General features: G+C 40.6%; 1 protein-coding gene across 2 annotated transcripts; it reads left to right on the top strand.

Moving 5' to 3' along the window:
• The first annotated feature begins 14,528 nt into the window (after nt 1-14,528).
• LOC128649678 (intelectin-1-like) lies at nt 14,529-37,666 on the top strand. Of its 2 annotated transcripts, none has more exons than XM_053703073.1 (8): nt 14,529-14,625; nt 18,229-18,295; nt 24,856-25,026; nt 25,443-25,690; nt 28,826-28,984; nt 30,098-30,218; nt 30,949-31,052; nt 37,419-37,666. In XM_053703073.1, exons 1-8 carry the CDS (start codon nt 14,539-14,541, stop codon nt 37,569-37,571), a joined length of 1,110 nt encoding a protein of 369 aa, XP_053559048.1. In that variant the 5' UTR covers nt 14,529-14,538; the 3' UTR covers nt 37,572-37,666. The 2 variants fall into 2 exon arrangements, with proteins under 2 accessions (XP_053559048.1, XP_053559055.1); XM_053703080.1 differs by lacking the exon at nt 14,529-14,625 and adding an exon at nt 16,084-16,164.
• Nucleotides 37,667-72,089: the final 34,423 nt, after the last annotated feature.

The raw sequence follows: 72,089 nt of genomic DNA, 5'->3' as shown, positions 1-72,089 counted from the left end.
CAAATGAAGAGACAACCTGGGGGCGGGGGAATCGCTGCTCCGGTGTTCCACACTTGCAAGGAATAATAGGTATTTTAAAAAATGGCTGCAATGTAAACTTTCATGAATGAAAGTGCAACTGTTTTTAATAGTATTTTTAACAACAGGGCTTTCATTTGTGAACATTTACATTCACTTTAATCAGCATTTTAAGATAAAAAGTTATCTTTGTTTTAATTTCAACAAGTAGGGTGAGCATTTAGTTTTTATCAGCATTAATTGGATTTTTCCTGCGCTGGGTTGGCTGGAAGCCATTCTGTCTCCATGTGAGGATTGTGAGAAATTTCCAGCATGCAATATTTATACAAACAGGTGCTTCATTCTTGTGAGTGTATTTCATCTATTTCTTCTTAATTCTGGAATCATTTTGGAAGGTAATGCACAATTGTTGTTCCTTTCTGTTTGCTTCATTTCTTCTGTAGATTTGTCATATCCATTACCACTGTGAGGGAGGAGGAGCTGCCAGCACTGTTGGGATTTCAGGACTTTCAATAAATTATTATTATTGGATTGACTGAGAGCATAAGTATAGTCTTTGTACTTATAATACACTGGTCTGAGCATTAATTGTATATTTTATGATCCTGTTTAAGAATATTAAAGGGACAGTAAAACTCAAAAATAATGTTATATAATTCTGGTATTAAAATGAGTAGCAGTCAAGTTCAACTTATCAGAGTACATAGTAAGATAGAAACAGCAAAAAAAAATGTTTCCAATCCTGTGTTAATGCTTATGCACACTCTCACACACATGCTTATGCACACACACATGCACACCCTCACACATGCTTACGCACACACACACACACACACACATGCACACCCACTCACATATGCTTATGCACACACATGCTTATGCACACACACACATGCGCACCCCCACCCATGCTTATGCACACACATGCTTATGCACACACATGCACACCCTCACACATGCTTATGCACACACACAAACATTTTCACAGACATGCTTATGTACAGACATGCACATTGTCATAGGCATACTTAAGCACACACACATGCACATATACTTAAACACAAAATAGAGGTTATAGCTGGCTCAGGTGATTTGGCCATTATGCATACCTTATTGTACTTGTGTGGGATGTAGTACACCCGCTGTCGTATTTCTAACATCAGCATCAAACAAACTGGGCACCTACCAGAATAAAGCTGTACGTTATTGATACTGAAATTGCTAGTTATTTTCCCCATGGAATCTATATAAAGCAGTCAATGCAACATAGTGCAAATACATGATTATATGTGTCAGGTCAGGGGGGGGGGGGGGGGGGCAGAAAAAGGCTGGGAGTAAAAGCTAAGCAGTTTGGCAGTGAAACAAAAGCCATAAAAAAATCAAATCATCAAAATGTTTGACAATTTAGGAAATGATGTGTACAATAGCTTCAAACAATTTATAGCAATTGATTCAAATATATCACATCAAATAATTTAACAATAACTCAGTTTATTGTTAAACTCTATTGTTAAGTATATTATGTGATATATATTTAAATATTTAAATTCATTGCTATAAATTATTTGTAGCTATTTGAAGCATTATACACAGTCACACCATGCAAGCAATTTATTTTCAACAAACAAGTGTGTATTTTCACAACCAGTAACAACTTGTCCATGTAAGTCTGTCAGTGTGCCACTTCTTTGTGATTGTGAGGTAGTGTACCAGTTCTAGCCAACATACAGTGTCTCACAAATAATAAACAATGCCCTTATCTCCACTTCTCCAGCAGTTTAACTTTTTTTTTTCTGCTGTGATGGAGGTGAGTTTTTCTACAAGAGAGGAGTCTACCTGACAGTTGTTCAGACATTCCATCCTGATTTAATGAGGCAGGTCACAGGGCGACTGTGATAATGCACCCAGCACAAAGCATTTTTAACCCCTGATGCCTGCCCTGCTGTATTTTTTTGTGCATTTTGTTAGTATGAGGAAATGTAAAAAAAAAACGGCACTTACATGGTCTGTTGAACTTCCTCTAAACTTTTAATCTTACTCCGTTTATGCTTGCTTGGCCCCTCCTTGAGCACAAGCACAGCATTATAATAACAATTTTGGGGCACTCTGTCTGTATGCAAGCATGGACCCGGTAATAGAGGCTTGTATAGTGGAATAAGCCTGGTAACCAGCCCTGGCTGTCTCTCTGTCTGTATCTGAGTGTTGCACCTTAGGGGGAACAATGCCGACTCCACACTGACCAGCCGCAAAAGACTCCTGGCATCAGCACTCAGCAGATGTTCAAAGGCAAGCAGGCACTCTAACATCACATCAGACCCGCTGCAACTTCTCAAAAAGCCCGCGCACACTTTAGCATTCACTTGACCTTTTATGTCGTCAAGCTCCGGCCCTTCAAACAAACCAACACCCAATCCCAATCTTTTAACACCAACATAAATAACAGACAACAGACTTAGCTAATGGTATAAATTGGCCGCAGCCGTTTATTCGAATAAATAACTTTGTAAAACTTTAATAACTTAATAAATAAAGTGCAAATAACTGTAAACATTTCACACATCAAAAAGACAACCCAGCGGTGCTAGTCCTTCCTGAGTTTTCTTCAACTCTTACTATGGCCGTAGCTCCTTTAACTGGACCCGACCGTGCAAGTGGTTGGGCCCGTAAACGATCATCCATCTAAGTTTTCCAAGGAACCCCTTGCCCTTAGAAAACCCCATCTTAAAATCCCCCCATGGGAATTCAACATACCACCACACTTGACAATTGGCCATAATATTCTGTAAATTAGGGCTAGCACCCCCGCCACCGACTGGCCTGACACCTCAGCCCAGTCCCGCCAAACCACCAACCGCACACAGCGCCTCCTTAAAGTTGAGGATAAATAGCTGCAGACCAAAGTCATTCAGGTGAACACCATCAGGCATATAGAACTCACCCTCGCCAACCTCAGCTAAGTCTGAATGGTCTACCACCGAACCACCAAGCCTCCGAACAAAAGCCCCCATGATCTTGTTAACTTTACACCTACTCTTGTGCAACCGAACAGCATCCCAAGCTGCCCTCCACACCAATCGCGGCAGAATGTCAGACCATATAAGAGTCATTGAGGGAAACAACACCTTCAATCTACCAAAGTCCCTTTTCATGTTTCTCACCAAGTCCCTCTGTGATAGACAACCAAGATCATTCCCCCCAGCGTGGATCAGTAAAAGAGTAGGAGGCTGAAAACGCCTGCAATAATCCAACACCAAAGGCAACAATCCGTCCCATTTGAGCCCCCTTACACCGAACCATTTCACTTCACACCGGGACTTAGGAATACCCAACTGTAAACCATCCATTTTCACCGAAGCCGCCCTCCGGGCCCAATAAATAAACGAGTGGCCGACCAGCCACAAACGTTCCACACCTGAAACACAGAAAACAAATGAAAACACCACACACAAACCCCTCAAAGGCCCAACTCAGGGCGGACATACAGGCGAAAATGCTTAGAACCCCACCTACCAATGCCTTTAACCTCAGCCTCCGAAAGCCCCATCATGGAAGCTTCCGTCGCCGCTCCAATACGAAACGAATGGGACCCGAAATCAGCCGAATTCAGGCCCAAATAACCCAAAGCTTTTTTGAGGACCGCCCTAAACTGAAATTGCGACAAAGGTCTCCCATCCTGGTGGACTAACAATGACCCGCCAATCACTGGCCGACAACCCAAGTACAACCGCAAACACTGGTACGAACAAACCTCCGACCCGCTAGGAAAAAGGACCACCGTCCTACCCTTCCCCAGCTGGTCCGTCTTACTCCTCCTCAAAAATATCTCCACCCTAGCTTCATAAAGAACCACATCTGAAAAACCCAAACCCCCCATAGAATTCAAATTTTTGGTGACCAATTCCGATATCCGGAAGGCCCCGAAAAAAGCCAAAACATATGCCGCTCTAAACAAGCAAGTTTCGAAAACCGACAAACAAACAACCTCCAAAATCCCATACAACCTTTTTAACAACAAAAAGGTAATCGGTCTCCTCCTATCAGGGGAGGGGCCTACCGAACCCCTCTTTAAACCCTTTAGGACTTGGCGAACCCAAAAAACTCTTGTCACATCCTGAACACCCAAAAGCTTAAAACGAAAAGACAAAGCAGCAAGCCGCCTATCCATCGCCGAAGCTGACAAATTTTGAGATCCCCATTCCCTCATCCAGTCCAACAGAAAACCCGTAAGCTCAAAGCCCCTTTCACCAACACCACTTGCAATTAACCTGGACTCCCAGTCCCTCCACACTCTAGCATAGGTAGCCCAAGTACCTGAAGCCAATGAAGCCCTCACCAGTCTAGCCAATCCTCCACTCCAAGCCTCCACAGGTAAACCGGGCACGGGCAACCAGTCACGTCCACCCGGGGGGCCAACTCCCGAAATCGTTGAAACTGAAAACGAGAAAGGGAGTCGGCTATAGAATTATAAACCCCCGGAATATGTTTAGCCTTAATGCACACGTTCATTCTCAAACATTTCAGAACCAACAGCCGCAACAAGCGCAGAACAGGCAAGGAAGAAGAAGTCAAGGTATTCAAAGCATAAACCACCCCCATATTGTCAGTTGAAAACACAACAGACCGATTACATAAATCATCCTCCCAAACAAACAAGGAGACGACAATGGGGAAAAGTTCCAAAAATACTAAATTTTTTACCAGGCCCAAGGAAAACCAATCATCAGGCCACCTATCCGCACACCAATGACCCGAGAAATACGCACCAAAACCGCAACCACCGGCGGAATCAGTCACCAGCCCCAACTCCTCATTAGACAACCTAGGAGCCTGAAACAATGCAGAACCGTTAAAACCCACCAAAAAACGCCTCCAAACCCGTAAGTCATCCTTCATTTCCTTAGACAACCAAACAAAATGGTGTGGCTTGACCACTCCCGCCGTCGCTAGCGACAATCGTCTGAAAAAAACCCTCCCTATCGGGATGATTCTGCATGCGAAATTGAACTTGCCTACCAACGACTGAAGCTCCCGCAACGTAATCTTCTTAACTAACAAACAGCGGTCGATAACCTCCGGCAAATCTGCCACCTTAGCACATGGCAGTCTGCACTCCATTCTCACGGAGTCAATCGTGATGCCCAGAAAATCAAGGGATGGTAACCGGCCCTTCCGATTTTTCTTGCGCAATTGGTACTCCAAATTCCAAAGCCACCTGACAACAAACATCCTGCAGCCTCTTACAAGCCGGAGAACGAGCCGGTCCTACAAACAAAAAGTCGTCCAGGTAATGTACCAATGACGACAAGCCCGCCCGCTCCAATACGACCCACTCAAGGAAAGTACTGAAATGCTCGAAAAAGGAAAACGATATGGAGCAGCCCATGGGCAAACATAAATCCACATAGTATGAGCCCTCCACACAACATCCCAGCAAACGGTGCGAAGTCGGGTGAACAGGCAACAACCTGAAAGCCGACTCAATGTCAATTTTAGCAAGCAAAGCCGAAGGCCCCGCTCCTCTCACCAAGTCCACAGCTTGGTCAAAAGAGGCATATTTAACCGAAGACAATTCTTGAGGAATACCATCATTTACCGATCCCCCTTTCGGGAAAGATAAATGATGAATAAGCCTAAATTTCCCAGGCTCCCTCTTAGGTACCACCCCTAGCGTAGAGATTCTCAAGTCCGGAATAGGCGGGGAACCAAAAGGACCTGCCATGCGCCCCAACGACACCTCTTTCTTCAACATCTCAATGACCACCCCCGGCCACAAGCGTGCCAACTTCAAATTACCCCTGAATACCCGACTGCCCCCTTCCGATGGAATAACAAAGCCAAATTGAAAACCATAGTACAATAAGGCTGCTCGCTCCATACAGCCCCGACGCCTAGCGTACAGGACGAGCCAGGGCTCCATCGCGCCTAGCCTCACCGGAGTCGCCCCCTTTGTCAACCGAATCGCCTGCTCCCCCTGATTTACCCTTCCGGAAACACTTCGCATAGGAATGGGATCCCCCAAACCCTGAGCACTCGTGCTTAAATTTACACGCGGAACCCCACTTGCACAGTTTTTCATTAAATGCAAAGCAGCACCCCTTCCTAACTGATGCCAGGGACCCTCCAGAGGATGAGCCACCGGCTCCTGACCGAAAGGACTGGGAGGCTCTTAAAGGTGTCATTATTTTCAGCCACAAGCCCATGTCCCGGTCGTCCCACCTCATCTCTGGTTTAACAGACAGCCGCTGCCGAAACTGTTCATCATAGGACCACCAGGCCATACCACCGTATGTTCTCTGAGCGGCCGCGATCTCATCCAGGTAGCAGAACAAGGAACCACCTTGCTCTGGTACCCTACCCGAAAAAACGCTCGCATAGATCACAAAGGCCTGGAACCAATTTGTGAATGTTTTCGGTAATTTCCCATATCGTTTTTTCCTTTCCTCTTCTTCCTTCTTGGCCACATCCTTTTTTTAATCCTCCGTCTATTCCCCCCCGCACCAATAGAGTGGGGGCCGTACCAGAATTGGCTCCACTCTGTACCTTAGGCCTCTCCACCCCCCTTCCCCTACCCCGTCCCCTCACCTCACCACCAGCAGCTTACAAGGCGTCTCCCTCTCCGCCGTCATCAGGCTCTATCCGAATTGAATCGGTCCAGGAGCCGTGCAGGCCGAAGAAATCCTCCTCCAGGCCGTCAGTGATGTCCGCCGCAGCGGACGGGCCAGGCCGTTGTGCCGCCGCAGTAGCATCTGGAAAAGAAAAACTCACACGTGAGCCACCCACATCAACATTGCTACCCTTCCCGGGATTACAGGGAGCCCTAGGGGAGGAACACATATAAGAAGACACATTTTCAGCCCCCCCAAAATGACACTAACCACCAGGAGAAGGGGGAACCAACTCCTCATCTGAAGGATTAAGAAACAGCCCTACAGCCCCAGAATCTAGCTCAAAATCCTCAATCTCCTCCTCTGAGCCATACTCACTATCTCTGTCTGACAGCAGGAGCGAGCTGCACTGTGTATAATGGCGCGGTCGGGCCGGCCTGTGATTATACAGCTGCCCCGATGCGCTCTGTGAAAAAAACAGACCCGCTCAGAAGAGCACAGAGAGCGGGTCTGAAAAACAGCCGTTGTTTTAAAAAATTCAAAGGGAATATTATGTTTTATAAAGTTTACGCTAATATAATGTTATATAATTCTGCACATATAACATTATTTTTGAGGTTTACTGACACTTTAAGTCGTAGTATTGGTGCAACCTTTAGGCCCTGATGATGGAAGGTGCTGCGATGTGGTGATATATTCAAAATGGATCCAAAGCGATGCCAAGAAAGCCGGTGAAATATTAAAAAGTGCTAACATTACTGTTTAAAGGCAGCATGAGAGGCGTCTTACTTACTTTGTAATGGGTGGCTATGCTGGTGAAATATTCCAAGCAGCTTTGGCAGCAACATGTGCAATGTAAAGTAAAGAATCCCTTTTAAATATATAGCACTGAGTCTAATAAATATACCTATGTACCCTGAAGCTAAAAACCCCAAAGTTACACAAAATATCAAACACTAAAATTACACAAAATAAAAAAAACAGAAAAAGGATATTTAGAATTAAAATTGAAAAAAGTTCTTCCTATTGGCTGATTCAAATCAGCCAATATGAATTGACTGATTTTAAATCAACCAATCAGATTACCCCTATATATTGGTTTTCCACGCTTCTGGGATTTCAGTGTGCGGCGGCGACTGCATAAAGACCAGGGCTCCCCGAAGAGAGCCACAGAACACAAGATTGCGAAAGCGGCGGATGGACCCCCCGGTGCCTGGATAATGAGGGCCCCAGCGTTGAAGAAGATTGTGGAGCGGAGGCGGAAGTCTGCCTCCACCGCCGCTAAGATAGGCCCCCGAGGTCTGGATGAAAAAGGCCCTGGCTTTGACAAAGATTGTGGAACTAAGCCGGCGTAAGTCTGCCCCCACCACAGTGAAGATGGGCCCCTGGCGCCTGGATTTGGATGAAGAGAAGCTGGAGTCCCAATCAACTGCGTGTAAAAATTTTGGGATTAGATAGGGTTTTTTTGGGGTGTTTTTTTTTATTTTTAAGAGCTTTTGTAATTTATTTTAGAGTTTAGGTGATTATTGTTAGTATTTTGTAGGCCTTAATCAACTAACCACCCCCATACCTGTATGAGGGTTGATTAGGTGATTATTGATGGCTACCATTTATTAGGCCTTAATCACCTAACCCCCCCAATACCTGTATGGGGGTTGATTAGGTGATTATTCATGGTTAACATTTATTAGGCCTTAATCAACTAACCAACCCCCCATTCTTGTATGGGGGTTGATTAGATGATTAGGTTAGGACAGCTTAGGGGTTAAAAGTGCATTTATCTAAAAAAAAAAAAAATATTATGCATTCTTATGTATGAAGCATATTCTTTTAACTATTGTATATAAATAAATATGTATTTATTTTTTCTTGTTGTGCTTTTTAAAAATATAAATATATATTTTTATAACATAAATATTTATTTTAAAAATATATTTTTATTTACAATAAATATCTACATTTTAAATTATATATCCAACAGTAATGCATGTATATTGCATAATTGTATTGTATATACATTAAAATGTATTTATGTTAGTCTATTAGTGATATGTTAATATATATATATTTATGATATGCTAGTCAGTCTCATTAAATTATATTTTTACATAACAGGCATGCAGTTATGTAGACCTATAATATTAATTATACTCAGCTAGATTACGAGTTTTGCGTTCGTGTAATGCTGAAAAAATGGTCATTTCAGCGTTAAAACAGCACCGCAACCATTACAAGTCTTGTCGGTATAGCTGTACAGCAAGCCTTTTAGCCTGTAACGCAACGTCAGTCCCGCACTCGTAAAAATTATGCTTTCTCATGGGATTCCGATAGCACTGCCATAATGAGTTTTGCGGTGAGGCTAAAAAACCTGCGTTACACCCTAAAACGACAAGATCCGTAACGCCATCTAAAAGCAGTAGTTATGAGTTTTATGCTACAAATCTATAACATAAAACTCATAACTAAACTGTTACAAAGTGCACTAAACACCCATAAACTACCTATTAACCCCTAAACCGAGGCCCTCCAGCATCGCAAATACTATACTAAAGTTATTAACCCCTAATCTGCCGCTCCCGACATCGCCACCACTAAAAATAATTATTAACCTCTATTCTGCCGCTCCTTGACATCATCACCACTATCATAAAGTTATTAAGCCCTACACTGCCGCCCTATAATAAACCTATTAACCCCTAAACCGCAAGCCCCCCACAACAAAATATACTAAAGTAAACTATTAACCCCTAAACCGAAAGCCCCACATCGCAATAAACTAAATTAAACTAGTAACCCCTACCTAATGCCCCCCTAACTTTAGATTAAAATTACAATTTCCCTATCTTAAATTAAATTAAAACTTACCTGTAAAATTAAAAAACTAAGTTTAAACTAACAATTAAACTAATATAACTATTAAACTAAAACTAAACTAACTACCAATTAAATTAAACTAAACTATACATTAAAACAATCCTAACACTACTCTAAAAATTACAAAGTATCAATTTACAAAAAATAAAAAAGACTAAATTACAAAAAATAACAAACACTAAATTACGAAAAATAACAAACAAAATTATCCAAAATAAAAAAGAATTACACCTAATCTAATAGCCCTATCAAAATAAAAAAGCCCACCCAAAATAAAAAAAGCCCTAGCCTACAATAAACTACCAATAGCCCTTAAAAGGGCCTTTTGTAGGGCATTGCCCTAAGTTAAACAGCTCTTTTACCTGTAAAAAAAATACAAAGACCCCCCCAACAGTAAAACCTAACACCCAAACAAACCCACAAAATAAAAAACCTAAGCTACCTATTGCCCTGAAAAGGGTATTTGGATGGGCATTTAGCTCTTTTGCTGCCCAAACCCTAAACTAAAAAAAACAAACAGCCAAAAAACCATATCACTAACCCCTGAAGATCCACTTACAGTTTTCGAAGTCCCGCTTGAACGATCTTCATCCAAGAGGCGAGAAGTCTTCATCCAGGCAGCCTCTTCAATCTTCATCCTGGTGGCAAAGTCCTCATCCAAGCGGCGGTGACTGTATGAAGAGGATGCTCCGTGCCAGATGTCTTCAGGATGGACACGCTCCACGCCGCTGGTATCAAGATAGAAGATGCCGCAAGGATGAAGATTGAGGAGGCCGCCTGGATGAAGACTTCTCGCCACTTGGATGAGGACTTTGCCGCCAGGATGAAGATTGAAGAGGCCGCTTGGATGAAGATCGTTCAATCGGGACTTCAAAAACTGTAAGTGGATCGTCGGGGGTTAGTGATAGGTTTTTTAAGGTTTTTTTTGTGTGGGTTTTTATTTTAGATTAGGGTTTGTGCAGCAAAAGAGCGAAATGCCCTTTTAAGGGTAATGCCCATACAAATGCCCTTTTCAGGGCAATGGGTAGCTTAGGTTTTTTAGATAGTTTTTTTTTATTTTGTGGGTTTGGGAGTTTGTAATGTTAGTGGGGGTTTGTAATTTTTTTTTACAGGTAAAAGAGCTGTTTAACTTAGGGCAATGCCCTACAAAAGGCCTTTTTAAGGGCCATTGGTAGTTTTTTATTTTGGGGTGTTTTTTTAAAATGGGTATTAGAACAGGAATCCTTTTTAATTATTTTTGGTAATTTGTTATATTGTGTAATGTATTTTTTCTTTTCGTTTTGGGGTGGGTTTTTATTTTTAGATTAGGGCTTGGGCAGCAAAAGAGCTAAATGCCTTTTTAAGGGAAATGCCCATACAAATGCCCTTTTCAGGGCAATGGGTAGATTAGTTTTTACTTTATTTTTATGTTGTGGGTTTGAGGGGTGGGGGTTTGTATACTGTTAGGGGGTGTTTTTTTTTGTAGCAATGCCCTACAAAAGGCCCTTTTAAGGGCCCCCAAAAGGCACTTTTAAGGGCCCTTGGTAGTTTATTCTAGATTAGGCTTTTTTTATTTTGGGGTGTTTTTTTTTCAAAGGGTATTAGAATAGGAATAATTTTGATTTATTTTTTTTTTGGACAATTCTTTTTTTTTTGTAATGGTAGTTTATTTTTTAATTTTTGTGATTTTAGGTTTTAGTGTAAGGCAGCTTAGGTTTTATTTTACAGGTCACTTTGTATTTATTTCAATTAGGTAGTTAGTAACTATTTACTAACTAGTCTACCTAGTTAAAATAAATACAAACTTACCTGTGAAATAAAAATAAAACCTAAGCTAGCTACAATATAAATATTAGTTATATTGTAGCTAGCTTAGGTTTTATTTCACAGGGAAGTATTTAGTTTTAAATATGTATTATTAAGTTAATAATTGTAAGTTTGATTTAGCTCTATTGTAATTATGTTAAAGTTAGAGGGTGTTAGGGTTAGGTTTAGGGTTAGGGTTACGTTAGGTTTAGGAGTAGGTGTAGGGGTTAATAGTTTAATTTAGATTTTTGAGATGTGGGGGGCTGGCAGTTTAGGGGTTAATACATTTATTTAGTGGTAGTGATGTGGGAGGCCAGAGGTTTAGGGGTTAATAGCTTTATTTAGTTGCGGCGATGTCAGGGAGTGGCGGAAAAGGGGTTAATAGATGTATTATAGTGTGGGCGATGTTGGGGTGCAGGGGAATAGGAGTTAATAACTTTAGTATAGTGGTGACGATATCGGGAGTGGCAGATTAGGGGTTAATAGCTTTATTTAGGTGGCAGCGATATTGGGGGCGGCAGATTAGGGGTTAATAACAGTATGTAGGTGCCGGCAATGTCGGTGAGGGGCAGATTAGGGGTGTTGGGGTTTATGTTAGAGTTTTTTTTCCCCATAGACATCAATGGGGCTCCATTACAGAGCTTTTCTTTCCGCGGTCGCAGGTGTTAAACTTTTTTTTGACCCGCTCTTCTCATTGATGTCTATGGGGAAAGCATGCATGAGCACGTTAAAACAGTGCTTATTTTTTGTGCGGTATGGAGCTTAAAAGCACCATATCGCACGCTCAAGCCGGGTTTTTCAAACCTTGTAATGGCAGCGCTATGGAGGGTGAAATAACGCAATTTTTGTTGAGTTGGTTTTGCACCCTCTATAGCGCAAAACTTGTAATCTAGGTGTTTGTCTTTTATTAGAAATAATAAACACAAAAGCAACATTAATTACATTTTAATTTATATGCAAATATTTAAACATTATGCATTCTACATAACAATGCATCATTTAAATATTGAATATTTATGTGTAGGGCTTCAGCTTCTACAGTTAGTTTTAGGTTATGGCAGATTAGGGGGCAATGTTTAAATGATATGTATAGTCATGTATAGTATGTGCTATAAACAGTAATATCAGATAGCAAGAATGCGCTATACACACTATACATATTGTTTAAAGTATTGTAGATATCTTAAAAGGGATTTAATAGTTGCTTAATATAATTTTAAACATAAACATACTTTTCCAAAGATATACTTTAAATAATCTACATTGTACATAACAATTCATATTTTGTCACAGAGATGAGGTATAAGCTAAACCTCTCTGGCTTATCCGGGCTCCTGGAACTCAGCACCAGAAAGTAAATGAGCCCCGGTCTGCCGATTCCTCTATCGACTAGGGTGCAGAATGTTTTGGGCAATTTGATGAGGCACCTAGGGATACCACTTGTTTGGGGGTGCTACCTTCTGAGAGGAATGGGGGACCGGATTTGAAGCATCCCCAAACAAGTGGTATCCTTAGGCGCCTCATAAAATTGCCGAAAACATACTAAAAGACCGACTTGATCTCTTGCACCCTAGTCGATCGACACCCCTTTTGAGAAGCGGGGGACCTGGGCGCAGATTTCCAGGAGCCCGGATAGGTCAGAGAGGTTTTACTGGTCCTCTAGTGACATTGATTCATAGTTATAATGGGGAGGTTTAGGATTTATAGTTTAGTTTTTTTTATAGTGAGGTATTTTCTTGACAGAAGGCAGTTAGCTGAGGCATTCCAGGGGAATGTTGTTTACACATGACGTCAGTGTAGGCGGTATTAGGGACTTAGCTGGGCGTTCAAGGATTGTGTATGTTAAGCATGACGTAGGTGTAGGTGGTCTGGGGGCAGTTAGCTGGACGGTGCAGGGGGAGTGTAGATTAGCTGTGACATAGGTGTAGGTGCTCGATGGGAGTGTAGGTTAGCCATGACGTAGATATAGGTGTTCGGGGGGAGTTAGCGAGGTGTGCTAGTGGGAGTAGCCTGCACTTTGCTTTGGACACATCTAAACAATATTGATATGTTCAAAGCAGCGAAGTGCAGATTGCAAGAAGGGTATCGCCCATGTTTGTCTTGCCAGCTATCATCTGCCGAGACAAATTTGCCTGAGTTAGTTAGTGTAGGTGTAAATAAACTGAGGTCCCCATAGCAATATTTGAAGTATGCCTACACGGAAGCTTTCAGTGAGCGCACTGTCTGCGCCGTGTAGGCACACTTCAATTAGGACCCCCTACCTCCGCAGTAAAATGCAGATGATCAGCGATGTTGGTGGTGACGTCACGCTCCCATTGACATCACCGCTCGGTGGCATTGCTCGGACACACAACTTTAAAAAAAATATTCCCACAATTTTGAACATCTGGGCCTTTATATGCACGTATCGACATAGCTCCTATAGCTATAATAGGGAGGTTTTTTTTTTTCTTTATTAGTCAGGTATAGTGAAGACATGGGGGCCAATTTATCAAATGGCGGGCAGACATGATTCGCTGTAGCATACGCTGTCGGCATTTAACATTGCACAAGCATTTCTCGTGAAATGCTTGTGCAATGCCGCCCCCTGCACATTCGCGGCCAGGCTAGCACGGGGTGTCAATCATTCCGAGCCAGAAACTTCAGGTACAGAAAGCAGCACCTACTGCTTATTAAATCTAGCCCAAGGTGTTGGACTTGGAAGGGCTTAAAGATGTAAATGTACGTGTGTATGTATATGTATTGTATGTGAGTGTACATATGTATGTATATGCGTGAGCACACATACACATACGCACACTTACATATGTACACATATACCAAGTATGTATTATAAACAGTAAAGATACTGAGTGTGCGTTATATACGGCAATGCTAAATAGTATGTGCTATAAACAGTAATATCAGATATATCAAGAATGTGCTATACACACTCATACTAGTAGATATTGAATATGCACAATACACAGATAGTAAATATACATAATATGATAGATAGTGAGTATGTACTATACACAGTAATACTAGATACTACTGGAGAAATGTATTGTGTGTATAAAACACACACACACACACACACACACATATATATATATATATATATATATATATATATACAGTATATATACAGTATATTATCTGAAGTACAGCAGCACTATTTTATTGACATACTATTTAAACACCCCACCACTAACTATTTGATCACCACACCTATCAGATAAAATAAGTAAACTAAATCTGATAAGCCAATATATGAATGCAGATAAACAGGTCTGGTAAAAAAAAACTCTTTATAAGGAAGGAGGTATCTGAAACCTTCAGTAGGAGAACAGCTTCTGAGATGGTAAGTGTCCGAGTCCAGCAGTCTCCTGTTTCCATCTTTTTACTTTAAATCTGCCTATGTATATATTTCTATCTCTCTGTTCACATATATCTCTTTAATATAAATTATACATAATGTAAGTGTAAACATTGAATTGTTTATTATTTGCTTATAGCACAGTCTGTACTACATTTTGTTTATCCTTCTCATACTGCTTTAAAGTACTTTTACTGCTTTCTTTTTTTATCCTCTTTATCTCTTAGATCCTAATGTAACTTTGAGGTATATTTTGTCATAGATGAACAGCTTATTACAGAGTTAACCTACAAACTTTTAAAATAACTTTAACAGAGAATTACCTAGAATAGAAAGAGAAATGCACACTTAAAGGAAGAGTCTACTTGAAAAATTTTATTGTTTAAAAAGATAGATTTTCCCTTTATACCCATTTCCCCCATTTTGCGTAACCAACGCTGTTATTTTGATACACTTTTTACCTCTGTGATTACCTTGTATCTGAGTCTCTGCAGACTGCCCCCTTATCTCAGTTATTTTGACATTTTATACAATCAGTGCTGACTCATAAATAACTCCATGGGAGTGAGCACAATGTTTTCTATACAGTATCTAACAGTATATGGATAATATGGGGTCTTTTGTAGGGCATTGTCCTAAAGTGATCAGTTCTTTTTGCAAAAAAAAAAAATTACAACCCCCTACAATACGGAAAAAAAACACCCCCCAAAAAAATAACAAAATCTATCTTAAAAAAAAAACTAGACTATAAAATAAAATAAATAAAAATCTCTATTGTTAAAAATAAAAAACCTACCCCAAAAAAAGCCCGATCTATCCCCAGAAGTGGTACTCTCCTCTTGATCCTACATTGGGCTCTTTTCGTCCTAGCTCCTGGCACGGGGGCCCATATTTGCAGTTGGTGAGGCAGACTTCAGCGGCCTCTTCTGCCACCTACGTTCCGCATCTTCTTTGTCTCTCTTCTACGAGTCCTCCTCTTCATGTGGTCACAGAGGCACACTGAATTTCCAGAAACACAGAACCCCAATATATAGGGGTACCACTTAATTTTGATTGGCTGATTTTAAATCAGTAAATCCCTATTGGTTGATTTTAAATCAGCCAATAGCAAGAACATTTTTAAATTTAAATTCTAATCATCCAATAAAAAAGGATAATTAGAATTTAAATTTAAAAACGTTCTTGCTATTGAATAATTCAAATCAGCAAATAGGGATTGACTGATTTGAAATCAGCCAATAAGAATTAAGTGGTACTCCTATATATTGTGGTTCTGCTCTTCCAGAATCTCAGTGTGCGGCAGCAACCGCATGAAGAGGAGGGCTCATAAAAGAGAGCCGATAAAAAGAAGATGCATAGCGGAGGTGGCGGAACAGGCCACTAAAGTCCATCTCTGCCACCATTAAGATAGGCTTCCGGAGCTACCATGAAAATGGGACCCCAGCGTCAGGATCAGGGATGAATTGGGCCCAAAGTCTGGTTATTGAGGAGCCCGATTTTCGAACAGTGAGCAAGACTTTTGTGGTTAGTTAGGGCTTTTTTGGGGTGTTTTTTATTTTATTTTTAAGAATAGGATTTTTATTTTTACTTTTATTTTCTAGACCGTTTTTTAAGGTAGATTTTATTATTGTATTGTAGAGGGGGGGTTTGTAATTTATGTTTTTAGCAAAAAGAGTTGATCACTTTAGAGCAATGCCATACAAAAGGTCCTTTTAAGGGCTATTGTAATTTATTTTAGTGTTATGGTTTAGGTTTTGTTTGTTTTGGGTGGGTTTTTTGTTTTATGGGGCATATAGTTTAGTGTTAGGTATAATGGTGTTTTTTTATTTTGGATAAAAAAAAATTTTTAGGGTGGGGCTTAGGTTTTAGTGTAGGGCATTAATCTCTTAACCACCCAACATAACATTATGGGGGCTGATTAGGTGATTATTGTCAGTATTTATTAGGTCTTAATCTTCTAACCACCCCCATACCTGTATGGGGTTGATTAGGTGATTATTGATGGTTACCATGTATTAGGCCTTAAGCTCCTAGCCAACCTCCCATACCTGTATGGCTCCTGGAACTCAGCGCCGGACCGGAAATGAACCCCAGTCTGCCGCTTCTTAAAAGGAATGCTGGTCAAGCAGGGTGTAGGGATAAAGTCGCCCTTTTAGTATGCTGTCAGCAATTTGATGAGGCACCTAGGGATACCACTTGTTTGGGGGTGCTACCTTCTGGGAGGAATGGTGGACCAGATTTGAAGGGTGCTTTGAATATCGGGGCCTTAGACATAACCTCATATGCTCTGTCTCTCAGAACCAGTTCAGAAGTTATTCTCTGTACTCATTGATTTTTAATACAAAGATTTACCATGCATTGGTGTCCTTCTTTCTTTTCATTTGTATTTGCACAGTTATTTATGTGTTGCACTTTTACTCTAATAAACAGGCACCAAATGCCACAGATCGCTGCCATTTTTGGAATTTGTTTAACTAATGAATGCCAAAATACAAACTTTTGCACATACTTAATATTTAGTAAAATAAATGTCATTATGTATCAATATGGGACATGGCAGATTACTCAATTATCCAGTATGATTTATACTGTATAGGCTCCATTTATGAAGCCCGTCAACTGCAGGCTTACTTGTCATCAGACCGCTGCTTCTTAACCCATTACGCCAACTCTTATGTGGTTTATCTCAATCCCCTGGACTTTTCTGACTGGGAGATTGACAGCATCGCGTTTAGCGGGCAGCTGGAAGTGTGCCACATTGCCCCCTGCTCGGCCAGAGCCAACTGCACGCAGGGGGTGGCGTTGCACACTTCCCGTTGCCTGCTAGATACGATGCCAGGTGGACAGGGGCAAAAATGTAAGCCCCTGTCTGCCCGCTCATTGTTAATGCTGGGCCTATATCTTAATAGACTGCAGTAAATGCTGAAGATGCTCACTGTACTAAGGGGCCCATTTATCAAGCTCTGAGCGGAGCTTGTGGGCCTGTGTTTCTGGCAAGTCTTCAGTCTTCTAAAGACCTCTGCTCCGTAACCCTGTCCGTCTGCTCTGATGAGGCGGACAGGAATCACCGGAAATTGAAACCTCCCTGCTGGTGGCCGATTGGCCACGAATCAGCAGGGGGCGGCGTTGCACCAGCAGCTCTTGTGAGCTGCTGGTGCAATGTTAAATGCGGAGAGCGTATTGCTCTCCGCATTCAGCGAGGTCTTGCGGACCTGATCCGCACTGTCAGATCAGGTCCGCAAGACCTTTAATAAATCGGCCCCTAAATATCATTATATATATATATATATATATATGCAATGTACATACGCTTACACTGTGCTTACTTGCAAAATTAATCAGTATTACTCATATGTAATTATACATAATTATATCTCAGTGAATACAGTATACACTGTAAATATTCACTCTATTATTTAGTATGTTATAGTTGTTAATCTATCTTAGTAATGTGCATAGCAATATATAATGCATGTGCTAGTTGTTTTATTTAGTATGATAAACATGTAATTATATCTTTGTAATGTGAAGTTGAGTATGTGCCATACCTCACTATACTTGATTCAATGTCATTTTTTCATTGTTCAGGTGAAAATGCTGGTCACTTTGCTGCTCGTTACTCTGGCAGTTTCCGGTGGACAATCAGCCTCCTGTGGTAAGTAGATTTATAAGGGAGGTAGAATGATAAAGTTCAAATACTGTGGCTCATAAGCATGTTTATAGGTACATAAAGGTACATTTGCTAAAAGCAACTGTTTATATTTATTGACAAATAAATCTCTTGTATCTCTTCCAAAAGTCTGTTTAGGGAAGCCATGGGCTCTAAATTCTTAAATGTGTATTCACCAAAAGGCCGGTTTCAATTAAATGGACAGAATTAACATTTATTAGTCACCATATATTTTTTCAATATATATTCAATAATCATGAACAACCAGATAAGGGTTAAGAGGGGTAACTGCTGGTGAAGTTAAAGGTTCGTAGGGCAGAATGAGCATTTAAAGAAGTGGGAGGGCCCTCTTAAAACCCCACCCATTTCTTACATCAGTTTTTTTTTATTTTCTTGTATAGTTTATGTTGTTGATAAAAAGAAATCACAACACAAGGCCAAAAATATGAACTGTTAAAAATAACAAAACCGAATATATCCTAAATCACCATCTGTACATTTAAAATGGACTCATCTACCCCCTATATTACATATCAGATTAAAAGTTTACACATACTACAGGGGCATAAATATTATATTTGAAATTGACAGTAGTAATTATAGAGGTATTTGAGCTACCATACATTTGTCTACAAGAATTCTTCTTTAAAACTTTGCACTGCTTGAGTATACATTTTTATGGCGCATGGAACCAGCTGCTATTTAGTGGCGCTGATCTCACGTGCTCTTAGTGCTATTGATAGTGCTCAAAGAATGCATGGGAACTAAATAAGTGCAATTATTTCATCCAAATGAGCACAACTTCTCACCATGGCCTAGAATTGATTTGGTAAATTGTGGAAACTGGTGATTAAAATATCTATCTCCATTAAAGTCTATGGAGATTTTTATGTTACCATTAGTTTCCAAACTTTACCACCTCAATGGAAACTAGGCCCAAATTGTCAGCTGGACGTAGTGAAAAGCTTTTTTTAAAAAACTATTATATTGCAGAAATGTTTCTTACTGTATTTGAATACTGCCATCCAATTCAATTAACACTGTTATGTTCTTTTAATAACTGTAATAAGCTTTGAAAATGACCAATTACTGTATATTATTTGTAAAACCTTACATACACTATTAGGTTTTCAGTAAGATTAAAAAAAAATGTTATGGTCACTTTGTTGTTTTTTTAAAGAAACGTAATACATTACACCAGGGTTCAAAATTTCCACTTGCCCACTTGCCTTTGGCGAGTAGCAATTGAACTGGTAGAGCACAGAGGGATATAAATGCTGTCTATACACTATGCAAAATGACCTGCAAATATATATATTTGTAATAATTATATTAAAAGGACTTAATTTGGTATAGTTTAAAATAAAAAAAAATAGAATTATTGCACAATAATGGGCCAGTTAAAAATGGGGTGCTAACTAAAAGTTTGCTCTCACTAACTGTGCTCATATTAAAATGATAAAGTGGGCTGGTTTGAGCACATATTTCAAGTTAAAAGTAAAAAGTTAGCGTGCGAGTGAAAGTCTGATGTGTTCTAACTTCAGGGCTTCGGATATCGCAACCACGTTAACTTCTTCTACCAAAGAATTTAATGAAGTACACTGTTAAAAAAAACAAAAAAAAAACTTATCGCTAGAGCATTAATCCGACAAATCATTAGACCAACTGCGCTAAAGTCGAAAGTAGTTATAAATACTTTACATTCCAATGTTCTTCATATGATTATGTTTTATAAAATATATATCTATAAATGTATATCTATATGAATATATACAGGTATAGATATATATACAGGTGTATATATATATATATATATATATATATATATATATAGAAATATATATTTAAAAATAAAAAGAACAAGTAAAGTACATTGTAATGTAATGTATTTCTAGGCAAAACATAAAAAAAAACATTAAAAATATTAAAATTGAATAGAAATTATATTCTATATTTTAAGGTATTTAACTGGAAATGGCTCAAAAGTGTATATATATATATATATATATATATATATATATACACATGTGTTTATATGTGTAAATATGTATGTACATACATATAAACACACACACACACACATATATATATATATATATATATGCGTAAATACACATACACATAAGTATATATATATATATATATATATATATATATATATATATATATAAAAACAAACACACACATATATATATATATATATATATATATATATATATATATATGTTTGTTTATATATAAAATAGCCCTTCCCAGTCAAAAAACTTGTGATATACCATATGCGTTTTAAGCGTTAAAATACATTTATATTAATAATTATCAGCAGTGGTATATATCTGTGTAATAGTTTATTTTAATGTGTTTGTGATGTGTTTTGTGGAACAATTTATTTTAACCCTTACACTTTACACTAGGGGGCCGATTTATCAAGCTCCATATAGAGCTTGAGGCCCATCGTTTCCGGGCAAGCCTTCAGGCTCGCCGGAAACAGAAGTTATGAAGCCGCGGTCTAAGACCACTGCTCCATAACTTGTCCGCCTGCTCTGAGGCCGCGGACAGAAATCTGGTGCAATGATAAATGCCGACAGTGTATGCTGTTGGCATTTATTAATGTGCAGCAGCCATGATACGCTACATTGTATCATGTCTGCTCACACTATGATAAATCTACCCCTAGGTCTTTATATATATATATATATATATATACATACTGTATACTGCGGCTTTAATATTACAAATCCAAGGTAAGTGCGTGCCGACTTTGCCGACGAGTGCAGCCTGTACTTTCAATGAATAGCGTGACAGCGTTAATTTGAGCTAGAATATTTTTTTAAATAAAAGTTGCATAAAACACATTTAAAAATATAGTATTACACTCATATATACACTTTTTAATAAGAATTTTTTAGCATATTAATAAAAATGTTTCAAAAGGGTTAAAAGGGGAGATGTTATATTAGATGTTTATTTTCTAAATACAAACCCTGCCATTCTTTTGAATTTCACAGCTAGCTAGTTAGTCCAGCAAGTAATCACTGGATGTTGCTATTTAGCTGTGAAATGCAAAACCGGAACAGTAATGTCGGAATATATCCGACATTGATCCACAAGCGGGAAAACCCTTTGTTGAATAGATTCCGCCATAGGACAGGAAAGAGTTAAAGTATTCATAACTCACTTCAGGTTAAGAGCAGTTGGTCTAATGCGGGGTCAGGTTAGCTTGCAAGTTTTTTTGTTTTTATACAGCGCACCCCATAAACGTCTTATAATATGCATGCTTACCTAACAAAGAGGAATTTTTATTTTGACCGCAGTTAGCGGCAAAAATTTGTTTTAATTAGAGTGCCACTTGTAATCTGGTCCTGTATTGTTAATAAATAACTTTAAAAAATGGTAAAATTATTTTGCAAATATTATTCTTTATAGAAAAATTACAATTTGTATTGAAATTAATCAGAGAAATCAAAACTATTTAATGCACACAGTAAAAACAGTAATAAAACTACACTGCATGTGAATACATTTAAGTTAAATTAGTACAAAATTAATAGTTTATTTATTGATGTTTATAGTTGAAAGTTGTCAGGTTTCAGCGTATTCGTTAAACATTTTCCTGCGGTAAATCTGCAAGGTGACAAGATTGTGTCAAAATATGCAAAATACTTATTTCCCTAATAGAAAAACACATACAGGGGCATAACTACAGGGGTCCCAGAGGTCTCAGTCAACACCAGACTCACACCTCTAGGGGGCCCATATGGCCCTGCTAAACTAACTTATAGGTAAAAGCAGCTATGAAGTATGAAGCAACAGTTCTGGCTCTCACAGAAACCTGGCTCTCTCCCCTAGACACAGCATCCACTACTCCACTGTCACATGGGGGTCTCCACTTCAGCCACACTACTAGGTCTGGTAATAGACAAGGAGGTGGTGTTAGCATTTTACTTTCCTCTCTTTGCACCTTTCAACAAATACAACCCATCTCTTCCCTCACATTTTCCTAATTTGAAACCCACATGGTTTGTTTATTCTCTCCCCTCTTTATACAGTTATATACTGACCCCTGGCTCCTCAACTCAATTTCTAGATCACTTTGCTGCCTGGCTACTTTATTTCCTTTCCTCAGACACCCCTGCCCTTATTCTTGGTGACTTCAACATCCCTCTTGACAATTCCACTGCCTCTTCTGGAAAACAACTTCTGCAACTCACTTCCTCGTTCAGTCTGTCACAATGGACTGACTCTCCCACTCACAAAGATGGTCACTACCTTGATCTGATCTTTAGCTATCGATGCACTATTTCAAACTTCACAAACTCCCCTTTTCCTCTTTCTGACCATCATCTCCTCACTTGCAACATTACATCCCTCCCTACAACGCTCCCTCCTTCTACCCCTCACACCACACTTCACAGAAGCATTATGTCATTAGATCAGCAGCAGCTTGCTAATTCCCTCAAACCTCTCCTCTCTCACATCTCCTCCTTTACCTGCCCTGACCAATCTATCTGCCACTATAATTCCACCCTTACATAGGTCCTTGACAATCTGGCCCCTCCTACCATAACTCGGAAATCACACACTCATCCTCAGCCCTGGCATACTCTTCTGACACAGTACCTACGCAGATGTTCCTGTACTGCTGAGCAGCACTGGAGAAAATCTTGGAGTTCAACTGACTTTCTTTACTACAAGTTCATCTAGAACTCCTACTATTCTGCCCTTAATCTTTATAATCAACATTACTTGTCTACTCTTATCTTTACTCTTTCTTCAAATCTAAAACTTCTGTTATCCACTTTCAATACTCTTCTCCGCCCAACCCCACCTCCTAATAAACTTCTCTGTCAGCTCAAGATTTTGCCAGCCACTTCAATAACAAAATCAACTCCATCAGAAACTAAATCAGCAATCAACATACTTCCAGTACACTCCCCCCTTTAAAAGCTTGCAATCAACCAAAACACACGTAGCCATAAATTTAGCTCTTTCTCACCTGTTACTGAGGAAGAAGTTTATGCACTTATACTGTGCTCTCACCTCACTACCTGTCCCCTCGACTCCATCCTCTCAGAGCTACTCCCCTACTTCTCTTCTACCCTTACCCCTATACTCACACACTATTTCAACCTCTCCCTCAGCACCAGTATATTTCCCTCATCTCTAAAACATGCACTGGTCACACCTATCCTCAAAAAACCTTCTCTCGCTCTAACCTCCCCATCCAACTACCGCCCTATTTCCCTACTTTCTCTTGCCTCAAAGCTTCTAAAAAAGCTAGTATATGCATGCCTATCCCATTTCCTTGCACTGCAATCTGGATTTCATCCCCATCACTCACACAGAGACAGCAATCGTTAAGGTTTCCAACTACCTACTTACAGCAAAATTCAAAGGCCACTTCTCTCTGCTTATCCTCCTTGATCTGCCCTCAGCCTTTGATACTGTTGACCAACCTCTTATGCCCCAAACCCTCCAATACTTCGGCATTTGTGACACAGCCCTCTCGTGGTTCTCTTCCTACCTGTCTAACCTGCCGCTTCCACCTTAAAAACATCTCTAAAATAGACATTTCCTTACACAAGACACAACTAAGATTTTAATCCACTCTCTCATCCTTTCCCATCTCGACTACTGCAACTCTGTCCTCTCTGGTCTCTCTAGCTGATTCCTAGCTCCTTAACAATCCATAATGAATGCCTCTGCCAGGCTCATCTCTTTACACGTCGCTCTTCACCTGTTGCAACTCTCTGCCAATCCCTTCACTGGCTTCCTCTTGCCTCCAGGATTAAACACAAAATTCTAACTCTGAGATACAAGGCCCTCAACTGCACTGCTCCCCCCTATATCTCTCCAGATACTCTCCCTCCTGTCCCCTGCTCACGACCTCCTACGTTCCTCTCCTCTTGTTACCTCCTCACATTCCCATTTACAGAACTTTTCCAGACTGGCCCCCATCTTGTGGAACTCTTTACTTTGCTCCACAAGACTCTCGCCTAGTTTTGAAAGCTTCAAGCACTCCCTAAAGACTTTACTGTTCAAGAATGCATACAACCTACACTAACCTTTCCTTATACCAGTTCCTCTCCTCCATTGCTATCCCCTTGAACCCCCTTAGCATGTAAGCCTAAGAGCCCAACTGTTTGCAGATCACTTTCTTAAAGGGACGGTTCACCCCAAAAAGATTCTCCCCTTTAAATTATTCCCAATGATCCTTTTAACCTGCTAGAGTGTATTAAATTGGTTACAAGTAGCTCCTTTACTCCTATTTCAGCATTTGAAATAGCTGATTTAGCCTGTGGTATCGCCACCTACACTGAACAAATTAATACTGGAGTATAGGCTATTGAATAGCTTAAGTATACACAGCCAGCAGAAGAGATTACACTCTCAGTGGGATGCAGGATAGTTAAGTAATAAAATTATAATTTTCCATTGTTCTCTCTATGTATTGAGCTGACTACAACAGTGCAACTCTTGGCAGGGCCATCATTGTCACCTTCCTAAGCCTATGTTTCTATTTATGCCATTGTTTCATTTTGTAGATCATCTTTCTTTTTCTGAGAAGAAGAAGAACATTCTCAATCTGCTGGCATGTTTAGATGAGGATTCAGACCAAACCATCTCCCTGGATGACAGCTATGCAGCTGGAGGCAATGAACGATTTGGGTACAGGAGCTGCAAGGATATCAAACAGTCTGACAGACGTGCTACTGGTGAGAGAATGACACAGACCTCATAATACTATTAACAGTATGATATTTACATGCAAGGGGTCTACATGCTCTGTAGAACATAAGCTCATATGCAAAGTATATAGAAGCTGTGTACATACTGCTATATAAACAGACATTCCAGGTGGAATCCTCTGCATTTACTGTCATATACAATAACTTATTCATACACACTTTTTTCTACCAGGTGGATCAGATTTATGGTTTCTCATGAGTGTAGATAATAGAGTTTGTTTTATTAAAGTTAAAACTAGCATAAACTGCATGCCAAAAAAAAAAATATATTTTTACTACATTTTAACAATAATAAGATACTATAGAAATTAACACACAATTTATATTTTTTCAGTTGGATGTTCATTGTTTCAGAATTATTTAATATGCCAACCTTATTACAGATGGGATTTACACCCTTATGACTGAAGATGGGTTGACCTATCAAACCTTCTGTGACATGACCACAAAAGGGGGAGGCTGGACTCTAGTCGCCAGTGTCCATGAAAACAACATGTTTGGGAAGTGCACAGTGGGAGATCGCTGGTCTAGTCAACAGGGGGACCTTATAGATTACCCAGAGGGAGATGGCAATTGGGCAAACTATGCCACATTTGGGTTACCAGATGGAGCAACCAGTGATGACTACAAGGTACTAGATTATTAAAGTGCCATAAAACATGTTGAGATATATGTATATCCTAAAAGGGCTAATTAAGTAAAAAATAGTTTGCATAATTTTTTTTTAAAAAATTGCTGGCAAGTATTTTAAAATAATTTTCAAGAATAAGCAAAATTAGTTACATAGCTATGTTGTCTGGAGAAGTCTGATCCACCTCTCCTTATCAGTGTTTAGCATGATTAAGGGGTTAACACCCCGAAACGTTGCAGTTATTTTGAGCTAATAAAAGTTTTTTTGAAGAATATAGTCTTGATGACATTCTGTTCTATGTATCAGTGTTTAGCATCAGACACACAGGCATTGTATTTTAAATTTGTTCACAGCAGCTTATTTGCTTCTAGGCATGCTCCAGCAGATAAGGAGTGTTAAAGTCTTGTATTCTACCAAATCCAAGGTGGAGATAGATACAGCCATATAAGGAATTGTGTGTGTGGGGGGTTAAAGCTGTACAATTCAGAAACTTAAAAGAAAGGGTTAATGGTGAGGCACTGCAATATAAATTCGCAGGTAAAGTAATTAAAGTACATATTATTATATTTATTATTATTATTTGCTTCTAGGCATGCTCCAGCAGATATGGAGTATTAAAGTCTTGTATTCCACCAAATCCAAGGTGGAGATAGCTATAGCCATATAAGGAATTGTGTGGGGGGAGTTAGAGCTGTACAAATCAGAAACTTAAAAGAAATGGTTAATGATGAGGCACTGCAATATAAAGTTGCAGGTAAAGTAATTAAAGTACATCCTATAATATAAAAGGCCAAGTGTGTTTGTCCGAAACTGTCATGCGCAGTAGAGACTGCACAAGGACAAACACACCCTGCCTTACATCACATGCTGTTTGCGGTGGTGGGGGGTGAAAGTGGGTGTGGCTGGGGAGCGTGGGCATGGCCGGGCATGATTGGCGGCATGGTCGAGCATGGCAGGGGCGTGGTCGGACGCAGTCGGCGCGAGAGAGAGGGAAGAGAAATAGAAAGAGAGGGGGAGAGACAAAAAGAGACAGGAAAGAGCTAAAGAGAGGGGAAAGAGCAGAAGAGAGGGGAAAGAGCATAAGAGAGGGGGGAGAGAGAGCAAAAGAGAGGGGAAAGAGCAAAAGAGAGGGGAAAGAGCAAAATAGAGGGAAGAGAGAGAAAAAGAGAGGGGGAGAGAGAGAGCAAAAGAGAGGGGGAGAGAGAGGGGGGAGAGAGGGGGTAGAGAGAGCAAAAGAGGGGGGAGAGAGAGCAAAAGAGAGGGGGGAGAGAGCAATAGAAAGGGGGAGAGAGAGAGCAAAGGAGAGGGATGGAGAGAGAGCAGAAGAGAGGGGAAAAAGCAAAAGAGAGGGGGGAGAGAGAGCAAAAGAGAGGGAAAAGAGAGTAAAAGAGAGGGGAAGACGGCAATAGAGAGGGGGAGAGAGAAAATAAGAGGGGGGAAAGAGAGAGAGCAAAAGAGAGGGGAAGAGAGAGAGGAAAAGAGAGGGGGAGAGAGAGGGGGGAGAGAGGGGGTAGAGAGAGCAAAAGAGGGGGGAGAGAGAGCAAAAGAGAGGGGGGAGAGAGCAATAGAAAGGGGGGAGAGAGAGAGCAAAGGAGAGGGATGGAGAGAGAGCAGAAGAGAGGGGAAAGAGCAAAAGAGAGGGGAGAGAGAGAGCAAAAGAGAGGGAAAAGAGAGTAAAAGAGAGGGGAAGACGGCAATAGAGAGGGGGAGAGAGAGCAAAAGAGAGGGGGAGAGAGAGCAAATGAGAGGGGAGAGAGACAGAGCAAAAGAGAGGGGGGAGAGATAGAGCAAAAGAAAGGGATGGAGAGAAAGAGCAAAAGAGAGGGATGGAGAGCGAGAGCAAAAAAAAGGGGAGAGAGACAAAGTAAAAGAGAGGGGGAGGGAGAGAGTGCAAAAGAGAGGGGGGAGAGAGAGTGCAAAAGAGAGGGGGGGGAGAGAGAGCACAAAATAGAGGGAGAGCGCAAAAGAGAGGGTGAGGGAGTGCAAAAGAGAGGGGGAGAGAGAGCATGCAAAAGAGGGGGGAGAGAGAGCGCAAAAGAGAAAGAGAATGCAAAAGTGAGGGGGGAGAGAGAGAGCGTAAAAGAGAGGGGGAGAGAGAGAAAAAGAGAGGGGGGAAAGCCAGAGCAAAAAAGAGGGGGGAGAGAGAGAGCACAAAAGAGAGGGGGAGAGAGAGAGCACAAAAGAGAGGGGGAGAGAGAGAGCGCAAAAGAGAGGGGAGAGAGTGCAAAATAGAGGGGGAGAGAGCACAAAAGAGAGGGTGAGAGAGAGCAAAAGAGAGGGGGGAGAGAGCAAAAGAGAGGGGGAGAGAGAGAGCAAAAGAGAGGGGGGGAGAGAGAGCAAAAGAGAGGTGGAGTGAGATAGAGCGCCAAAGAGAGGGGGAGAGAGCGCAAAAGAGAGGGGGAGAAAGCACAAAAGAGAGGGGGAGAGAGCGCAAAAGAGAGGGGGAGAGTGCAAAAGAGAGGGGAGAGAGAGAGAGCGTAAAAGAGAGGGGGAGAGAGCGCAAAAGAGAGGGGAAGAGAGAGCGCAAAAGAGAGGGGGGAGAGAAAGCAAAAGAGAGGAGGAGAGAGATAGCAAAGGAGAGGTGGAGAAAGAGAGAGTGCAAAAGAGAGGGGGAGAGAGCAAAAAAGAGAGGGGGAGAGAGCGCAAAAGAGAGGGGGAGAGAGCGCAAAAGAGAGGGGGAGAGAGCACCAAAGAGAGGGGGAGAAAGAGAGCAAAAGAGAGGGGGGAGAGAGAGAAAGAAAAAGAGAGGGGGGGAGAAAGAGAGCAAAAGAGAGGTGGAGCAAGAGAGCGCAAAAGAGAGGGGGAAAGAGCGCAAACGAGAGGGGAAGGGAGCACAAAAGAGAGGGGGAGAGAGCACAAAAAAGAGCGGGAGAGAGCACAAAAGAGAGGGGGAGAGAGAGAGCAAGGGGTGGGACCGCTGTACTGCAAAAAATGGGATTTAGGACTAGTATTATTATATTCTGTCTCTATCTCAACTTGTTTTATGTCCCTTTAAGTCTGCAAACCATATGATTCCAGATTATTACAGTGATTAAACATTTTTGCAATCTTAACATTTTATTTAACACATTACATAATAGGAATCTTAGTATTAGTAGCAACTCATTTGTTGATAAAGCTACATTATTTTCTCAGAATCCTGGTTATTATGACATTTCTGCCAAAGACTTGGGTATATGGCACGTTCCAAACAAGACACCAATGTTTCTCTGGAGGAACTCTTCTCTACTGAGATATCGCACAGAAACTGGATTTCTTCCTGGCGAGGGTGGGAATCTATTTCAACTGTACAAGGTAATGCATTTAAATACCGGAGTAACACAAGAGGGGATCTATATTTGGTAATAACAACTAACGCCAACATCAACAACTAGCTGCAAGTAACTAAAACAAGAAAAGGCTTACAAATAAATCAGAAACAGATAAAACTAAAAAAATAACTAACATAATACTAAACATGCTCTAAAACCTAGTGTAATGTATGTGTGATCCTTTTTTTAATGCTCTGGGTTTTTTTTTAATAGCTCTAGTGTATAACCAACCTGTAAACAAAAGAGTGAAAAACAGGCGCTGGACATTATAAATCCTGCAATAAAAAAACATTTAAATATGTTTCAAAGGATGGAAAATATTAACAACCAACAACCGTGTGGAATTTTTCTTAAAAGAAAAGAATTTTTAGAAATGTAAATGTCCATATATGAAACACGTTAGTCAGTTAAACAATGTGTCAGTTCATTAAAATATATATATATATATCTCAGTCAGTAAAAACGTTGGCCAGATTATTCTTAGTATTGGACAAATTATTATGTTAATCTGTGGTTTCTTTTTTTTACACTGTGCCTTCTAGTGGTTTATGTTCCTTTATCTCACTTCCCGACTTGTGAGTTACTGCTTCTTGCGTCCTTTTCCAGCTCATTATGGGAACCGGGTTTTGTCCTTCATTTGAACTTGCAGGTTTTTTTCCCTTGGGTTTAGACTTTCCTGCCGTTTGTTGTTTCATGACTCGTATAGTGGATTTCAGCTAACTTCAGTTCTAAAAGCCACCAACCTTACCTCAACTCTCACTGTGGGAACTAGTTGTGTGAATGTAAACAGAGTTCTTTACTTTGTTGGCTTTTCCCAGTGGTGTGGTTTTGCAGTGAGCTTAATCCTGATGTAAAGTGAGATCTAGTTTCAATAGATTCTGCAAAATCGTCCCATTTCTTTCTGGTGGGGTCTTTTTAGACAGTGATTGATATTATCAAATCTCATCTTAATGGATTCTTTGAACCCCTCAAAAAGTTTATAGAATGTCTGTAACACTTAAAACTCAATGCTTTTGGCTCTCACAGAGCCTTTCTTAATAAACATGCATCAAACAACAACTAAATAATAATAATATTTATTATTGTCCATCCTTAGAAATACCCAGTGAAGTATAATATTGGAAATTGCCTTGCACACAATGGTCCTGCTGTCCCCATTGTATATGATGTAGGAAGCCCTGAGAAGACAACTTCTTACTTTTCACCGTATGGAAAAAGTAAGTCTAAATCTTTCATGATATAAGAACGTTGCCTTTGAGCATGATATACTAAATTGAAATAGGATTCTGATTCAGGGACAACAGCTTTAACATCTAACAGACTGCTAGAATCTAGATGCTAGATAGATAGGTACTCATGAGGTTGTTGAAGTGCTTTATTGTCAATGTGATATATTTTAATAGATTTCTTAGTGGGTATTCCTGGCATTAACATCTAAAGTTACATTAATTGACCAATACAGTATGTCTCACACATGAAATGAGAACCTATTACTAAGGGGTTAAATTATTTCAACTGTAACAACTTGAGAAACACACTTGTAAATCAGTTAATGTAAATATAAGTGTAAGTGTTTTGTTATAAAAAGTGGTCTCATCATGGATGGAATGAAAGGATAGAACAAGAAGTTGGGTGTTATTGAATCTTGGCCAATAGATTAAATGCATCAGGTTATGTCGGTAATTATTCAGGTGCTGCAAATGGTAAAGGCAAGAAGAGATAATAGTAGTTTAACATGGAGGTGTGTATTTGGGCATAACCTGCACAAGTTATTTAATGTCTCTAATTAGGCTTCTGCCACTGGACGATGTGCATTTTTCTTAGCAAAATATATGCCAGTTTTTTTATATTATAGGTGACTGTTTCTCTATGTGCATCATTAGTAAAACGTATACATAATTATAAAACTTCCCTAGCTTTTGTATTCAAGACACCTTTTTTCTGCAGATGAATTTACTGCTGGCTATGTCCAGTTCAGAGTTATAAATACTGAAAAAGCCGCTCTTGCGCTGTGTCCAGGAGTCAAGGTGACTGGTTGTAACGTGGAACATGTAAGTACAACCTAAATGTGTAACAACCAATCTACTCTTTAATTGTTGATATATTATTATTTTGTAGATATATTACTACTAATGTATATTACTAATATTTACTTGCATATAAATCTCAGTACATACTAAGCAGTTATTCTAGATACACTCAATTTTCACCACTTAACAGGCACCTTTGCCTTATTTTCTAAATCCTATCAAATAAATACTGATTTTCCTCCCACCCTGTGCATATTCTAACTGAAAAAGAGCAAATCATCTACACTCAGTGGGGCCTAGTTATCAAGCCGTCAACCTCAAATACGCTGGAATTCCGCAGCGTATTTGTGGCGAGGCTGATTCGCCTTAGTTATCAAAGGCTCGAGACCGGCAAAAGTAGAATTTTGTGACGTAAGCATCGATCCGCGGGACTCAGTCCGACACAGATCGATTCTTACGTCACTCCAGATGTTCCGCACACAAGTGCGGCTCATTCTCACTACTTTTGCTAGCTATCAAAAAACTAGCAGGTATGCTCGGCACTTTTACGGCCCAGCGTACCTGGTTTTCAATCCGCCACCCCTGGAGGCGGCGGATCCCATAGGAATCAATGGGAGTCTGACCATAGCGAAAGTACAAGTTTGCTGCTGACAGACATCCCATTGATTCCTATGGGAGCTGTCTACACCTAACACCCTAACATGTACCCCGAGTCTAAACACCACTAATCTGACCCCCCCCTACACCGCCGCAACTAAATAAAGTTATTACCCCCTAAACCGCCGCTCCCGGAGCCCACCGCAAGCTACTCTATACATATTAACCCCTGAACCGCCGCTCCCGGAGCCCACCGCAACTATAATAAATGTATTAACCCCTAAACCGCCGCTCCCTGAACCCGCCGCAACCTATATTAAATGTATTAACCCCTATCCTGCCCCCCCTACACCGTCGCCACCTATAATAAATTTATTAACCCCTAATCTGCCCCCCCCTACACCGTCGCCACCTATAATAAATTTATTAACCCCTATCCTGCCCCCCACTACGCCGCCGCCACTGTCATAAAATTATTAACCCCTAAACCTAAGTCTAACCCTAACCCTAACGCCCCCCTAACTTAAATATTAATTAAATAAATCTAAATAAATTAACTCTTATTAAGTAAATGAATCCTATTTAAAACTAAATACTTACCTTTAAAATAAACCCTAATATAGCTACAATATAAATAATAATTATATTCTAGCTATCTTAGGATTTATATTTATTTTACAGGTACCTTTCAATTTATTTTAACCATGTACAATAGCTATTAAATAGTTATTAACTATTTAATAGCTTACCTAGCTAAAATAAAGAGAAATGTACCTGTGAAATAAATCCTAACCTAAGTTACAATTACACCTAACACTACACTATACTTTAATAAATTATTCCTATTTAAAAATAAATACCTACCTGTAAAATAAACCCTAAGATAGCTACAATATAATTAATAATTATATTATAGCTATCTTAGGATTTATATTTATTTTACAGGTAACTTTGTATTTATTTTAGCTAGTTAGAATAGTTATTAAATAGTTATTAACTATTTAATAACTACATAGCTAAAAGAAATACAAAATTACCTGTAAAATAAATCCTAACTTAAGTTACAATTAAACCTAATACTACACTATCATTAAATTAATTAAATAAACTACCTACAAATAACTACAATTAAATACAATTACATAAACTAACTAAAGTACAAAAAATAAAAAAAGCTAAGTTACAAAAAATAAAAAAATAAGTTACAAACATGTTACAAATATTACAACAATTTTAAGCTACTTACACCTAATCTAAGCCCTAATAAAATAACAAACCCCCCCAAAATAAAAAAAAATGCCCTACCCTATTCTAAATTAAATAAATTTCAAAGCTCTTTTACCTTACCAGCCCTTAAAAGGGCCATTTGTGGGGGCATGCCCCAAAGAAAACAGCTCTTTTGCCTGTAAAAGAAAAATACAACCCCCCCCCAACATTAAAACCCACCACCCACATACCCCTAATCTAACCCAAACCCCCCTTACAAAAACCTAACACTAATCCCCTGAAGATCATCCTACCTTGAGTCGTCTTCACTCAGCCGAGCCACCGATGGAACTGAAGAGGACATCCGGAGCGGAAGAAGTTAATCCTCCAAGCGGCGCTGAAGAAATCTTCCATCCGATGAAGTCATCTTCCAAGCCGGGTCTTGAATCTTCCTTCCGCCGACGCGGAACCACCTTCTTCACCGACGGACTACGACGAATGACGGCTCCTTTAAGGGACGTCATCCAAGATGGCGTCCCCTCAATTCCGATTGGCTGATAGGATTCTATCAGCCAATCGGAATTAAGGTAGGAAAAATCTGATTGGCTGATGGAATCAGCCAATCAGATTGAGCTCGCATTCTATTGGCTGTTCCGATCAGCCAACAGAATGCGAGCTCAATCTGATTGGCTGATTGGATCAGCCAATCGGATTGAACTTGAATCTGATTGGCTGATTCCATCAGCCAATCAGATTTTCCTACCTTAATTCCGATTGGCTGATAGAATCCTATCAGCCAATCGGAATTGAGGGGACGCCATCTTGGATGACGTCCCTTAAAGGAGCCGTCATTCGTCGTAGTCCGTCGGTGAAGAAGGTGGTTCCGCGTCGGCGGAAGGAAGATTCAAGACCCGGCTTGGAAGATGACTTTGCCCGGATAGAAGACCTCTTCAGCGCCTCTTTGAAGATGACATCGGCCGGATCGAAGACTTTTCTTCAGCGCCGCCTGGATGATGACTTCATCGGATGGAAGATTTCTTCAGCGCCGCTTGGAGGATTAACTTCTTCCGCTCCGGATGTCCTCTTCAGTTCCATCGGTGGCTCGGCTGAGTGAAGACGACTCAAGGTAGGATGATCTTCAGGGGATTAGTGTTAGGTTTTTGTACGGGGGGTTTGGGTTAGATTAGGGGTATGTGGGTGGTGGGTTTTAATGTGGGGGGGGGTTGTATTTTTCTTTTACAGGCAAAAGAGCTGTTTTCTTTGGGGCATGCCCCCACAAATGGCCCTTTTAAGGGCTGGTAAGGTAAAAGAGCTTTGAAATTTATTTAATTTAGAATAGGGTAGGGCATTTTTTTATTTTGGGGGGGTTTGTTATTTTATTAGGGGGCTTAGATTAGGTGTAAGTAGCTTAAAATTGTTGTAATATTTGTAACATGTTTGTAACTTATTTTTTTATTTTTTGTAACTTAGCTTTTTTTATTTTTTGTACTTTAGTTAGTTTATGTAATTGTATTTAATTGTAGTTATTTGTAGGTAGTTTATTTAATTAATTTAATGATAGTGTAGTATTAGGTTTAATTGTAACTTAAGTTAGGATTTATTTCACAGGTACATTTCTCTTTATTTTAGCTAGGTAGCTATTAAATAGTTAATAACTATTTAATAGCTATTGTACCTAGTTAAAATAAATTGAAAGTTGCCTGTAAAATTAAAAAAAATCCTAAAATAGCTAGAATATAATTATTATTTATATTGTAGCTATATTAGGGTTTATTTTAAAGGTAAGTATTTAGTTTTAAATAGGATTCATTTACTTAATAAGAGTTAATTTATTTAGATTTATTTAATTAATATTTAAGTTAGGGGGGTGTTAGGGTTAGACAGGTTCAGGGGTTAATAATTTTATTACAGTGGCGGCGGCGTAGTGGGGGGCAGGATAGGGGTTAATAAATTTATTATAGGTGGCGACGGTGTAGGGGGGGCAGATTAGGGGTTAATAAATTTATTATAGGTGGTGACGGTGTAGGGGGGGCAGGATAGGGGTTAATTGGTTTAATATAGGTTGCGGCGGGTTCATGGAGCAGCGGTTTAGGGGTTAAACTATTTATTTAGTTGCGGAGAGGTGCGGGATCAGCAGGATAGGGGTTAATAATTTTATTATAGAGGGCGACGGTATAGGGGGGGCAGGATAGGGGTTACTAGGTATACTGTAGGTGGCAGCGGTGTCCGGGAGCGGCGGTTTAGGGGTTAATACCTTTATAAGAGTTGCAGCAGGGTCTAGGAGCGGCGGTTTAGGGGTTAATACATTTATAAGAGTTGCGGCGGGGTCTAGGAGCGGCGGTTTAGGGGTTAGTAACTTTATTGAGTTGCGGGAGGCTCCGGGGGTGCCGGTATAGGGGGTAGAACAGTGTAGTTTAGTGTGAGTGCTTAGTGACAGGCTAGCAATAAAGCTGGGAAAAAGCCGAAGGGCAGCGAGATCGGATGAGTGATAACTGTCACAGTCCGCTGCTCATCGCCCCGCGGCTTTTTGACAGCTTTATTTGATAACTTAGGCGTATTTTTTCAGGTCCGCGGCGGCGAAGGTAGGCGAGCTTAGGCGGGCGTATTGGGCCGGCGAAGCCAGAAAAGTAGACGGCTTGATAACTACCCCCCCCATTACCTTTAACTTAAATATTTAACAAACCAATACTCATCTTTCTTTTTAATTTGCTACCAAACAAATACTGTGCTATTTTTCACCCCTCAATTTCACCTGTACCTCCGCCCACATTTATTTTTCTTGCTGTAGTGTAGGTGGTGCATAGAGCAGTCCAACCGCTTTATATTTTCAGCGCACCTCTGTGACCTGCATGTGCAGTTTGTCTTAAGCGCTATCAATTTAAACTATTTTTCTAATCTAACTTGCGTGTTCACTATGTCTCTGGGAGGTCCGGACATGCAGTATAAATGCCAATTGAGAGGGGGCTGGCGCAAGATTCCATGAAAATGTAATTTAAAATTATTTTTAAAAAGTACTTGCTTATATTTATATATTTTAAGAAAAAGTGATCCATGCATAAAATAAAAAAGTAATTATTTTTTCTCAGAAAACCAATATTGTTTACTATCACTTTAATATCTACTCTAACCATTTTTACCTTTCACTTCCCACCCAAATATGCTCTCCCTCTACCTTGTTTTTATAATAACTAATAACACCTAATCTCTAATCACTGTTATGTTTCATTATCCACAAAGGGGCTGTTTTAACAAGGGCCGAACGGCCCCTGATCCCCCTGTTTTCGCGGGAGCCTTCTTAAGACCACTGCTCCTTAATTAGTCCGCCGCTTCTGAGGCGGCAGACAGCAATCAACCCAATTGGATAAGATCGGGTTGATTGACACCCCTGCTAGAAGTTGATTGGCTGTGAATCTGCAGGGGGCGGCATTGCACAAGCAGTTCACCAGAACTGCTTGTGCAATGTTAAATGCCGACAGCGTATGCTGTCGGCATTCAGCGATGTCTGTCGGACATAATCCACTGAGCAGATCATATCTGACAGACACTTGATAAATCGGCCCCTAAGCATCAACTCTCATAACATTCTCCTCTCAATATTATTCAATCAATGTCCACTACCTTCAACATCCATTTATCTTTTATAAAAGTTGGTTAGCTTTTTTTGTTGTATAAATTATTTTCATGTTTAAGTTTTTCACATAGTTAAGTAATGCAAGATGTTTTAGAACTGTGTCTTCACTTATAAAGATTTGAATTTATTTTACTGTTTTAGCACTTTAAAGGAAAACCCAAAAATGTAATGTAATTGAAAAGCTTAATGGTACAAACTCTAGTGATCAGTTTATGTTCTTTAATGTGTTATTGGAGATAAAAGACTCAGTTTAAAGCAGGGGCATCAAACTCAATGTATCTGGGGGCCACTGGCCAAGTGTCCTGCTCTCATGGGGGCCGCTTGAACTGAGTAAGTGCTAGATATACTAAGAACTAGAAGTGACATTTACCCAAGTAGTAGTGCATGGTGGAAGTTGTAACCCACAACAGACATACACAGTTGTCTATATTTTTATCTTGTGAGTGCCAAGTGAAGTGATCATTCTGGAACTGTATAACAATTTTGAAAGTAACCTTTATCCAAGCATGGCATGGTGGGAGTCTACACTGGACTCTTGTCTTTATATTTATCTTTTAAGTGCCCATCCCTATATAGAACATCAACTAGTTACACCTCTTAGAACCCTAAAAAAAATTGACAGCCCAAATTAATGGTTTACCTTAAACAAGTGAAAGCCACATGAAACTATTTTGGTGGCCGCATATGGCCCCAGGGCCTGTACTTTGAGACCACTGGCTTAATGGTATCAACATAGAAACACTATTTCACACACTGGATTATTTGGAATATTGATGTTTTAATTAGGATCTATGAAACTTTCCAATTAGTGGACATCTAACAATCTAACAATGACAAAATTATGCACAATGATATATTATGTACATATAAAATTGTTGTATTCTTTTTTCATAATCTGCCAAATTGGTATTGGTATTATCAGCAACAATCAAACAATGACTGTTTTTTTACAGCACTGTATTGGAGGTGGAGGATACATTCCAGAGGGATACCCCAGGCAGTGTGGAGACTTTGCAGCTTTTGACTGGGATGGATATGGTACAGGTAGAGGATGGAGCGCAAGTAAAGAAATTACTGAGGCCGCTGTTCTGCTTTTTTACCGATGATCTGATAAACTCAGTACTTTTCAAACCTTGCATTATTAATTACAATGGAGACTTATTTTAAAACATCCCAAGTGAATAAAGTTTATGAAAAAGCACTGAGGGTTTTTTATGCACTTTTGGACTTACAGGTCTTCTCATTCCCTGTATTGTTCCATCTACTTACCTGATAAACATTTTTCTATTGACATTCTTGTCCTTAATATTTCTGGTCCGAGAGGGGTCTTCTATCTTTTAGCATTCTCGAGTAACAACCATCTTTTAGAGCTCTGAAAATACTATAGTAGAAAGCTTAAATTGTGCTTCCTTACACTATCATATTAGCCCAGGTTCCTTGTTTATGTAACATTTCCAAGTTACAAAAAGATCAGGGACTTCAACCCAAGGGTAAATTAAATGGCCCCAATTTAAAGTCACACTCTAGTCTCCCATATGTTTTTGCAAAGGAGCAATTACCCCTTATCTTATGTGACACATAAAAAGCTTTACCAATTTAGCAATGTGAGTAACCCTATGGCTGTCAGTGATTTTAAGAGCAATGATTACCTCTACTGACATTCTTTTAGACAATGATCTTCTTCACTGCCAGTAATAAACATAACAGTAGTTAACTCCTGGCTGTCAGTAACACTCCTCTCATCCAGCACAAGACAGTTGTTTTAAACCTTCAACTTCCTACTTTGTCCTGCACCTCCACTATTAATCTCTTAGATTACTTCAGGAATAACATTGATACTTTTAGAAAGATCACACTTCCTCTCACACCTGAAAGACTCACCTCCTACCCACCACCTGTCAACGAAACACTGTTACTTCTGCCCTGCAACAGATAATGAGGCCTTCACTCCCCTATCTTCTTATTTCCCAACCCATCTACTTAACCCCATTCCTTGATGAATGCTCTCTGATTTGTCGGTGATGTCTCTGATGTCATTAATACATTGATACTGCCAGTCTTGGCAACATTATTCACACTTCTAACTGCGTCAATGAGACATTAACATAACAAAGTGAGATTCTATTTCTTGGATTGAATATATAGAATTTGGTCAAAAAGCTAATACAGAGTACATGCTGCCATTTTTATTTTGGTTTAAGAAGAAAAAAAAAAGACATGTAGTGGTCAAAAAGAACTATAATAGTAATAATAATAATAATAACAATAATATATCAGTGTGACGAACCAAGGTTATCCAACCCTGCGCCAGTCACTTATTTGGCACAGAAAGGGTTATCAGCCCACTTTTTCTGTCACCTATAGGTTACAATCTAGCCACACCAGGCAAGCTTGTGATTCAGTTTAGTGGGTGCAAGGGTTAATCCCACTCCCTAGTCTGTACTAGACGTAAGAGAAATGCCCTAAACCCCCTTTTTAATGCCACCCACACTAAACCAACAATCCTATAGCTCAAATACTGCCACCACTTAAAATTTATTAAAGGGAAAATCTTAAGGAAAAACCCAGACTTTACACATTAACTCTAGAAATACAATTTAGCAGAAAATAACCTAAATTATATAGTTCTAATATTCCAGTCTCTTTCAGTAACGGGGTTCAATTATTAGACAAAGGCCAAACTTAATAAAGGAATTATTTATTATGGCAAAAATATTATGCACAATGCATTATTAATAAAAAGTTGTTACAAATAAAATTACACACGCATACAGTATTTTAAAATAAAAGGGAGAAAAACAGAATTGAATACTTTCCTAGTCTTCAAGATATGCGCCAGGGGCTGGCATGGAAAAGATGGCTCCTTACTTCTGTACAACAGCTCCCCTTGTAAGAATGACAATCTTATTGTTAAAAAATAAGATTCTTAAACCTACTTTTCAGAGATCAGGTTGCTTAACCACACCCTCCTGGGCGGGCTAAGAAACCCCCTTGTCTTTATGACCTTCAATAGACTAATTTCTTGCCTGAAATTATACAATTCAGTATAATTTCTGCTAGGTAAGAAATGTCTATATTTACATATTTAGAACCTTTTAGTTTTATTGGGAGAATCGGTTTGATATCAAATATGCCATAGGTTGTCATATTTACCTTCCTTTAGGTTATAACAGTTTTAACCCACATATGTACATAATATACCAATGTCCTGTCAGTGACCTAGTCAGTTTTTGTAATGAAGGGCCTGTTTTGCATCAGGCATTCTATTGACAGCTTAAGCCATAAACCTTATCCTGTGTATCTCTGTGACTAAGAGCTTCAAAGACTTTATGACTCAATGCATACACACTAACATTTGGTGGCTATTTAGGGGGTTCTGGCACTTCAAAGAAAATACAAACACAATTCTTCTTGAAAACAAATAACTGTTTTGAGTGCAAGCTACACAAAGTTAACTCCTTAGCAGCTGAATCCTGAGATATTTGTGACACCTCTCCCAATAAGAGACGCAAAAGGGGGTGGCTACGAGCCACTCCCGATGCGTATCAAAAGGAGCTTCCCCTTGCGGTGAGAACACCGTTGCCAGACAGATTGCACCTAGCAGTTTTGGAAGCAGGATGCCCTCCTTTTAAAAGTGACACACTAGTTGCTCTACCCAACCGATTGAATATATTGCAGGGCCCCTCCCATGCAACCTCTAGTTTGTTCTGTCTCATGGGCGTGAGTACAAGAACATTATTGACCATCTCACACACTCCCTCTCTGGCAGTAAACTCCTGCAACTTTTTTTGTGCGAATATGGCATCTCTGGGTTTTGCAGGTACCTCCCCCAATAAGGTTTGCATCTTATCCATGAATAACACATCATCCCCTGTTACAGAGGTGCCTGTGAAACCTAGTGTCCTGCTACCTATGGTGTGCTCTCTAAACATATTGTGTGCTGTCAGTTGCTGCTTAACTACCATAGGCTCTTGCCCTCCCACTGGAGTAGAACTCTCTGTACTCCTCCCCCCTGTGCCTGCAGTCTGTGTCAGTCTCTGTCCCCTAGCCGGTGCAGTCTGTTTATAAGTCACAGCTGAGGTACTGGGGTCTCTGTCACCCACAATCTTTCACACTCACTCTGGGGGTCCCTCAAAGAGTATCCTGTACCCTCCTCCCCCACACACTCTGAAATCTGTGGCTTTGCTGCTTCTGTCATAGAGTGGGCTAGTTTGCCCCCCTGCTCTCTCTCACAGTCAGTCTGCCGCTTTGCATAATCACACAGAATCTGGGATCCTTTTGACACTGGTGCAGACAAGCACACATCTTCCTTCTGCCATTTATCCCAACTATTGCGTCTTTTCACAGGGTACGGAATTGTCCCTGGCAGAGACTGGCACACATCATCCAGCGGCCCAGTCACCCAGTCATTCTCTCCCCGTCAATCTCACCTCCTTCCATAGAATCCACTGATTCAATCACAGGCAGACACGCACCCCTCATCTGCCTTCTCTCACAAACAGCTTCTCCCTGTACAGGTAAACTCAGTTCAGGCACAGACAGACCCACACAGTCTATGTGCCTTTCTCCCCCATCAGTCTCACTCTGTACAGCTAATGGTAATTCTGCCGATACTGCTGGTTTAAGTACAGGAAGACACACACCGTCTGTCTGTCGTTCTCTCCAGTCAGTATCTCCTCGTACAGCTTCACCTCTCAGCACAGACACCCCCAGTTCAAGCACAGCCCTGCGCACACATGCACTCTGTCCTACCTCCTGGTCATAATGTCTCTGATCATTTCTACACACAGCCCTTTCCACATAAGGGTCTGCAACTAATGTCACTAGGTCACATGTAGCATTGTCAGGCACATAAAGAGATAACAATCTACCCAAATCAGTACCCAGTAAAACATCATTAGGAATATTTTCAGATACCCCCACATTTCTTAAACCTCTCCCCACTCCCCAATCAAGATATACACGTGCCATAGGCACTGCAAGTTTCATTCCCCCAATCCCTTTAACTGCTAGAGTCTTTCCAGGGATAATGTTCTCAGAGTTCACTAGCTTTGGACGCACCATAGTCACTTCTGCACCTGTATCCCTTAGCCCTAAGGTTACCTTATCTCCAACAGTCACAGGTTGCAAGTTCTCATGGTTGTTTTCCTCTGGACAGGTAACAATCAAAACAGATGCTGTTACTTCTGAGGGATTACTCCCTCCAGCTGATTGCCCCAAGTTAATCCTCTCTGGGCAAGTGGAGCTGATGGGGCCCACTTTGTTGCAAACAAAACATCTGCGGGTATCCCCCTACCCAGATGCAGCACCCGCCCCTCCTTTCCCAGAGGGAGCAGACACACTGGATAAAGGCACAGCAGGTTTTGTGAAGGGGGGTCGTGCAGCAGCTCCTTTACAGATGGACCCCCCTTAGAAAAGGATTTCCACCCATTCTCTAGAGACCTGTTAGCTGTGTAAAAATCAGCCAGCTCGCCAGCTTCCAATTCTGTTATGGGCTTCCGATTTAAAACCCATTCTTGAACTCCGGCTGGGCACAGCTGCATAAATTGCTCCTTTACAATCAAATCTTCCAGCTCCTCCATAGTGGCAACTTTTAATCCTCTGACCCACTGTTTAAAGGCTGTCCTCAAGTTCCCAACAGCTGTAATATAGCTCTCTGACAAACCTTTCTGCAGAGAACGGAATTTCTTTCGGTACACCTCAGGAGTAAGATTGTATCTCCTCTGTAGTGCAGCTTTAATGGAATCATAGTCCTGATCAAACTCTGGGGGTAGTTCAGAAAACGCCTCCAGTGCAGGACCTTTCAGGCCAGGGGTAAGGTACTTGGCCCACTGCTCCCTTGGCAACTGGAACTGTCTGCAAACTTTCTCAAAGCTACGCAGGAATACATCCACATCTCCATCTTTCACCAGGGTGGGAAAATTCTCTGCATGCACTCTGGGAGCAGGGGGTTCTCTAGGTTCACTAACAACAGGTGAGACCATCCCTCTCTCCAACCGTGCAAGCTGTAATTGATACTCTCTCTCCGCCTGTCGTTCAGCAGCCTGTCTTTCAGCTGCCAGAGCCTCTCTCTCAGCTGCCAGAGACGCCTGTCTCTCAGCCACAGCAGCCTGTCTTTCATAAAACTTTGTAATCAGTTCCATGCGCAAACTTGCATCCACTGAGCCCATATGTTTAAGAACAGTCTGCAAATAACAGTCCAATGGATCCCCAGATCCTGATGAATTACCGCCCACAGCTGCAGACATCTCTCCTGAGACTTCAACTGGTGTGATATGGCTGTTATCATATTCAACAGGAGCTTCTATTAGTAAATCTTTGCTCTTTGAACGTATTGGAATATCCCGCTCCTGGCATAGGAGTATAAGTGCCTCTCTAGATCGCTGCTCATATGCCTCCATAGCAAAAATAAAATAGAAAAGAAAAACAGAGAATAGGGAAGGGGACTGTTTGCAATGTGTGACTATATAATGCACTGAGTTTTAGCCTTTGGAAATGGTAAGAAACAATTTCTTTTAGTACCGGAATTTTCACACTAGCAAATCCACAAGCACTAAAATCTAATAATAAAAAAAAATGATCTACACCGCTGCCCACCAATTTGTGACGAACCAAGGTTATCCAACCCTGCGCCAGTCACTTATTTGGCACAGAAAGGGTTATCAGCCCCCTTTTTCTGTCACCTATAGGTCACAATCTAGCCACACCAGGCAAGCTTGTGATTCAGTTTAGTGGGTGCAAGGGTTAATCCCACTCCCTAGTCTGTACTAGACGTAAGAGAAATGCCCTAAACCCCCTTTTTAATGCCACCCACACTAAACCAACAATCCTATAGTTCAAATACTGCCACCACTTAAAATTTATTAAAGGGAAAATCTTAAGGAAAAACCCAGACTTTACACATTAACTCTAGAAATACAATTTAGCAGAAAATAACCTAAATTATATAGTTCTAATATTCCAGTCTCTTTCAGTAACGTGGTTCAATTATTAGACAAAGGCCAAACTTAATAAAGGAATTATTTATTATGCCAAAAATATTATGCACAATGCATTATTAATAAAAAGTTGTTACAAATAAAATTACACATGCAAACAGTATTTTAAGATAAAAGGGAAAAAAACAGAGTTGAATACTTTCCTAGTCTTCAAGATATGCGCCAGGGGCTGGCATGGAAAAGATGGCTCCTTACTTCTGTACAGCAGCTCCCCTTGTAAGAATGACAATCTTATTGTTAAAAAATAAGGCCTAGATTTAGAGTTGGGCGGTAGCCGTCAAAACCAACGTTAGAGGCTCCTAACGCTGGTTTTGGGCTACCGCCGGTATTTGGAGTCAGTCAGGAAAGGGTCTAACGCTCACTTTCCAGCCGCGACTTTTCCATACCGCAGATCCCCTTACGTCATTTGCGTATCCTATCTTTTCAATGGGATCTTTCTAACGCCGGTATTTAGAGTCGTGGCTGAAGTGAGCGCTAGAACTCTAACGACAAAACTCCAGCCGCAGAAAAAAGTCAGTAGTTAAGAGCTTTCTGGGCTAACGCCGGTTTATAAAGCTCTTAACTACTGTGCTCTAAAGTACACTAACACCCATAAACTAGCTATGTACCCCTAAACCGAGGTCCCCCCACATCGCCGCCACTCGATTACATTTTTTTAAACCCCTAATCTGCCGACCGCCACCTACGTTATACTTATGTACCCCTAATCTGCTGCCCCTAACACCGCCGACCCCTATATTATATTTATTAACCCCTAATCTGCCCCCCTCAACGTCGCCTCCACCTGCCTACACTTATTAACCCCTAATCTGCCGAGCGGACCGCACCGCTACTATAATAAAGTTATTAACCCCTAATCCGCCTCACTCCCGCCTCAATAACCCTATAATAAATAGTATTAACCCCTAATCTGCCCTCCCTAACATCGCCGACACCTAACTTCAATTATTAACCCCTAATCTGCCGACCGAATCTCGCCGCTACTGTAATAAATGGATGAACCCCTAAAGCTAAGTCTAACCCTAACACTAACACCCCCCTAAGTTAAATATAATTTAAATCTAACAAAATAAATTAACTCTTATTAAATAAATTATTCCTATTTAAAGCTAAATACGTACCTGTAAAATAAACCCTAATATAGCTACAATATAAATTATAATTATATTATAGCTATTTTAGGATTTATATTTATTTTACAGGTAACTTTGTATTTATTTTAACCAGGTACAATAGCTATTAAATAGTTAAGAACTATTTAATAGCTAAAATAGTTAAAATAATTACAAAATTACCTGTAAAATAAATCCTAACCTAAGTTACAATTAAACCTAACACTACACTATCAATAAATTAATTAAATAAAATACCTACAATTATCTACAATTAAACCTAACACTACACTATCAATAAATTAATTAAATACAATATCTACAAATAAATACAATGAAATAAACTAACTAAAGTACAAAAAATAAAAAAAAACTGTTACAAAAAATAAAAAAATATTTACAAACATTAGAAAAATATTACAACAATTTTAAACTAATTACACCTACTCTAAGCCCCCTAATAAAATAGCAAAGCCCCCCAAAATAAAAAAATGCCCTACCCTATTCTAAATTAAAAAAGTTCAAAGCTCTTTTACCTTACCAGCCCTGAACAGGGCCCTTTGCGGGGCATGCCCCAAAGAATTCAGCTCTTTTGCCTGTAAAAAAAACACATACAATACCCCCCCCCCAACATTACAACCCACCACCCACATACCCCTAATCTAACCCAAACCCCCCTTAAATAAACCTAACACTAAGCTCCTGAAGATCTTCCTACCTTATCTTCACCATGCCAGGTTCACCGATCGGTCCACGGAAGTCTTGATCCAAGCCTCGGAAGTGTTGATCCAAGCCCAAGCGGGGGGCTGAAGAGTGACGTCCATCCTCGGGCTGAAGTCTGGATCCAAGCGGCGGCTGAAGAAATCCATCATCGGGCTGAAGTCGGAAGTCCATCATCGGGATGAAGTCTTCTATCAAGCAGCATCTTCAATCTTCTTTCTTCCGGAGCGGAGCCATCTTCTTCCCAGCCGACGCGGATACATCCTCTTCTAACGACGCCTACTAGCCAAATGACGGTTCCTTTAAATGACGTCATCCAAGATGGCGTCCGTCGAATTCCGATTGGCTGATAGGATTCTATCAGCCAATCGGAATTAAGGTAGGAAAATTCTGATTGGCTGATGGAATCAGCCAATCAGATTGAGCTTGCATTCTATTGGCTGATTGGAACAGCCAATAGAATGCGAGCTCAATCTGATTGGCTGATCGGATCAGCCAATCGGATTGAACTTGATTCTGATTGGCTGATTCCATCAGCCAATCAGAATTTTCCTACCTTAATTCCGATTGGCTGATAGAATCCTATCAGCCAATCGGAATTCGAGGGACGCCATCTTGGATGACGTCCCTTAAAGGAACCATCATTCTTCAGTTGGACGTCGGAGGAAGAAGATTGATCCGCGCTGGAGGTCTTCACGATGGAGCCGTTCCTCATCGGATGAAGATAGAAGATGCCACTTGGATCAAGATGGTTGCCAGTCTGGATCGCCTCTTCTTCCCGGATAGGATGAAGACTTCGGAGCCTCTTCTGGACCTCTTCAGACGCAGGATTTTTAATCGCCAGCCCCCGCTTGGGTTGGATGAAGATTTCGGAGCCAGGACCGATCGGTGATACCCGGCGAGGTGAAGATAAGGTAGGAAGATCTTCAGGGGCTTAGTGTTAGGTTTATTTAAGGGGGCTTTGGGTTAGATTAGGGGTATGTGGGTGGTGGGTTGTAATGTTGGGGGGGGGTATTGTATGGGTTTTTTTACAGGCAAAAGAGCTGAATTCTTTGGGGCATGCCCCACAAAAGGTCCTTTTAAGGGCTGGTAAGGTAAAAGAGCTTTGAACTTTTTTAATTTAGAATAGGGTAGGGCATTTTTTTATTTTGGGGGGCTTTGTTATTTTATTAGGGGGCTTAGAGTAGGTGTAATTAGTTTAAAATTGTTGTAATATTTTTCTAATGTTTGTAAATATTTTTTTATTTTTTGTAACTTAGTTCTTTTTTATTTTTTGTACTTTAGTTAGTTTATTTCATTGTATTTTTTTGTAGATATTGTATTTAATTAATTTATTGATAGTGTAGTGTTAGGTTTAATTGTAGATAATTGTAGGTATTTTATTTAATTAATTTATTGATAGTGTAGTGTTAGGTTTAATTGTAACTTAGGTTAGGATTTATTTTACAGGTAATTTTGTAATTATTTTAACTAGGTAACTATTAAATAGTTATTAACTATTTAATAGCTATTGTACCTGGTTAAAATAAATACAAAGTTGCCTGTAAAATAAATATAAATCCTAAAATAGCTATAATATAATTATAATTTATATTGTAGCTATATTAGGGTTTATTTTACAGGTAAGTATTTAGCTTTAAATAGGAATAATTTATTTAATAAGAGTTAATTTATTTCGTTAGATTTAAATTATATTTAATTTAGGGGGGTGTTAGGGTTAGACTTAGCTTTAGGGGTTAATCCATTTATTACAGTAGCGGCGAGATTCGGTCGGCAGATTAGGGGTTAATAATTGAAGTTAGGTGTCGGCGATGTTAGGGAGGGCAAATTAGGGGTTAATACTATTTATTATAGGGTTATTGAGGCGGGAGTGAGGCGGATTAGGGGTTAATAACTTTATTATAGTAGCGGTGCGGTCCGCTCGGCAGATTAGGGGTTAATAAGTGTAGGCAGGTGGAGGCGACGTTGAGGGGGCAGATTAGGGGTTAATAAATATAATATAGGGGTTGGCGATGTTAGGGCAGCAGATTAGGGGTACATAGGGATAATGTAGGTGGCAGGGGTGTACGGAGCGTCAGATTAGGGGTTAAATATAATATGCAGCGGTCAGCAATAGCGGGGGCGGCAGATTAGGGGTTAATAAGTGTAAGGTTATGGGTGTTTAGACTCAGGGTACATGTTAGGGTGTTAGGTGCAGACGTAGGAAGTATTTCCCCATAGAAAACAATGGGGCTGCGTTAGGAGCTGAACGCGGCTTTTTTGCAGGTGTTAGGTTTTTTTTCAGCTCAAACAGCCCCATTGTTTTCTATGGGGGAATCGTGCACGAGCACGTTTTTGAAGCTGGCCGCATCCGTAAGCACCGCTGGTATCGAGAGTTGAAGTTGCGGTAAATATGCTATACGCTCCTTTTTTGGAGCCTAACGCAGCCATTCTGTGAACTCTAAATACCAGCGGTATTTAAAAGGTGCGGCCAGAAAAAAGCATGCGTAGCTAACGCACCCCTTTAGCCGCAAAACTCTAAATCTAGGCGTCTGATTCTTAAACCTACTTTTCAGAGATCAGGTTGCTTAACCACACCCTCCTGGGCGGGCTAAGAAACCCCCTTGTCTTTATGACCTTCAATAGACTAATTTCTTGCCTGAAATTATACAATTCAGTATAATTTCTGCTAGGTAAGAAATTTCTATATTTACATATTTAGAACCTTTTAGTTTTATTGGGAGAATCGGTTTGATATCAAATATGCCATAGGTTGTCATATTTACCTTCCTTTAGGTTATAACAGCTTTAACCCACATATGTACATAATATACCAATGTCCTGCCAGTGACCTGGTCAGTTTTTGTAATGAAGGGCCTGTTTTGCATCAGGCATTCTATTGACAGCGTAAGCCATAAACTTTATCCTGTGTATCTCTGTGACTAAGAGCTTCAGTGACTTTATGACTCAATGCATACACACTAACATTTGGTGGCTATTTAGGGGGTTCTGGCACTTCAAAGAAAATACAAACACAATTCTTCTTGAAAACAAATAACTGTTTTGAGTGCAAGCAACACAAATTTAACTCCTTAGCAGCTGAATCCTGAGATATTTGTGACAATCAGTAAAGAGCACACAAGGTAACTTATACTTCCCAAAATCTGCCTGAGGATTTCTGGGATGTGGGAGGTTTAGGGCAATGGCCTAGTTTTCATAGCAGCAGGAAAATCTATGGTAGCATGTGGTCTTCTTTCAGAATATACGTTTTTTATGTTGTCATTTACCATGCCACATGCTTTAGCATACCTAAAGTGCTTATTCTGCCTTGTTTTATGTAATTTTATACTAGGGAATCTTTATTTTGATTATTTAATCACAAATGTCATTTTAGCATCTTTTCTGCCCTTTGCTTTACCAGGGGGTCTTTCATACTAAGCTTATGGGGCATATTTATATACAGAGCTTGATGCCCCTTGTTTCCGGCGAGCCTGAAGGCTCGCCAGAAGCAGAAGTTATGAAGCAGCGGTCTTCGTATCATGTCCGCTCACACATTGATAAATATGCCCCTATATATATTTATCAAAAGTGACATCATTATCATTTAAGTCCTCATATATTTAAAACCATATTCTACTAGAAATTTGTGATTTATTTTGTTTGCTTTTGCTGTTAAATTCTGTACATCCAGAAATATTGATTGTGATGTTTTAATTACAATTTTCATAGCAACAGGGTTCCTACATGTGGTAGGATATGTTCTTTTAGAATACAAAGTTTTTATGTTGTTGTGTAATACACAGCACACTTTAAAACATCAAAATCAATATTCATTGGTGTAATGTTGTATGATACAAAGCAGAATAAGTATTTTAGGTATGTAAAGCAAAGGTTTCATAAGAGCAGCTTTTCTTCTCTCTATTTCAAAGCATTGACAACATCCAAATTATGAAGAAACCTCTCTTCAGAATTCTTGGGATTAGGACAAAAAGAAGGAACAACAATCTCACAATAAATATTGTTAGTAGAAACCACCTTAGGCAAAAAATCAAACTTAGTTCTAAAAACTGCCTTATCCTGATGACAATTCAGAAACTCTTCTAGCAGAACAAATTGCCAAAAGAAACAAAACTTTCCAAGACAAAAGCTGAATATCCAAATTATGCATAGGTTCAAAAGGAGAAACCTGCAAAACACTTAAAACCAAATTAAAGATCCAAGGAGGAGAAATTGGTTTAATCAATGGCCTCTATTCCGACAGTGCGGATCAGGTCTGCCAGACCTCGCTGAGAGGAGAGCAATACGCTCTCTGTATTCAGCATTGCACCAGCAGCTCACAATGCCAATGGGCCGCCAGCAGGGAGGTGTCAATCAACCCGATCGTACTCGATCGGGTTGATTTCCGGCGATGTCTGTCCGCCTGCTCAGAGCAGGCGGACAGGTTATGTAGCAGCGGTCTTTTAGCTTAAAGTAACTTCAATAAACGAAAAAGAAAAAACACAGTGCTTAGGTGATCTTACAAAAAATGATAAAGCACAATATAGACAGTGCCGTTGATGCTAATGCACATAAATATTAATACGTAATATGCAAGTAGGGGCACATATAGATTAATAAAAGTTTATAGCAGCATATAAATCAGTCAGTAGGTAGATGTTTAGTTGCAGGGGTCAAGTCCTACAAAAAAAAGTTTGAAAACTCACCAAGACTTCCACCCTCCCTCACAATTAATATTGTTTTCTTTATATATATATATAACAACTTTTAAATTAGGGGGAGGTAAAAGGTGAGTTTAAAATCCTCCACTACGCACAAAATAGAGAAAATAACTCATTGTGTAGTTCATTAACAAATCTAGACAGGCCAGAAGGCTTGTTTTTATCCCACAGAAAACCTCTGAAATACATTGTTTCCAATGCAGCAAAGGATTCTGGGTATAATATGCAAATTAGGTTCACAATGACACACCTTTTAACTTCAAGTCTGCTTTTCAGCAGATTCCCTTAACGCCAAAGTATCACTGTTCACACAGCTTATAAAGTTAGCTAGGGTTAGAGCAGTGATTCATAACTATCCCAGGACAGACTGTTTCGTAGTTGTTGCTACTCATCAGCTGGGAGAAAGTTTGAATCACTGCGGGGGGTGGAGCGATGAGCTGAACCGGCAGGACGCATCTTGGGGAAGCTCCTATCCTATACATAAAACATATGAGCCTTTTTTAGGTTCCTAAAGGATAATTGAGATTCACTCCACCAACAAAAAAGCCCCTGAACAGCGCTCCATAACAGCAGTCCATAACAGTAATATTTTCAATCCAAGTGTATATCCTGTGGACAGTACCTTGATTTCTAATACAGCCCTTCAGCTCAAACAGCTTGTGCTCCAGTCCTGGTGCTCTCCGGCATACAGAGCTCAGGCGTTTAGTTCCGGTCGCGGTCTGTCACCTCCCACATGGATCTTCCTTCGGATACGTCAGAGGTAGAGCACTGTGGCTGTGTCTGAGTAGTTAGATAGTGTATTGCTGCAGTGAGTGCCCGCAAACCGCCGACAGACTTGCTTGTCTGTTACAAAGTATCAATAGAAAAAGCAAAAAAGGCGAGGCAGGGCAAGCGGGAAAAGTTAAAACTTAACGTTTATTGCCAGAAAAAAGTGAAGTAAAATGCAAAAATTGCAAGCAGCATAGGTCAGAATGAGCTTGAGCAGCAGCAGTCTTACATGTTTCGGCTCCTGCCTTACTCATAGACTATGCTGCTCAAAGCTCACAGGCCTCTTAAATTACAAAATCACTCTGACATCATAAGCAGCATTCAAATAGTTAACCCTTGCTTAACCAAAGCAGAAGTACTAAGGAAACAACATCAATTAATGTGATATATAATGTGGACACATTTTTAGAAAAATAGGAAATATTATAAAGCCTATAAACATATGTAGCACTATCAAACTGTATAATTAATAAATAAGATCTCATTTTCAGAAGTATATAAGAAATACAATTCTCAATATATTAAATAGCATAACCCTCTGTGAGGATACAAAGTAAACAATACTGATCCTAGGTTTTCGCTACAACTGAAATATATTATACATGTGTCAACATATGTTGGCAAGATAAACTTACAACAAACTTCCTATTTGACATCCACATAGCACAAACAGTATTAACAATCGTTTGTATAGTCAAAAGTTAAATAGGCCATAATTATTGCCCTAGTATATCCTGATCATATATAATCAAGTAAAGTTACTTCCTTATATAACAATACCCCTAAAGATCAAATAAACCATGTCCAAAAACCTATGTAAAATCTGTGTACACAATGTCACATGTATTAAAACTTATTTCCTAAGATATGCATAAGTGTAAGAATTAATATATGGCTCAACGCCAACAATTAATTAGATCATTTTGGAATTTTGGAATTATAGAATGGGTCAAAACCCCAAAGAAAGGGGGTGATAAGGACATGATGCTTCGCATACGCGAAGCATTCTGGATCTTTAAACTCAAGACCCGTATGCCACATGGACTCAATATCCAAAATGATCTAATTAATTGTTGGCGTTGAGCCATATATTAATTCTTACACTTATGCACAACTTAGGAAATAAGCTTTAATACATGTGACATTGTATACACAGATTTTACATAGGTTTTTGGACATGGTTTATTTGATACCTTGCCCTGCCTCGCCTTTTTTGCTTTTTCTATTGATAATTGAGATTCTTTGGTGATTATATCTCTATAGGACTTGTGTGGAATATGAAAGGGCCTTTCTGGATTGCATCTTTAGACTATGCTGTTTAGTCAAACCGAGCGACTCTGTCTGACAGGCCGTGGTGTTTTAAGCTACCGCACATTCCCCCCCAGGTAACTGGGTTACGAGTAGTCCTACTTTACTACACACTTTGTTCGGAAATGGATACCGAAATACGAGCATCAGAAGACACTATCTATGAGATGCTTCATGAGCACTTTGTTGGCCTGAGAAAATTGATTGTGCAGTGTTTCTCAAGCTACCCTTCTCCACGACTGGGAATCAGAGGCCTCTGCTGAGCAGAGCGTGGAGCCCATAAAGGTAAATCAGAAAAGAAACCCAGCGAGACAGAGCTTTATACCTCCCGCCACTCCTCATAGAAACCCACAGCCGCAATGCACGGTAACTCCCGTACAAGGCAACAGCCATCTCATTTATGGAAGCGGAGATTAAGTAAACACCGGCACCTTGCTGATGGGTTCCACCACGAGGATGCAAGTGCTATACCTGAGAGAAACCCCCGTTGTGCCACTCAGTGCGGACATGCCGATACTAAGAGCGGACTTGACAGCTGGTAAGGGAGAAAGACTTAGCCAAATTGACTTTAGCATTACACCTACCTATCTGTATATGCAAGCCGCACGGCTCACGTCACCTCTTGCCGCCCTTCTATTTGAGGAACTACTGCAATCATGGTGGGACCCTTGTGGGCCACCTCTGATCTCTGGGACGGAGGAGTCAGTATGGAAAACTGGTATCGGGTAAAAAGACTTACAATGTCCCATACCGCTCTCTTTGGTTGTGACACAATGTGTTTTGATTGAAAAGACTGTTAAATAAACCGCCCATTCCCCTATGAAAAGTCTGTTAGAGAGAGCAAATAGTTTAATTTGGAGTAACTACGACTCCTGCAACCACAATATATTTCCATATTATTTTTTATTGCTTTTTCTCTCTCCCTTTATATAATGTAAAATGTCTGTTAGTGGTGGAACTAAGCCCTGTCTAGCCCGCTGAGTTTGTTTGGTGCCGCATGATATATATATATATTGTTTAACTGTTTAAAGGTTTCCTACATATATCTTAGGATCAGCTATATTTGCCTATCTCCTCACAACTTAACGCATGCGAGCTGACTCAGATCAGAACCATTATGTTTTAACATCCTAGGTTGTTTAGGGGTTTTGAGAAAATATAGGCTTGTTATTTATATCAATATATCTGTTTATATACAAAAAAAAATATTAGCGATCCCTCTGAGCCCTCAGCAATGCTGTGTCTGGTATGTGTTTCATCTGTTAATGACTATGTATTCATACCCTTTACCACATACATTATTGTATATTGTACCACTCTAGCCATGTTCTTCTCTAAGGAACTTTTAGCTTAGTTTCTAAACACCACATACAGCATAACAGCCCTTGATTGTGCACTGCATATTAGACTATACATCTAGCAGCCAGTTTAAAACACAGACATCACCCCTGTTGCTCTACCACAGCTTCTAACACTGTTTGTGGGGTTAGGTAGGGGAACCCTGGGGAATCACTCTCATCTCAGTTTAGCAGGGGGGCTGACTACATCACAAAACTATTTCCCCTATATATTAGAAAGAAGTGACATGTGGACCTGTTGCGCGGCCAGCGGCCAGGGCCGTGGGTGGGATCTCAAAATAGTGTTTATGGGCTTCCTTTATGCACCGCAAGGTATTCATATATTCTTAACTGATAATGTTTATTTATGACTTGTATAGACACAGCTCCATCTGTTAATCTGGCTAGGACAAATAGCATTAAGTCAGTTCTTTGGTAAACAGCATGCTCTGTATGTATAGTAACAAATGCTGGAGGTTCATTTTTATGTGTCTTGCCCAGGTTGTGTTTAAGAAAGGTTTTTGTTATAAATTTGCAAGCATATCAAGTTAGACCCCTGACAGATTCTGTGTTTCTTCCATACAATATCAAATGTCATATGCTCACTTCTATGAGTTGTGTATTGGAAGTGCGTTTAGTCTTGGCTTAAGTAACCGTTCCTTACAATTTAATCTACTTTAAACCCAGCATTAGCCCATAGATTATGCTGGCATACACAATACTATTGTACTCAGTCATGGCTTCTGTTTGTTTTATCTCCTGTTAACCCCTATCTATGGACTTATATAATGCCATAGGTCCAGTAGTGGCCTTTATGCTCCAGGGGAAGAAAAGAATGAGGACTGATTCCTTTATGCATTTCACATTATCAGATATGATGTAAATATTTGATTTGTAAACATACTGTACTGCTAATGTATATCTTGTACTGTCCTCAATAAAAAAAAAAAAAAAAGTTTGAATCACTGCTGGGTGAAGTTGTTTCAGGGCAAAATACAACAACATTTTAAATTAGGTGTGTCATTGTGAACCTAATTTGCATATCTTACCCAGAATCCTTTGCTAACAACCATAAGTGATGAATCCAAACAGATGGTATCCGTGTTCCCAGAGACTTCACAAAGCAGGCACAGCAGGATTTTAGATCCGTTTAATGTAACAAGAAAACCAAACGTTTCAGCCCTCACATGGGCTTTCTTCAATGGTAGCCAAAAAGCCAGAACCCTGCTTGAATGTTTGCCTTGAAAGAGCTGATCGCTATCCTGCTTATCGCCTCCCCACCTCATCGAGGTCCGGCAGGAATATCATGGAACTACTCACCAGCTGGATTCGATAGGGCTCCCCGCTGAACTTTAACCTAGGTCGCTCCATAGGCCCTTTTCCCCAGAGCTCCGCTCTTTGGGGATTGATACCTCCTATGAATTGCAAGGATTGGGGTGGTTGCCAGGAGGGAGCTCACTTTGGAACTCAGGGTTTCAGAACCCCCCCTATACCACTACTACCACTGGCTAACCTGGTGTACCTTTGATCAGCTGCCGCTCCAGCCCCCAACGACATATCATGTTGCTTTTTGGACTGAGACTACTTGGGGTCCCGGAGCTCTACCATGGTACCCGGGATTAGCCCACTAGCTACTATGGAATCCCTATGGACCTATTTTTCTTATGGAGGTGACAGGCTGTCAGGAGAGGCAGGAATGGTGGGAATCTTGGGATCAGATAAAGCTCTTATCAATATGAAGAATGTGTATATAAGATGTGTGGTTTTCCCAATAAAGGTTGTTCCTGTTTCCCCTTAATACTGGTCTTGTCTGGTTATTAGGGTGGGCTCTTGCTAGAATCACTTTCCCCATTTTACAGAAGGACCCTATTGGCAGAGCTACCCAGTCGGGGTAGCCGGAGTCCGTCACAAGGATAAATAACAAAATGAATACACTTATAGATAAACAAATATATAAATAAATAACCCCATTACATAAGATAATCAATTACAGATGTGCACAGAAAACATTTTTGTTTTGGACTAAATTTTAGTTTAGTCTAAAATTCATTGATTCGTTTCGTCCAAAATTTGTTAAAAACGATTGAGCTACACTGCAGATTATTTCCATTTTCCTTTATCTTAACCTGTAAGCAGCTATAGCTTTTTAAGGGCTAGAATACAAGTAGAGTGCTAATTTACTGTGAAATGAGCAAATGAGCAAATTTGCACGTTTGCGAACATGCGATAAATAACCATCCATTACCATCCAGCGCTGCGGAATCTGTTGGCGCTCTCCAAATACCTGATAATAAATAATAATAATAATTACAAGTGGCTGGTTATTGCTACCGCAGGCTTGCGGTAGCAATTAGCACTCAGATCTCTGGTTAGTTTTCTAAAAGTGCCCCAATTGGCCCTAAAATAAAGTCCTTTATTTTTTTATAACATTTTTTTAGCTTTTTTTCATAAAAAAATACTGCACAAAGCAGTTTCTAGGGGTTAAAAGTGGCGGCTGAGGAGTGTTAGAAGAAAAAAGGCACAGAAAAGTGCTTTTACATTCCGGTCTATAGGAACTGTGTGTTCCCTGTAAATATATATGTATATGCTTATATGCTGTATATAAACATATTAACACATACATATATTTGTATATATTTATATGCATATACATTTATATTTGCGGCACGACTTACCCCTTTCACTGCACTAGTTCTCATGCAGTGTCTCACGGCATGAGAACAAGGCTCCTATTGGAGCTTATGGAAGTGCGCTCTCGTGAGGCAATGCGAAAGCGAGGTCGCGTTTGCATTGCACGTCACTTGTGAAATCAGCGCACTTTAGCGTAAGCGATATTTACCGCTCAACTTGTAATCTGGCCTTAAACTTTTTAATTCTATTCTATTTTCTAGCTTATTCTTTTATGTTTTTTTTTGTTTGTTTTTTACAGTATACTACAAAGTTTCCATACCACATACTTGTTGGTTAAATTAGGTCAATGTGGTGTTACTCCTGCAGTGTTATTTGGTCAACCATTTTAATTTGATCCCAAAAAGTATCCCAAACCCCCCCCCCCCCCCGATATATGAAAAACAATACCCTTATTAAAATAGTGTAGAAAATTATCAGCTAGATTACAAGTGTTGCGGTATGGCTACCACTGAAAAATTGGCCTTTGCCATCGGAATATTCAGCTCACCCGTATTACAAGTCGCGCGGTACAGCTATACCACTAGTGTTTTAGTGTAATACCTTGCGTCCAGGTATTCCTCTGAAATGTACTGGTACTGGGAAATTCCTGTTTATTAATATACAGGGTTTAGCAGGATCACAATTTGCAGAACTATATACTATAATATTGGTGTGTATCACAATTGGATAATATGTTGCCACTATTGTGAGGGAATGGTAACAAGTTTACCCGTTGTGAAATTAAGTAGCAGTTATTATAGGATTGGATGTAGTCAGAGGAGATACTGATATGGTATTCCTTTAACCATAAACACCTTGCGAGAAAAAGCTCTAGGTACTTGTTTCACTGAAAGAAAAGAGTAGTATTAAATGTCCTTTGCTTGGTTTTGTATCTACCTTCTTTGATGTTGCAGGCTTGCTCTCTGTTTGTGTAAGATTCTTGTCTGTAGCGGTAATACCATTCGCTACTGTGCTGTAGAATAAGCCCACTGTTACGTCACAGTGAGGAGTGGCTTCAGTTATCCGGTCTCCGTTACGTTCACAGAGCTCCGTTGTTCCTGCTTGGCGGTACTGACAGCCGCGTCTGTGTTGCAGATTGCACCCACTGTTACGTCACAGGGGGGAGTGGATGTGGGACTCCGGTCTCCGTGTCAGTTACGGAGTGTGCTTGCGGGTAAGAATAGCGTTGAAGTGAGATCTGTATACAGCATATGTTGTTTCACTCTCAGAGGTGAATCCTGCTTGTTCTTATTGGTAGTCAGCGGATTCGGTTCTTTGGAAGTTTAGGAAACAACAACAGCGTTGTAGTTGATAGAGGGAAAACCTCCTAAGTATGTCTTTGTAAATCTCAGTTTGTAAAAGCTCATGAAAAGTGTCTTAGGTAATTCAAACACTGATTAGGAGAGGAGCACAGGATTACTTGCTGCAACAATTCACAAGGTTGCTAACAAATTGCTAAGCACCTGGTTGCAGGTGCAGCGAGGATTTGTAGTGTGTGGAGGAGGGCTTAGCTTTAAGGAACAGTCCTGACATCACCCCCTCTTCAAGAAAGTGGTCCCAACACTTGAGGTCTAGGACGATGAAACTGTGCTACCAGTCTGGGGGCGTTCAGATTAGCGGACGGTTCCCAGGAATTATCCTCATTCGAGTATCCCTTCCACTGCACCAGGTATTCCAGGCAACCTTTGTGGTATCGGGAATCCAAAATGTGTTTAACCTCATATTCATTCACTGGTGGCAATACTGGAGGAGGAGGTAGAATCGGTGCAGTCACTCTCATCACCCCTGCCGGTTTTAATAAGGAGACATGGAATGTGGGGTGTATTCGTAAGCTAGGTGGAAGATCCAGAGTAACGGCGTTTTGGTTGACAACTTTAAGGATTGGAAAAGGTCCAAGAAAGAGTCTACCAAATTTCTTAGTAGGAACCTGTAAACGAAGGTTTTTGGAGGACAACCAAGCACGATCTCCAACTTTATATTCTGGGGGTGGTCTACGTCGCATGTTGTAGTAATGTTTCTGTGACTCTTGGGATCGTTGTATATTCTGACGGAGAGTATTGAATGTATCCTTGAGGGTGTTGGTGTACTCATCTACGAGGGGTGAGATGAGATTGTTGAGTCAGAGAATGATAAAGTAGGGTGGAAGCCGTAATTCGCATAAAAAGGAGTCATCTTTGTGCTGGAATTCATTGAGTCGTTATAGGAGAATTCTGCCAGTGGTAAGAGTTTTGCCCAATTGGTCTGGTGTTGGCCACAGAAATATCGAATGTACTGTTCAAGCCACTGATTGACCCTCTCAGTCTGGCCATTCGTTTGTGGGTGAAAGGAGGTGCTGTAGCGATGTTTGATCTGTAGGAGATGACATAACTGCCTCCAGAACCTGGAGGTAAACTGGGTGCCACGGTCTGATGTTAAAATGGGTGGTACTCCATGTAGACGAACAATATGTTGTAGGAACAAGTCAGCTGTTTCGGATGAAGTTGGCAACTTCGAATAGGGAACGAAATGGGCCATCTTGCTGAATATGTCGACTACAACGAGTATTGTATTAAACTTTTCTGACTTCGGGAGGTCCACGATGAAGTCAAGTCCTACATGCTGCCAGGGCTTCTGTTGTATTTGTATGGGCATAAGGTACCCGAAAGGTTTATTGGTCTCGTATTTGGAGCTTGCACAGATTGAACATCCACGTATGTAGTCCGCTATTGTATCTTTCATTTGAGGCCACCAAAAGCTTCTGGAAATCTTTTCATGTGTTCTTTGAACTCCCTGATGACCAGCTGCAGGTGTGTCATGGTAACACTGTACTATACTGAGCCGTGATGAGGGAGATACGTATCTTTTGTCACCATGGTAATATAATCCATCTGAATGTTTTTGTAAACTGTATTGCGTGATCTCATTATGATCAATGGTGGTTTTTTCAAGTGGTATAAGAAGTGAGGAGGTAGTTGCTATGAAACGTTCAGGAGGGATGATTTGGCCCATTTGAGGAACATTCTCTGGTGGCAGATCTTTTCTAGACAAAGCGTCAGCCTTCCCATTAAGTTTTGCAGGTCTATACGTGATAGTGAAATTAAATCGTGTAAAAATTAGACTCCATCTCGCTTGACGTGAGGAGAGGGTCTTGCTTGTCTGTAAATACTCTAAGTTTTTATGGTCCGTTATTATCTGTATGGGTTCTTCAGTACCTTCTAGTAGGTGTCTCCAGTGTTCGAGGGATTTCCTGATGGCCATTGGCTAATAGCTCTTTCTCCCCGATGGGGTAATTAGTTTCAGCTGGAGACATAACTTTTGAGAAGTAAGCAATGGGTTGGATAGGAGAAGTGGAGCTAGGTCGTTGGGACAGAATCGCTCCAATGCCATAGTCCGAAGAATCCACTTCTAGTATATATGGTAGAGTGGGGTCAGGATAGCGTAATAAAGGAGCTGTAGTGTCTTGAGATGATCAAAAGCTTTCTGAGCTTCTGTATTCCAGGAGAAATGAGAAACGTTTCCAGTTAAGCTTGTTAGAGGTTTCGCTATTTGTGAGAAATTCTTGATGAACTTTCTATAATAGTTTGCGAAACCTAAAAATCGCTGTAATTCTTTCTTGGTTTTAGGCTCTCGCCAGTTCTTAACGCTTTGTACCTTTGTCTCCTCCATTCTTATACCCTCTGGACTGATGTAATATCCGAGGAATGACAGATGTGTTATAAGAGAACAAATGGAGTCTCTATGGAAGTGCGCAAATGATCACAAACAGGTGTAAGGTGGCGGATTCAGCAACGGCAATGGAACAGGCATTTTTCCGGTTTGGCCTAGAGGTGATAATCTCTGAGTCTTGCTAATACCGAGCGAACATGTGTGACATGTTCCTGGAGATTATTGGAAAATATGAGGATATCGTCAAGATATATGACCATGCAGATGTCGAGCAAATCTCTGAAGATATCGTTGACGAAATGCTGAAAAGTTGCAGGGGCGTTGCAGAGCCCGAACGGCATTACGAGATATTCGTATAACCCATACCTGGTCCTGAAGGCAGTGAGCCATTCGTCGCCTTTGCGTATTCTCACTAGATTGTAGGCTCCACGTAGATCGAGTTTAGTGTAGATTGTAGCTTGGTGAATTCTTTCAATGAGCTCTGGTATGAGGATAAGTGGGTAGCGTTTTTTTATTGTTTTTTTATTCAATTCACGATAGTCGATGATGGGTCTCAGTGACTTGTCTTTGTTGCGTACAAAAAATATGCCTGCACCAGCAGGTGACGTTGAAGGACGGATGAAGCCTTTTTTTAAGTTTTCTTCAAGGTAATTTTTTAAATGATCCAACTCAGGTTTGCTGAGGGGATAGAGGTGTCCAAAGGGAATGGTTGCCCCAGGTTGTAATTCTATTGGACAATCATATTGTCTGTGAGGTGGTAATGCTTCAGCCTGTTTCTTACTGAAGACGTCTGCGAAGTCTGCATACTCTGTAGGTAAACTCGGTACTTCATCGCTGATGTTGAGTACTGACTCCATGTCGGCATAGCAGGTTTTGGAGCAGTATGCGGAATTGAGAGTGACATGGAGAGCTTTCCAATCTATCAAGGGTTGATGCAGTTGTAGCCAAGTTAAACCTAAGACAATCGGAAAAAGAGGTGAAGGAATTACATCTAGTGTTAAGTATTCTGTGTGACCATCGGTAGTTTGTACCAATAGTGGTATCGTTTGGTGTGTGATAGGCCCAGTTTTGATTGCTGTGCCATAAATAAGACGAATGTAGACAGGTTTTTGCTTACACACAATAGGTATCTTGTTTATTTTTACAAGGTTTACATCTATATAACTGTTTGTGGCTCCCGAGTCGATAATTGCTTCAGTGTTGATTCTCTGTTGGTGCCACTGTAGAGACAAAAGTACATGGCAGTAAGTGGGTTTAGGTAAGGTGGCAGTATGAACAGTACTGATTGAACACTTACGTCTTTTCGTCTTGATAAGAAGTGGACAGTCCTTAACAGCATGCGATGGATTTACACAATACATGCAAAGCAACTGACTCCTTCTGCGATTCCTCTCTTTGGGAGAGATGGGTCCTCTGATAACCCCCAAATCCATTGGTTCATCTGAGGTTCTCTGTGTTGAGGTCAGTTGTGGGTTGGATGGAGGATGTCTTGTTGGAGTCTCAGAGTGGTAACGCTCAACCTTTCTCTCTCTTAACCTCCTATCTATCTGTATCACAAGTTTCATCAGTGCTTCAAGACTGTTTGGAATCTCTAACCTTGCCAGCTCATCTTTTAGTTGGTCTGAGAGGCCTAAGCGAAACTGATTTCTCAGTGCGATCGCATTCCACTGAGAGTCAGTACCATACTGCTTGAACTCTGTGATGTACTCTTCGACTGGCCTGCGACCTTGTCTGAGAGCCCTCATCTTTGCCTCTGCAGTCAGTTGTATGTCACTGTCTTGGTATAGTTCATCCATTGTGGAAAAGAAACTTTGTAGTGATGAGAGGATGGGATCGTTGTTCTCGTAACATGTGTCTGCCCAGACTCGGGGTTCACCCCGTAAAAATGAAACAATCGTCAGAACTCTTATCCTGTCTGAATGATATGTTTTAGGTTTCAGTGTGAAGAGTAAATTGCAGGCGTTTTTGAACTGCCGGTATGATTTCCTGTTACCTGCAAAAGTCTCTGGTAGAGAGACCTGTGGTTCAGGTGGGAGATCCTTGAGTACTAATGTCTCTTTTATAATTCCTCGCAAAGTTTGGTTCTCTAGTTGTAGCTCTCTGAGACCTTGGGATAATTGGTCTACCTTCTGTGAAAGATTGTAGACGAACTGAGGTAATTCTGCTGGATCCATTTTTTGGGCTTAGCAATATGTAATACCTTGCGTCCAGGTATTCCTCTGAAATGTACTGGTACTGGGAAATTCCTGTTTATTAATATACAGGGTTTAGCAGGATCACAATTTGCAGAACTATATACTATAATATTGGTGTGTATCACAATTGGATAATATGTTGCCACTATTGTGAGGGAATGGTAACAAGTTTACCCGTTGTGAAATTAAGTAGCAGTTATTATAGGATTGGATGTAGTCAGAGGAGATACTGATATGGTATTCCTTTAACCATAAACACCTTGTGAGAAAAAGCTCTAGGTACTTGTTTCACTGAAAGAAAAGAGTAGTATTAAATGTCCTTTGCTTGGTTTTGTATCTACCTTCTTTGATGTTGCAGGCTTGCTCTCTGTTTGTGTAAGATTCTTGTCTGTAGCGGTAATACCATTCGCTACTGTGCTGTAGAATAAGCCCACTGTTACGTCACAGTGAGGAGTGGCTTCAGTTATCCGGTCTCCGTTACGTTCACAGAGCTCCATTGTTCCTGCTTGGCGGTACTGACAGCCGCGTCTGTGTTGCAGATTGCGCCCACTGTTACGTCACAGGGGGGAGTGGATGTGGGACTCCGGTCTCCGTGTCAGTTACGGAGTGTGCTTGCGGGTAAGAATAGCGTTGAAGTGAGATCTGTATACAGCATATGTTGTTTCACTCTCAGAGGTGAATCCTGCTTGTTCTTATTGGTAGTCAGCGGATTCGGTTCTTTGGAAGTTTAAGAAACAACAACAGCGTTGTAGTTGATAGAGGGAAAACCTCCTAAGTATATCTTTGTAAATCTCAGTTTGTAAAAGCTCATGAAAAGTCTCTTAGGTAATTCAAACACTGATTTGGAGAGGAGCACAGGATTACTTGCTGCAACAATTCACAAGGTTGCTAACAAATTGCTAAGCACCTGGTTGCAGGTGCAGCGAGGATTTGTAATGTGTGGAGGAGGGCTTAGCTTAAAGGAACAGTCCTGACATTTAGCCTATACCGCAATAATCCATTCCGCACTCAAAAAATTGCTTTTTAGTGTGGAATGTTCAGCTCACCCGTATTACAGGTTGTGCGGTTAGGCTATGCCGCTAGCATTATAGTTTATACAAAAAATATGCCTGCACAAGCAGGTGACGTTGAAGGACGGATGAAGCCTTTTTTTAAGTTTTCTTCAAGGTAATTTTTTAAATGATCCAACTCAGGTTTGCTGAGGGGATAGAGGTGTCCAAAGGGAATGGTTGCCCCAGGTTGTAATTCTATTGGACAATCATATTGTCTGTGAGGTGGTAATGCTTCAGCCTGTTTCTTACTGAAGACGTCTGCGAAGTCTGCATACTCTGTAGGTAAACTCGGTACTTCATCGCTGATGTTGAGTACTGACTCCATGTCGGCATAGCAGGTTTTGGAGCAGTATGCGGAATTGAGAGTGACATGGAGAGCTTTCCAATCTATCAAGGGTTGATGCAGTTGTAGCCAAGTTAAACCTAAGACAATCGGAAAAAGAGGTGAAGGAATTACATCTAGTGTTAAGTATTCTGTGTGACCATCGGTAGTTTGTACCAATAGTGGTATCGTTTGGTGTGTGATAGGCCCAGTTTTGATTGCTGTGCCATAAATAAGACGAATGTAGACAGGTTTTTGCTTACACACAATAGGTATCTTGTTTATTTTTACAAGGTTTACATCTATATAACTGTTTGTGGCTCCCGAGTCGATAATTGCTTCAGTGTTGATTCTCTGTTGGTGCCACTGTAGAGACAAAAGTACATGGCAGTAAGTGGGTTTAGGTAAGGTGGCAGTATGAACAGTACTGATTGAACACTTACGTCTTTTCGTCTTGATAAGAAGTGGACAGTCCTTAACAGCATGCGATGGATTTGCACAATACATGCAAAGCAACTGACTCCTTCGGCGATTCCTCTCTTTGGGAGAGATGGGTCCTCTGATAACCCCCAAATCCATTGGTTCATCTGAGGTTCTCTGTGTTGAGGTCAGTTGTGGGATGGATGGAGGATGTCTTGTTGGAGTCTCAGAGTGGTAACGCTCAACCTTTCTCTCTCTTAACCTCCTATCTATCTGTATCACAAGTTTCATCAGTGCTTCAAGACTGTTTGGAATCTCTAACCTTGCCAGCTCATCTTTTAGTTGGTCTGAGAGGCCTAAGCGAAACTGATTTCTCAGTGCGATCGCATTCCACTGAGAGTCAGTACCATACTGCTTGAACTCTGTGATGTACTCTTCGACTGGCCTGCGACCTTGTCTGAGAGCCCTCATCTTTGCCTCTGCAGTCAGTTGTATGTCACTGTCTTGGTATAGTTCATCCATTGTGGAATAGAAACTTTGTAGTGAGGAGAGGATGGGATCGTTGTTCTCGTAACATGTGTCTGCCCAGACTCGGGGTTCACCCCGTAAAAATGAAACAATCGTCAGAACTCTTATCCTGTCTGAATGATATGTTTTAGGTTTCAGTGTGAAGAGTAAATTGCAGGCGTTTTTGAACTGCCGGTATGATTTCCTGTTACCTGCAAAAGTCTCTGGTAGAGAGACCTGTGGTTCAGGTGGGAGATCCTTGTGTACTAATGTCTCTTTTATAATTCCTCGCAAAGTTTGGTTCTCTAGTTGTAGCTCTCTGAGACCTTGGGATAATTGGTCTACCTTCTGTGAAAGATTGTAGACGAACTGAGGTAATTCTGCTGGATCCATTTTTTGGGCTTAGCAATATGTAATACCTTGCGTCCAGGTATTCCTCTGAAATGTACTGGTACTGGGAAATTCCTGTTTATTAATATACAGGGTTTAGCAGGATCACAATTTGCAGAACTATATACTATAATATTGGTGTGTATCACAATTGGATAATATGTTGCCACTATTGTGAGGGAATGGTAACAAGTTTACCCGTTGTGAAATTAAGTAGCAGTTATTATAGGATTGGATGTAGTCAGAGGAGATACTGATATGGTATTCCTTTAACCATAAACACCTTGTGAGAAAAAGCTCTAGGTACTTGTTTCACTGAAAGAAAAGAGTAGTATTAAATGTCCTTTGCTTGGTTTTGTATCTACCTTCTTTGATGTTGCAGGCTTGCTCTCTGTTTGTGTAAGATTCTTGTCTGTAGCGGTAATACCATTCGCTACTGTGCTGTAGAATAAGCCCACTGTTACGTCACAGTGAGGAGTGGCTTCAGTTATCCGGTCTCTGTTACGTTCACAGAGCTCCGTTGTTCCTGCTTGGCGGTACTGACAGCCGCGTCTGTGTTGCAGATTGCGCCCACTGTTACGTCACAGGGGGGAGTGGATGTGGGACTCCGGTCTCCGTGTCAGTTACGGAGTGTGCTTGCGGGTAAGAATAGCGTTGAAGTGAGATCTGTATACAGCATATGTTGTTTCACTCTCAGAGGTGAATCCTGCTTGTTCTTATTGGTAGTCAGTGGATTCGGTTCTTTGGAAGTTTAAGAAACAACAACAGCGTTGTAGTTGATAGAGGGAAAACCTCCTAAGTATGTCTTTGTAAATCTCAGTTTGTAAAAGCTCATGAAAAGTCTCTTAGGTAATTCAAACACTGATTTGGAGAGGAGCACAGGATTACTTGCTGCAACAATTCACAAGGTTGCTAACAAATTGCTAAGCACCTGGTTGCAGGTGCAGCGAGGATTTGTAGTGTGTGGAGGAGGGCTTAGCTTAAAGGAACAGTCCTGACATTTAGCCTATACCGCAATAATCCATTCCGCACTCAAAAAATTGCTTTTTAGTGTGGAATGTTCAGCTCACCCGTATTACAGGTTGTGCGGTTAGGCTATGCCGCTAGCGTTATAGTTTATATTTAGTGATGTCGCGAACCTTTGACTTCAATAGGCAAGCAAACTTTAAAACCCACAAGGACTCTTTCTAGCCACAATAGTGATGGAAAAATTGTTTCAAGGGGACTAACACCTGGACCGGAGGGGGATCCATGGCAAAACTCCCACGGAAAATTACATAGTTGATGCAGAGTCTGGTTTTAACCCATAAAGGGCCTTAATCACCTAACATTCCTAAATTATTTTTGAATAACGTGCTTTAAAACATCAGGTATGATGTTGTATCGATCAGGTAGTGTAAGGGTTACGCCCACTTCACAGTGACAGACCAAACTCCCCGTGTAACTCACCGCATACAACTGCAAACAGTCCATTTGCACAACCACGAGATAGATAGTTTTGATAGATAGATACATAGATTACATAGATCAATAGATGCAATATACATATGATAGATACAAATTACATAGATCAAAAGATGCAATATACATTTGATAGATATGAATTACATAGATCAATCGATGCAATATACATTTGATAGATACGAATTACATAGATCAAAAGATGCAATATACATTTGATAGATACGAATTACATAGATCAATAGATGCAATTTATATTTGATAGATACGATTGATAGTTAGATAGATTCGATAGATAAATAGATAGATTTGATAGATATATAATTTCCCTGACAGAGTATAACAATAAGACATGCGGTCTGGGACCCGTGATGTGTTAAGTAGTACTATTCTTAGCAGTTTACTACCTGTTACTCCCTCTATCGGGGGAGGTCTATATGGCCTGCATTTTTGGAACAGGGAGATGGAAGAAGATGATTGGTCTGTCCTCCTACTTCAAATTTGGCCTAAACACAAGTGGCTGTCTCAAATCAGAACAGCCACGAGATAGATTTGATAGATAGATATACATAGATTGATAGTTAGATAGAATCGATAGAAGATAAATAGATCGATTTGATAGATATATAATTACCCTGACAAAGTATAATAATAAAACATGCGGTCTGGGACCCATGGTAACTAGGTTGTGTTAAGTAGTACTATTCTTAGCACTTTAATCCCTTTTACTCCCCCTATCGGGGGAGGTCTATTTGGCCTGCCTGATTACCCTGACAAAATATAACAATAAGACATGCGGCCTGGGAGCCATGGTAAGGTTGTGTTAAGTAGTACTATTCTTAGCACTTTAATCCCTTTTACTCCTCCTATTGGGGGAGGTCTATATGGGCTGTCTGATTACCCTGACAAAACATAACAACAAGACATGCATTCTGGGACCCATGGTAACTAGGTTGTGTTAAGTAGTACTATTCTTAGCAGTTTAATCCCTTTTACTCCCCCTATCGGGGGAGGTCTATATGGCCTGCCTGATTACCCTGACAAAATATAACAATAAGACATGCGGTCTGACACCCATGGTAAGGTTGTGTTAAGTAGTACTATTCTTAGCAGTATAATCCATTTTACTCCCCCTATCGGAAGAGGTCTATATGGCCTGCCTGATTACCCTGACAAAATATAACAATAAGACATGCGGTCTGGGACCCATGGTAACTAGGTTGTGTTAAGTAGTACTATTCTTAGCACTTTAATCCCTTTTACTCCACCTATCGGGGGAGGTCTATATGGCCTGCCTGATTACCCTGACAAAATATAACAATAAGACATGCGGTCTGGGAGCCATGGTAACTAGGTTGTGTTAAGTAGTAGTATTCTTAGCACTTTAATCCCTGTTACTCCTTCTATTGGGGGAGGTCTATATGGCCTGCATGATTACCCTGACAAAATATAACAAGACATGCGGTCTGGGAGCCATGGTAAGGATGTGTTAAGTAGTACTATTCTTAGCAGTTTAATCCATTTTACTCCCCCTATCATGGGGAGGTCTATATGGCCTGCCCGATTACCCTGACAAAATATAACAACAAGACATGTGGTCTGGGAGCCATGGTAACTAGGTTGTGTTAAGTAGTAGTATTCTTAGCACTTTAATCCCTGTTACTCCTCCTATCGGGGGAGGTCTATATGGCCTGCATGATTACCCTGACAAAATATAACAACAAGACATGCGGACTGGGAGCCATGGTAAGGTTGTGTTAAGTAGTACTATTCTTAGCAGTTTAATCCATTTTACTCCCCCCTATCGGGGGAGGTCTATATGGCCTGCCCGATTACCCTGACAAAATATAACAACAAGACATGCGGTCTGAGACCCATGGTAAGGTTACTTCTCTTGCACAATAGAGTACAGGTATGGCATCGATTTTAGGAACCCGGAGATAATTCTTAGGAACCGGGAGATGGAAAAAAATGCTTGGACAGCCAGTACAGGTCATTCTCCTTCAGCCTTTTTATACGAGGGTCCAGGACCCTCAACAGAAACAACAGCATGAAACACCACATATGCCATCCTTTTGCACAATAGAGTACAGGTATGGCATTGATTTTAGAAACCCAGAGAAAAATTTTAGGAACCGGGAGATGGAAAAAGATGCTTGGACACCCAGTACAGGTCGTTCTCCTTCAGCCTTTTTATACGAGGGTCCAGGACCCTCAACAGAAACAACAGCATGAAACACCACATATGCCATCCTTTTGCACAATAGAGTACAGGTATGGCATCGATTTTAGAAACCCAGAGATAATTTTTAGGAACCGGGAGATGGAAAAAGATGCTTGGACACCCAGTACAGGTCGTTCTCCTTCAGCCTTTTTATACGAGGGTCCAGGACCCTCAACAGAAACAACAGCATGAAACACCACATATGCCATCCTTTTGCATAATAGAGTACAGGTATGGCATCGATTTTAGAAACCCGGAGATAATTTTTAGGAACCGGGAGATTGAAAAAGATGCTTGGACACCCAGTAAAGGTCGTTCTCCTTCAGCCTTTTTATACGAGGGTCCAGGACCCTCAACAGAAACAACAGCATGAAACACCACATATGCCATCCTTTTGCACAATAGAGTACAGGTATGGCATCGATTTTAGAAACCCGGAGATAATTTTTAGGAACCGGGAGATGGAAAAAGATGCTTGGACACCCAGTACAGGTCGTTCTCCTTCAGCCTTTTTATACGAGGGTCCAGGACCCTCAACAGAAACAACAGCATGAAACACCCCATATGCCATCCTTTTGCACAATAGAGTACAGGTATGGCATCGATTTTAGGAACCCGGAGATAATTTTTAGGAACCGGGAGATGGAAAAAAATGCTTGGACAGCCAGTACAGGTCGTTCTCCTTCAGCCTTTTTATACGAGGGTCCAGGACCCTCAACAGAAACAACAGCATGAAACACCACATATGCCATCCTTTTGCACAATAGAGTACAGGTATGGCATCGATTTTAGAAACCGAGAGATAATTTTTAGGAACCGGGAGATGGAAAAAGATGCTTGGACACCCAGTACAGGTCGTTCTCCTTCAGCCTTTTTATACGAGGGTCCAGGACCCTCAACAGAAACAACAGCATGAAACACCACATATGCCATCATTTTGCACAATAGAGTACAGGTATGGCATCGATTTTAGAAACCTGGAGATAATTTTTAGGAACCGGGAGATGGAAAGAGATGCTTGGACACCCAGTACAGGTCGTTCTCCTTCAGCCTTTTTATACAAGGGTCCAGGACCCTCAACAGAAACAACAGCATGAAACACCACATATGGCATCCTTTTGCACAATAGAGTACAGGTATGGCATCGATTTTAGGAACCCGGAGATAATTTTTAGGAACCGGGAGATGGAAAAAGATGCTTGGACACCCAGTACAGGTCGTTCTCCTTCAGCCTTTTTATACGAGGGTCCAGGACCCTCAACAGAAACAACAGCATGAAACACCCCATATGCCATCCTTTTGCACAATAGAGTACAGGTATGGCATCGATTTTAGAAACCCGGAGATAATTTTTAGGAACCGGGAGATGGAAAAAGATGCTTGGACACCAAGTACAGGTCGTTCTCCTTCAGCCTTTTTATACGAGGGTCCAGGACCCTCAACAAAAACAACAGCATGAAACACCACATATGCCATCCTTTTGCACAATAGAGTACAGGTATGGCATCGATTTTAGAAACCCGGAGATAATTTTTAGGAACCGGGAGATGGAAAAAGATGCTTGGACACCCAGTACAGGTCGTTCTCCTTCAGCCTTTTTATACGAGGGTCCAGGACCCTCAACAGAAACAACAGCATGAAACACCCCATATGCCATCCTTTTGCACAATAGAGTACAGGTATGGCATCGATTTTAGAAACCCGGAGATAATTTTTAGGAACCGGGAGATGGAAAAAGATGCTTGGACACCCAGTACAGGTCGTTCTCATTCAGCCTTTTTATACGAGGATCCCGGACCCTCAACAAAAACAACAGCATGTAACACCACATATGCCATCCTTTTGAACAATCCAGTACAGGTATGGCATCGATTTTAGAAACCCGGAGATAATTTTTAGGAACCGGGAGATGGAAAAAGATGCTTGGACACCCAGTACAGTTCGTTCTCCTTCAGCTTTTTTATATGAGGGTCCCGACTCCTGGACCCTCAACAGAAACAACAGCATGAAACACCACATATGCCATCCTTTTGAACAATCCAGTACAGGTATGGCATCAATTTTAGGAACCCGGAGATCATTTTTAGGAACCGGGAGATGGAAAAAGATGCTTGGACACCCAGTACAGGTCTTATTACATAGATCAATAGATGCAATTTATATTTGATAGATACGATTGATAGTTAGATAGATTCAATAGATAAATAGATAGATTTGATAGATATATAATTTCCCTGACAGAGTATAACAATAAGACATGCGGTCTGGGACCCGTGATGTGTTAAGTAGTACTATTCTTAGCAGTTTACTACCTGTTACTCCCTCTATCGGGGGAGGTCTATATGGCCTGCATTATTGGAACAGGGAGATGGAAGAAGATGATTGGTCTGTCCTCCTACTTCAAATTTGGCCTAAACACAAGTGGCTGTCTCAAATCAGAACAGCCACGAGATAGATTTGATAGATAGATATACATAGATTGATAGTTAGATAGAATCGATAGAAGATAAATAGATCGATTTGATAGATATATAATTACCCTGACAAAGTATAATAATAAAACATGCGGTCTGGGACCCATGGTAACTAGGTTGTGTTAAGTAGTACTATTCTTAGCACTTTAATCCCTTTTACTCCCCCTATCGGGGGAGGTCTATTTGGCCTGCCTGATTACCCTGACAAAATATAACAATAAGACATGCGGCCTGGGAGCCATGGTAAGGTTGTGTTAAGTAGTACTATTCTTAGCACTTTAATCCCTTTTACTCCCCCTATTGGGGGAGGTCTATATGGCCTGCCTGATTACCCTGACAAAACATAACAACAAGACATGCATTCTGGGACCCATGGTAACTAGGTTGTGTTAAGTAGTACTATTCTTAGCAGTTTAATCCCTTTTACTCCCCCTATCGGGGGAGGTCTATGTGGCCTGCCTGATTACCCTGACAAAATATAACAATAAGACATGCGGTCTGACACCCATGGTAAGGTTGTGTTAAGTAGTACTATTCTTAGCAGTATAATCCATTTTACTCCCCCTATCGGAAGAGGTCTATATGGCCTGCCTGATTACCCTGACAAAATATAACAATAAGACATGCGGTCTGGGACCCATGGTAACTAGGTTGTGTTAAGTAGTACTATTCTTAGCACTTTAATCCCTTTTACTCCACCTATCGGGGGAGGTCTATATGGCCTGCCTGATTACCCTGACAAAATATAACAATAAGACATGCGGTCTGGGAGCCATGGTAACTAGGTTGTGTTAAGTAGTAGTATTCTTAGCACTTTAATCCCTGTTACTCCTTCTATCGGGGGAGGTCTATATGGCCTGCATGATTACCCTGACAAAATATAACAACAAGACATGCAGTCTGGGAGCCATGGTAAGGTTGTGTTAAGTAGTACTATTCTTAGCAGTTTAATCCATTTTACTCCCCCTATCAGGGGGAGGTCTATATGGCCTGCCCGATTACCCTGACAAAATATAACAACAAGACACGTGGTCTGGGAGCCATGGTAACTAGGTTGTGTTAAGTAGTAGTATTCTTAGGACTTTAATCCCTGTTACTCCTCCTATTGGTGGAGGTCTATATGGCCTGCATGATTACCCTGACAAAATATAACAACAAGACATGCGGTCTGGGAGCCATGGTAAGGTTGTGTTAAGTAGTACTATTCTTAGCAGTTTAATCCATTTTACTCCCCCTATCAGGGGGAGGTCTATATGGCCTGCCCGATTACCCTGACAAAATATAACAACAAGACATGTGGTCTGGGAGCCATGGTAACTAGGTT

The sequence above is a fragment of the Bombina bombina genome, chromosome 1, assembly GCF_027579735.1.
Source record: "Bombina bombina isolate aBomBom1 chromosome 1, aBomBom1.pri, whole genome shotgun sequence".
NCBI classification, from domain to species: domain Eukaryota; kingdom Metazoa; phylum Chordata; class Amphibia; order Anura; family Bombinatoridae; genus Bombina; species Bombina bombina.
The sequence above is the reverse complement of the archived record's forward strand: the minus strand, read 5'-3'. Positions and strand labels throughout refer to the sequence as shown.

Coding starts and splice junctions, on each gene's coding strand:
- LOC128649678 (XM_053703073.1), top strand. CDS start 14,539: ATGCAGATAAACAGGTCTGGTAAAAAAAAACTCTTTATAAGGAAGGAG. Junction 30,219..30,948: donor CTTTTCACCGTATGGAAAAA/GTAAGTCTAAAT, acceptor TTTTTTCTGCAG/ATGAATTTACTGCTGGCTAT. Junction 31,053..37,418: donor CTGGTTGTAACGTGGAACAT/GTAAGTACAACC, acceptor GTTTTTTTACAG/CACTGTATTGGAGGTGGAGG.